General features: G+C 39.9%; 5 protein-coding genes and 1 pseudogene across 11 annotated transcripts in view; 5 read left to right on the forward strand and 1 right to left on the reverse strand.

Annotated features, from left to right (window-relative positions):
- The first annotated feature begins 9,511 nt into the window (after positions 1-9,511).
- Positions 9,512-29,974, forward strand: LOC104445348 (DNA-directed RNA polymerase III subunit RPC10). 3 transcript variants are annotated; one of them, XM_039314120.1, is made up of 4 exons: positions 9,512-9,604; positions 10,430-10,555; positions 10,652-10,745; positions 29,475-29,974. In XM_039314120.1, the coding sequence occupies exons 2-4, from the start codon at positions 10,442-10,444 to the stop codon at positions 29,603-29,605; spliced, it is 339 nt and encodes a 112-aa protein (XP_039170054.1). In that variant the 5' UTR covers positions 9,512-9,604; positions 10,430-10,441; the 3' UTR covers positions 29,606-29,974. The 3 variants fall into 3 exon arrangements, with proteins under 3 accessions (XP_039170054.1, XP_039170053.1, XP_010057536.1); XM_039314119.1 differs by lacking the exon at positions 9,512-9,604 and adding an exon at positions 9,692-9,768; XM_010059234.3 differs by lacking the exons at positions 9,512-9,604; positions 29,475-29,974 and adding exons at positions 9,692-9,768; positions 11,495-12,135.
- Positions 29,975-32,853: 2,879 nt separating this feature from the next.
- LOC120286350 (bifunctional fucokinase/fucose pyrophosphorylase-like) lies at positions 32,854-39,736 on the forward strand. Its single transcript, XM_039313059.1, is given in 8 exon segments — positions 32,854-33,284; positions 34,140-34,422; positions 34,742-35,100; positions 36,585-36,711; positions 36,806-37,816; positions 38,103-38,827; positions 39,126-39,410; positions 39,412-39,736. Coding segments are annotated over 8 exon segments (3,276 nt in total). The 5' UTR covers positions 32,854-32,918; the 3' UTR covers positions 39,532-39,736.
- Positions 39,737-44,248: 4,512 nt separating this feature from the next.
- LOC120286087 lies at positions 44,249-45,544 on the forward strand (annotated as a pseudogene).
- A 2,374-nt stretch (positions 45,545-47,918) lies between these two features.
- LOC120293988 (bifunctional protein FolD 4, chloroplastic-like) lies at positions 47,919-50,965 on the forward strand (the record flags this gene model as incomplete). Its single annotated transcript, XM_039313828.1, has 5 exons — positions 47,919-48,189; positions 48,653-48,978; positions 49,547-49,783; positions 49,869-50,036; positions 50,354-50,965. Coding segments are annotated over 5 exons (1,173 nt in total), but the record flags the coding sequence as incomplete, so codon positions are not given.
- Positions 50,966-51,814: 849 nt separating this feature from the next.
- LOC104445353 (pre-mRNA-splicing factor SYF1) lies at positions 51,815-57,512 on the reverse strand. The gene is given in 6 exon segments (XM_010059239.3): positions 51,815-52,533; positions 53,110-53,346; positions 53,349-53,564; positions 54,379-54,549; positions 54,635-54,819; positions 55,576-57,512. Coding segments are annotated over 6 exon segments (2,796 nt in total). The 5' UTR covers positions 57,092-57,512; the 3' UTR covers positions 51,815-52,062.
- A 7,062-nt stretch (positions 57,513-64,574) lies between these two features.
- Positions 64,575-71,892, forward strand: part of LOC104445354 (G-type lectin S-receptor-like serine/threonine-protein kinase At1g61480) — a 21,984-nt gene continuing 14,666 nt past the window's right edge. The window contains exons 1-7 of one of the 5 annotated variants that reach the window (XR_005550894.1): positions 64,575-65,631; positions 65,706-65,813; positions 65,901-66,112; positions 66,185-66,349; positions 66,494-66,614; positions 66,896-67,043; positions 67,117-67,357. Coding sequence is in view for 3 of the 5 variants with exons in the window: in XM_039312138.1 (XP_039168072.1) it covers positions 65,304-65,631; positions 65,706-65,813; positions 65,901-66,112; positions 66,185-66,395; positions 66,494-66,612 (978 nt within the window). In the remaining 2 variants the exon portion in view is untranslated. Of the gene's footprint in view, positions 65,632-65,705; positions 65,814-65,900; positions 66,113-66,184; positions 66,396-66,493; positions 66,615-66,895; positions 67,044-67,116; positions 67,358-71,892 lie in introns of those variants that run through there. The other 4 variants (XR_005550893.1, XM_039312138.1, XM_039312137.1 and 1 more) reach the window with 4 other exon arrangements.

Here is a 71,892-nt window from a genome sequence, read left to right on the forward strand (position 1 = left end):
ATCGCGCATCCATTCTCCCTGCCCTTAAAAGGTCCATTACAATAACGACGACGACAAAAAGCAAAAGTAAGGGCGACTTTTTTCTTCTTCTTCTTATTCAAACGTCTCAACCCTCCATTATCTCTCTCTTGCTCGTATGATCAAAGAGCATGCGCCATTCGTCTGGTCCACAACACGCCAATACACCATTTCACTTGGAATCTCTTACATGAGATTAGCTAATGACTTTATTCATTTGATATCGCCAAAGAATAAAAGTATAGTTAGCGTGTGGCGAGAAAGGAGAAAAAGGCCAGACCCAAAAGAAGAAACCGCCATTTGAGCACCACACAAATTAGAGCTTTTCGATTCCCCATTATCAAACACAACCATCCAATAAAATCTCCCCTAGAAGCTTACATAGAATCGTGCGTCAACAAGAATAGATTTAGCACGATTTAAATAGTAAAGGCCCGAAAGTAGATGATATGAGGCCGACTGCAAAAGCATACATATAACTGTGTACAGAACCAAAGATAGATTAATACCGTGACTTTATTAGAATTTGGATTGCATATGACTAGCCTTTCCAGGAGTGGAGAACTCTGCAGCAAGTATGCCATCCTGGAAAGGTCGCTTTTACAAAAGGTAGTGTTCACTATGATATTACGCCATCTCGATGATAGGTAAGACATTCCCATTACCTCGAGAGCTGATAAAACCTGAAAACAACTTGAATTGTGAACCAACTAGCAAAAGAAGATATGACCATTGCTTCATTTTCTATTTCTACCAGTAATAAAAGCGTTAATACGAAAAATCCTCTCAATTATTATGACTCATGACTCAGCGAGGTCTATATGAGTCTGATATAACAGGAGAATCTTTTTCCACGACTGAGGAATCACCTCGCTCACTGCAACAAATACTAAGAATTTGATTGATTTGGTGTTACTTAGCTGAGCAAACTGAAAATACATAAAACCCTATGGTTCTGTCTTGTGAATTTATTTTTTGCCTTCTGATACAATGCTTTAAGAGCGAAACGGATGGGCACCAGCTTACAGGGACAATGACATAACATACAGCAGCAGCCTTTGCTTTCAAGAGAGAGGGAGATAGAAAATACTCGAGGCTACATCTTTATTCAACAACTGATTTTCTTTTGTCGCAATTATGGGTATTTGTAGCCGAACATTATGTAAAGAAAAGGAAGTAATCTAGCTAATAAGGAAAATAATTATCTTGATCTAACAAGGATACTAGTCATTCCAGAAAAAAACGAAATAGCAAAAAATATGTCTAATGACATCTTTTAATAGGGAATTATCTTGTATCCATACTTATCAAAAAGGAAAAAAGATTCAGCACCTCAAGGAAGCAGCTTCCAACTGTGATTTTCGCGAAATGTTGCAGCTGCTCAAGAAGGAAATTCAACTGGTCAGAAAAGTGGACAGGTTGCCGCTGCTCAAGAGGGAACTTCAATTGGTCAGAAAAGTAGCCAAGAAAAGCAGCTGGCATGTTAAAGTTCAACTCTGCCACTGCTAATGAAGATACTCCATTTAGTCTAAAGCCTTCGAGGACAAGTCCGCCCCACAAACGCAGTGAAAGCAGATTCGGAGCCGAAATATCGAAGGACAAAATTTTAAAGGCTTCAATCACCAACTCTCTTGGAGATCTTGATTCAATCCGGTGGTTTCAAGTGATGATAAACGAGGAACGCAACGTAAGAGGTTCAAGAACAGGGCACTCGCTCAAGATTTTCATAATCTCATCGATATCCAAGAAATCATCACGAAGGCACAATTTCTTAAGTGAAGGCCAGTGGATGGTAATTTCCCTTGAAAAACGACATCTAGATACTTGCAAGCTCACTAGTGATGCGGAATCGTACGAGATTCAAGGCACGTCACGACAGCAGTGTCTAAAGACCAACGAAACGTCTTCCACTTTACGCACCATGGCAAAGCAAAACCACTGATCCAGTTCAGTGGTGATGTATAGTTCAGACCCAATAGCATCAAGATGGAACTTCTCTATCTTAGTAGATGCGCTCAGTACTCTACTGATCGAAGGAACGACTCCCTCTAACGGGAGGGAGATATCACTGTATGGAGTGGAGGTCCAGGCGAAACGCCATTGCTTGACAGCACGCTAGTCTTCACCACGTCTTTGAAGGGCGAGAAGGAGAAGATGTGGTGGATTATGGCATCAGGCAATTGGCTGATGTGATCAACCTCCTACGCCACAGGCACCATGTCCCTGTTGATGTTTAGAGTAAAAGAGAAAATAAGACAAAAGTGTTTATAATAGCCCAACCCTAATCAGGTCTGTACGATTTATATTTATAAAAGTGATTAGTTATGGTAAAGATACCGATTTTGAACATTATTGTCATGAGATTCTCAACATTATTGCTCGGTCATAGTAACATAATTGGGAGAATTTAATTTTCATAAAATACTTTTGTTAGCATTATTGCACACAATCAAAATAAACTTACATAGATTATATGCCTCCTCCAAAATAAAGCAAAAACCAATACAGAAAAAAAAAAACAATACATGTTTTTTCAATAATTGTAGAGATAATGTATAATCATTATTTGAATCCAATTTGATTGACATTGGTGATTTAAGGAGAGGGGGGGACGCATTATATATAGTGCAGATGCATCTATGACCTATAATATATGCATATATCTATATATGCCACTTTATTTCTTTAAATTTCTTCGTTGAAACAAAATACGAAACAAAAATTGAATGTATGATTGCTTTCTAGGAGCCTTTAAAAATCTACTTTTATTATTTTTTTCATGCATTTTCTATTTCCTTCACTATAACATAACTAATTTGGAATCCTAATGGATTTCCATTTAGGGCAAGTAACGTTTTCTTGTTGCATATATGCGCAATTTTAGATGAAATCGAGCATCAAAGAATTTCTTCCATTAATCTATTGCTACTAGCTAAGGCGCTCGCAGGTTGCATTTTGCAAAAGATTGAAATTTAAAAGAATTTGCAAAATGATCTTATTAGGAAATGTATGAATTATTAATCAATGGAAATAAGTTATTCACACGAAGAAACTTGTAAACATATATGAGGGAAGAAAGCAGTGTTGCAATATAAGATAGACAAAATTCGAATTTTGAAATTGAAATACGTGAGAGATAAGAAAAGGGAAAATCTCAAATGCATATGAGGGAAGAAAGCAGTGTTGCACTACAAACATCTGAAGAGGATGTTAGAAAGGTGTCGTCTTGAAGAGGAACGATACAAAAGAATTGCTACCATAGATGCAACGGAACCGATAAGATTTAAAAGAGGCCTTTTAGCAAAATTAAATTCAGTTTACTTAGACAATATTGTATTAAACTATGTGAAAAGGCAATGGTTGCCTATAAGATTGACAAATATCGAAACCTGGAAGGAAGGAATCGTACCTTCAACGAGTTATTATTGAAGTTGCGCTCTATAAAGAGTTTATGGCTTAAACAATGGTATCTGGTACAAGTTCAAGTTCGCTATCCTTATATGTGAGAATAAATATTTGAAGTTTGGGGATAAATGAATTCCAATTTGTTTAAATAACAATAATTTCACTTTTTTTTAGCAAAAAACGACAATTTGATTAATCAACACAAAGGAAAAAAACAGTCAAACTCATGATTATCATGATTTATAAAATAAAATAAAAATCCAAAACCCACTTTATCTTGACTTCAATATCTAACATAATTTAGGAAGTATATTGAAACTCCTAAAACTTATCATAAAAGTACAATTAAATCCTAAAACTTTTAAAAAGCCAAACCAAATTCTAAAACTCATTACAAAAGTCTAATTGAATCTTCAAACTTTCAAAAAGTGCAATTGAATCTTAAAACTTATCAAATTCATACAATCAAGTCATAAAACTTATTTGTGTTTGTCAAGTTGGACAAAATCATTAATGAAATGACTTGACAGCACCAATTGGACAAGTCTTAGGACTTGATTACAGTTTTTGAAAGTTTTATGACTTAATTATACTTTTGTGACAAGTTTTAGGACTTGATTATACTTTTGAAAATTTTAAGACTTATTGTACTTTCATGACAAGTTTTAGGACTCAATCGAATCCTAAAACTTGTGTCTGTTTGTCAAGTTAGACAAAATCATTAATGAAAGAACTTTATTACACCAATTGGATAAGTAATGTTTTGCTAGTTGGAAAAAATATTTCTAAGAAAAAACCTTGGCAGGACCACTCTATGTTTGATTTTATGGAGGTCATGCAACATGCAATGACAGAATATATATGATTTTTTTTTTTTTTTGGTCATAGACATATTATATAGTTGAGATATTGCTGTTATATCGTGCCCAAGAAACGACAGTTGAGAAGCGATCCTGTGGATAGAAGATATGCTGGGTTATGGAAAATAATTGGTATTGGGAGTTGATTTACTTAGACACGACGAGGTAGGTGGGTAGTGGGATAATGCATCATATTCAGTTAAAGTATGACTCAGCGTTGTCTTATCATTTGAATCTTTGAGAATCAATATTAAAGTCTACGATGACGGTAATAAATCAATTGGGCATTAAATGTGCTTAGAAAGTAATAATTTAAAGTGATGTCGGCTCTTCGATCGATATATTTACTAGTTTCTATTCATAAATTTATTCAAAGACTTTTCTTCCAGTTCTTAGAGCAGGATCTCCAGGAACTCCATTCAATTTTCAGTACTCCATCTCTCTTAGAAATACGTGGTGAAACGAGTCTTGTAATATGAATTTTAACAATTACCACCATCTTTGGGATTAGTAAGAGAAGTTTTGTCTATTAAAGCGTACTATTCTGTCGCTTATTTCCCCTACTTTTCAAATCTAAGCGATGAGACAATGTCTTGCGCTCGTAATCAGATCAGCTCCCTTTAAAGTTATTGCAGTATTGATGCGGTGCATGTCAAGCTTGATTGGGCGGAACTTCTTCATGCTTTTGAGGCGAGTAGTCCTGGAGGATAAGAAAACAGGACTTGATTCATGTCCACATTTCAATACACTTTTGCTTTATCCAATTTCTGAAATTTAGATAAAGATAAGTGGGAGGAGACGATAAATGAATACGCTAAAAGCTTCTTGATTGAATTCACACCACATGGCAAAACTATGTCATATGTCTTGCTATGTGGTGATCATAGAGGAAAAGTGAAGTGTCACGTGACAAATGCAAGAGCAAGTATTTTCTTAGCTCCAGCCTCAAATATATATAATAGGCTAAGATTTTACCTCTCAATTAGTATTATGAGATTATAATGTGCCAAAGAATACTTCATGGAATTTAATTGAATTCCTCCTTTGCATTTTAGTCGAATTCCTTCTTTGCATTCATTTTATTGCATGGAGAGATTTGCATATGCCTTTCATGGCAAGGTCAATTGTCATATAATATAAATAGAAACACTCGGGCTGATTACATATTGCGTATGTTAAGAAATAAGTAAATAGACTCAATCCATAATCTTATGAACCCACACCATCATAGCTATTGATTATATAGGCCTCCCCATGACATTCACATGCGAACTCCGGATTTACCCAAGAAGGAAAAGTTGAGGTTTATTGAGTATCTGTGATTTGTTTATGCTTTCATAACTCATGAGGGAGTCCATTGAAACAATAATTGATCGTAACTTCAGCATTTCTGGAAACTCTCCGACAACCTTCTTGTATCTGAGTTACTTCATGGAAATCCCAGAGATCATGAGGGTCAATGGGTAATTCTCGGCGCGGCATCCTTAATCCAGCATCGAGTATCATCTTCTCCAATCCAACTACCTCCTCGAGAAGAAACTTAGCCAAGGCAAGGAAAAGTATTGATTTTTCATTGTCCAATCGAACCCAACAATTTCAACCCTTTTGAGATGATTTGCCACACTAAAGAACTCCTTCTATGACCGCCAAAATTGCTTTTCATCCTCCAATCGAACCCAACAATTTCAACCCTTTTCAAATGTTATTGCCTGGAGATTTTGAAAAATTATAACTTGATCACAATAACGTAATGGGGAAATTGTAAATTACATGCTTTTGTTGACCTCACTTGACATAACAACCAATAAAATATACGCGAGCTGTTAAATTAATGTATTGAGTTTGAATTCGGATAACGTTTTATTAAACCGAATTTTGTTGAGGAAGATTTTGTCAGGTGGATTACAAATTAGATGAGGAAGTCTTTCTTCTTATTGGACTTTCTTTCGGACGTGCAAAATAAGCAAAGAAATGAAAGAAGAAAATTAACCTATCACTACAAGACAAAAGAGGAAATAAAAGAAAATAAAGATAAAGTAAAGGTTTTCTTTTCTTCTTTATGCAAAGCCTTGCTATGTTGAAGAATCAATAGTGGTGGGCCAGCGCAAATTGTTGACATGCACGTAAAAAAGATCGTTACTTTTTGGCTGGAAAAAATGACTTGAAGCCCTAAAAATAGACGGGCAGCACGTCCAGAAAGCGCCGCTCGAAAGAGGAGCCACCCACGCGTTCAAGAAAACGAGAATGCGAAGCAGTTCTTACGCGGACCAAGAAAAAATAGATGCTGGAATTCTTGTTTTCAATGTACGTAGAGCATTTTTATTTTAAGCTTGAACACATGATGATTTTGTGATGGTGACTTTATGTCCAAATAAATTATTTATTTATAAATATTTTAGGTTTGAGGTTAAATCTTGGTGTGAGAAAAATATAGTAAATACTCAAACCGAATCATGTAAATTTTTTGTGTCCTTATTATTTATCATTTATCTCTCTAGAATTTGACATCGACATAAATTGCGAGATCCCATCATTTTCGCATATGATATTCCAACACGAGCATGTACATGCATTAAATAAATGAAAATAAGATTTTATACATGAAATTTCAAATAAATGAAAAGAATATTTGATACATGAAATTGGGTTATTTTAGTGAATGAATCCAATTTGTGGTAGTATGAGAAAATTATAAGTAACTTGAAATCTTTAAGAAATTTTTGACAAGGGTATGATAGTTAAAATGATGGGGGTGACATGTGTTATAAGCTTAATAAAGGACTGTCTTCAAATTATCTTTTTGTCCATTATTAAGTACATACTTTTGCCTTTTGTCTTATAGTATGCAGGTAATTGATCGAAATTCTTGGGCCGAAATATGAAACTTTTAATTTCCTTTGCAGTATAGAGAGATAGAAGAATTATATATTCAATCTAAACTTTTAACTCAAAAGTAGTTAGTATGAGAGCACACAATTAAAACAAACAATCTTAAATAGATTATATGCCTCCCCCAAAATCAAGCATAAACCTATGAAATTAAAAAAAAAAAAAAGAAGAAGCAATAATAGATTATATCGCTCAACTGGCGACCAGCAGGGGCTCTTGAAGAAATCGTAGCTGCGAATGGAGCTCCATGAATATCGATGTCGTTATTCTTGCCATAACTTTGAAAAACTTTACAAAGGGCCATGAGCAAACGAACTCCTTCATAGTACCCTTTACTTTGCAGTCAATTCACTTGTGTTCCACACCCATTTCGAATAAGACAGCGAGAACATACAAAACCAAGATCATGAAAATGCAAAATCAGCTCGAATCATGATACAAACACAGTAAAATAAGAGCACACAACTTTTCAGCATCAATGGACACTAATCTAGAAGAATCAAACTGAAACCTAAATCAAATACACATCGAGACGAACCTTACTACATGATCAAGAGAATTAAAGTGGACGAGATCATGGATGGGGCTAGGCATGATGACGAGCTCGTCAAAGGGACCCAATCAAATGGAGGCCTAAAAGTTGCTGAGGCTAAGAGAGATGGTGCGGCCATAATAGACGTCATTAGGGTTCGCCAAGAGACCAACGTGAAACCTTGTGCTCAATCACCATGTCGGAAACAACTGGAGGTGGAGGCGGAGGGGGCTTGAGAACCAGCAACTATGATTGGCAAGGCTATTAGGGAAGCGACGTGCCAAGGCGAGATTTCCCCGACGTGCCAAAGCGGATTTGAGCAACAGTTGCGACTGGCGTAACTTTTTAAAGAGGCAGAGGCAATGGGATGTCGGAGAAAGAAAGAGAAGATGTGTCGGGGTTGTTCTTCTCTAAAGAGAACTTAAAAAGCCCTTAAAAATTAAAAAGAGGAAAGAGTTTTTTTAAGCTGGAGTTCGAACGTTTATTGTTCTCAGTCCTCTTCTTTGTCTACAAGCCAGAAGAGAGAAAAAGAAAACCTTTGATTTTAGTCTTTTTAAATTTCCAGGTAGTCTAAGTCAAAGGACACATGTCATCCTTTAGATGGAGCCACTTAAGGTCACGTGCATCACCTATTCTGATGACATAGTAATTGGTAAGCACTGAATATTTTCTCCACTTATATATTCGCACTTTTATTTTTAGCATTTGCGTTTATTTAATTCAGTCTCAAGCCAAGTTCTTTCTTTTGCAAGATGAACCCAAAATCGTTTTTTCCTTTTAAAAAAAAATCCAATTTTTGGTAAAGAATATTTCACTTCCCGGGTGAAATCCCATTTTTGGCGAAACAATATTATATTCATTTTTTTATATTTTTTCAATTATAAAGATAATGCCCTTGTTTTTTTTTAATATGCAAAAACCACTTTTTCATAGCAGTCCTTTTTCCTATTAAATGAGTTCATTTTGTCAAAGTAAAAAAGAAAATTAGACTGTTAAAGAGTAGTCTACAAAACAAAGAATTAAATGATTGAAAATAGTGTCAAACCTCAAAAAAAAAATTATTGAATATAGTGACTTTTTTTACCCAAATTAGTTCATCAACTTTGTCTTGATTCATTTTTTTTTGTTATCGATGCAACAATCTCTTTTTATTTGAGTATATCGGTTGAATACAATTACAATTTCATTCATTTTAATTGTTATTAACTCCAACTATACATTAATCATTCTAGTTTTTGTATCAAATAGATTATGAAAAATTAGCATAAATGGGAGGATTTTAATACTAAAAATAAATGCACTTTTTTTTTAAATTTAGAAAAGGTTAATATTTTAGTAAGGCATCAAACTTTGTTGATTTACAATCTAACAAAAACACTTTAGAGGAATTTTATTCTGTTCACTTTGACATAATAGAATTTAATTAATGCTATTTTATGTAAAAGAATAATGAGGATATTGAACATAAAAGAATTAATTTTCTTCTTTATTGATTGGTGCCTGTTCTAATAATATTTAAAAGGTTCAATTATGAAAAGCTTAATCTTTCGTAATTAAGCTTCAGCTTAATTTTTCAGAATAATCAGTTGATCCATAATAATCTAACTTAACTTTCTTATTACAAATAATCATCATTTTAAAAATAATAAAAAAACCAAAATTAATAAGAACTTGGAATATCATCTAGTATATAATTTTCATAAATTAGTTTTCATTAATCTTTTAGTAAAAATAAATTAGTCTTGCCGAAAAAAAAGTGCGAGAAAATCATATGATATAAAACTAATTTACAGGAAAACCCACCAGCCATTGAAGTACTGAATGTTGCCCCCAAGCCGCTCCTTCACTCACCACCGTCTCCGGCGGCGCCGCCGCGATCTCCGGCATCGCTCCGTCGCAGGTAACGGCGACTGCTCTGCCGCCGCCATACGTGCATGAAGTCGCGTATCTTTGTATTCCTCCTTCGCACGGATTGATTCTGTTCCACCGTACAGAGGCCGCGGCACCGTCGTCTCCGGCTCGACAGCGCGAGGAGCTCCGGAACACCGCCGCCGCCATCCACAGGTAAAGCCGAATCCAGGGGCTTCGGCGGCTTCTCTATTTCGATTTGGGTTCATGTCGCCGGGATTGCTCCGTTGATGTCTCTGTTCTCCGGCGACCATCTGGTTTTTTTCTGCTCGTTAGACGTGGGTGTCGATTGAAGCAGAAGAATTTTCGATCTTGATTTATGTTGGAGGGCATGAACTTGCGATGGAATGGATGTGTGTGATGTGTAGGATTGATGTTGTATGTATACCGAGGAATTTGCGCATTTGTTAGAAGCCGAGCTCGTTTGTACATCGCCTTGTAGATGTCTTGTTTCAATCTTCAAAGTGCAGGTTGAGTAGCTGCAGAAACTTGATTGCATTCCCATTTACTCATATTTTGATGGTTTTTTTTTCCTGCTTACGATCGAGTTAGTATTACATACAATTCTCTTCGTATTTCAGTGAATACTAGACCGACAATCAGTCCCGGATTTGCTGTTCTAACCGGGCTTCACCATCCCTTTTTCTAGTTTTATTTGCTGGGTTGAATTAGAAGTTCTTCCCTGAACTTTGAAGAGGAATGTGTTAATTTCATTGCCGTGCTATGTTTTAGTATTGACCTTAGTGCGCATTGATGCGGGACTTGGTTTTTCTTTCTTGTTTCCTCCACTGTCCTTACGACTAAGTGCATTATGCAGAGGGGATAGCAAATGGAGTTTTGCCCGACTTGTGGAAACTTGTTGCAGTACGAGTTGCCTCATAGGGAGCGGCCAGCCAGATTTTTCTGCCCAACTTGTCCCTATGTCTGTAATATCGAGACCAAGGTAGGAATTTGCTTTGTTCCTGTTGTTGCTCGGCCCTTGGACATATCTTTGGCATGAATTTTTTTTATGACCATGGCTTTGGTCGTCTGTTTGCAGGTTAAGATAAAGAGGAAGCAACATCTGGTTAGGAAGAAGATGGACCCCGTGTTCTCGGAAGAAGATAGGAGAAATGGACCCCAAACTGATGGCGGTCTGTCTTTCTTTCCCTTTTATTTCCTGAGTTCTTTCTGCACCTTCCTTGGCTTGAATAAGCTAATGGATAGGAAATAAATTAGGCCTATAAATCACTAAAGATTCATAGCTGATGAAGAGTGTTTTCTTGTAATCTTATGAAAAGTTATTTTTCTTAAAGCAGCTCAAAAGTTAAGTAAATAAGAAAGCAAGGGCGGCAGTCTCTCTCTTTTGATAGTGGTGATGAAGCAATAAAACTACAAAGACAAATCTATAGTATGTGTTATCCTTGTAGGATCTCCCTGTGTTCTAACTGCCAATGGTTGTACGTGCCACAACCAAAGAATAAAAATAGCAATAAGAAAACAACATTGAGAAACTGGGTTCAACTGTGCAAATCCATGTTTTCATCTTTGTTGAGATGAAGAAAAGCACATACTGCTGTTGTCTAGTTTGCCGATTGTTTTGGAGTTGGTGTCCTGATATATTCAGGTACTTTATTTCTATACCTTGAGAGATGTTGTTAAAGTTATCAGATGTTATGCTTCATATTTGGTTGACCTGAGAGTTGAGATTTTTGGCATTGTATAATTCTAAAAGCTATAGGTATCATAGTATAGCTGTCGTGTTGCTGTTTAAGTTGGCCTTAAGCGCAATCATAACTACGTCGTCACTTGTTCTTATTTGTCTGATATACATTGATATTTGTTTGATCATGGTGCATTATGTTTGGAGTGGTGGGGTTGTTGATTCGTTTTCCATTTGCAGTGACATGCCCACACTGTGGCCATGGAAAGGCTATCTACCATCAAGCCCAGATCCGTTCTGCTGATGAGCCGATGACAACATTCTATTGGTGCCTGAACGAGAAATGTAAAAAGAACTGGCGGGAGGATTGAGCTCTCGGTGCCACAGTCGCAAAGCCAATTCAGTACCCCGCGTGGCCTAAAGGCAGAACTGGAAATCATGTTCAACTGGTATTTGGGCCTTGTAGAAACCGTGATCTCAATGTTTTATCCTTTCCCAGATGTTGCATGGCGAACATAATTTGTCTTCTTCGGTGTCTGTCTTCACTTGAAAGAAACAGATTGAATTAGGAGGGAAAAGAAAGCATTCTCTCCGGTGGATTCCTCCTCCTGGAACATGAAAAGTGAACCAGACAGGCATGAGAAACAGCACATGCGACGGGGATAGTGGATTGTCATTTGTTGAGTGCACTTGGGTTGATGTTGCTGAATAGGATTTCCACATTGAATAAGCTTTATCTGATTTTTTTCTGGTAACCCAACATTCTAGGGTTTTATAGAGATTGGATAGATTACCATGTTAATAGGTTCAGATTGGAGTACCCTCGTAATAATCTCTTCGATACAAGTACAGGGCTTCCAATCATAGCAGAGCGATCGATATATGATGCGACCTCATTGAGTACCGGTTTTTCTTTTTTCTTTTTGGTCTGTTGAGTGCCCAGGTTAAATAACTGCCTGTACACATTCTCTCGAGTCGTCATCATTTAGAAAGGCTATCTACCATCAAGCCCAGATCCGTTCTGCTGATGAGCCGATGACAAAACATTCTATTGGTGCCTGAACGAGAAATGTGGCAAGAACTGGCGGGAAGATTGATCTCTCTGCGCCAGTCACAAAGCGGATTCAGTACCCCGTGTGGCCTAAAAGGCAGGACTGGAAATCATGTTCGACTGGTACTTGGGCCTTGTAGAAACCATGATTTCGATGTTTTTTCCTTTCCCGGATGTTGCATGCGCTCCTTCGGCATCTGTCATTCTCTGTGGTGGATTCCTCATCCTGGAACATGAAAAGTGAACTAGACAGACACGAGAAACATCACATATGACGGGGATAGTGGCTTGTTATTTGTTGACTGCACTAGTGGGGTTGATGTTGCTAAATAGGAGTTCACCATTGAATAGCTTGATGTTGGCAAGAGAAGTTAACCATATCTGATTTTCTATCCTTACCCAACACTCTAGGGCTTTATAGAGATCGAATAGATTATCTATGTTAATAGGTTTGGATTTGAGTACCCTCATAATAATCTCTTCGATACAAGTATAGAGCTTCCAACCAAAGCAGAGTGATCGACGTATGATGCAACCTCATGGAGTACCCTTTTCTCTTTTTGGGTATGTTGAGTAGCCAGCTTAAATAACTGCCTGTACACATTCTCTCGAATTATCATCATTTGGAGAGGAGAAATCCGTTGCGATTAGTGGAGTACTCAATGACTCGAACCTCACAATGAAAGGAGTCAGCTAGCAGGAAGTTATGTACATTACAGATATGTACCGTCCCAATCGTTAATGACATAAATTTCGTTAAGAGACGGGATTTGATCGACAGGTAACCTTCCTTGTGTGTGTATTGATCCTGACAATAAGCTTTCCATACGGGATTTATAATTACTTAGAGGTTATTGTTGGAGTGTGAGATCAAAAGATTCGATTGTACTTACTCGAGGCAAGAGTACTCAATTGTTGTAAACCCTGATAGAAAACCCTGATAGATTTACTAGTGAAATCCAACTAATGGGCTATTAACTTGGAAGGGTGGACATAGGCCTATCTAAGCTAAGTTGAACCACTATAGTTGTTATGTGCAATTTTCTCTATCAATCAAGCTCTTATTTACTTTGCTGCACCATACACAATTTAGGGTCTTGCTAAGAGAACGGCACTGTTATTCTCTTAGAATAATGGTGCCTTGTGGACTACAGATTCCCATTCAATGGGTATGGCAACCAACAAAACAAATTTGGAAAATAAATTATGATAGAAAATTCTCATATATTGAATAATTATTATTTTTTCCATAAAGAAGATGAAAATTCCTACTTAACCCATTAATACATTGCATAACTACTTAAATATAAAATTCCATTCTTTTGCGAAGTACTTGCGAAAATACTTTCACCAATTATAAATACAATAGAAGTCAATTAGCAACCCACACATGCATTTTAACTTAATTTAATGAGATTTAAAAAGATTACCAAATAAGTGGAAAATTTGAAAGTTGGCTAGCACGGTAAAAAAAAAAAAAAAAAAACATTGATCATTACACTTAAATTTTTAATATAAAATTCATTTTTAGTTAGTCACAAGATGATCCTCATTTTGATTATTGAGTTAACTTTGCATAACTTGGTCCACAATGGCTTTAAGTTATGTAAATTAGGCATTCAACTCTTTATTTTAATAATTGTATTCATTTTGCTCATTGATAAATATTTTCATATAAAATTGCGAGTGTGAAAAATGTTTAATCATAGAGGTGTTGTTAATAGAAATCCAACATTTATTTTGTCTTATAAAAAAAAATATTAAAACCATTCTCTCTAAATTCTGTGAAAAGATATTTCATGTTGATCATATTTCTAATAACTACCTTTTTTCTATTTATTTTTTATTTGATTTATCGTTTATTTACTGAATTCCACGTGGTGGGACCCACCAAATGTGAATCCAATGGACCACACTTCTCTGAAGGAATTCGGTTTCCTCGAGAAAACTTGTGGCGGAGGCAGCACGGTTTAGGAGCGACGGCGCCGTCCCGTTCTCATTTCCTCAGTCTTTTACATTATTAAAATCGATTATTTTTAAATTTTCGCATATTCGCATATTCGCCTTTTCAGGTGATAATTCTAACCCTGTCGGGACGCGGCTGGCAAGATCAGCGTGCGATGTTTTAGCCGGCACTTGCCACCAGCACAACCGTTGGATCTGGCGGTAACTTGGGCCCCACCCAATCCTCGCCGCACACGTTTCGTCCCGACCGTTGCTGACGTGTCCTGACGTCTCCATTATTGACCACCTCCTCCTCCATGCTTTACTCTCGAGTGATCAGCAACTCGGCGGAATTCTCGGCGATTTTCCCACGCGCTTTCTCGAGAAAATTCCCCTGCCGGCGCACGGAAATGGAGCCGGCGAAGCAAGGGAAGGCGGCGCGCAACGGCCGGCGCCGGCGGAAGGCCGATCTGGCCGCCGTGCTCCGGAAGTCGTGGTACCACCCGCGGCTCTCCGTCAGGCACCCGGCCAGGGTCCCGACCTGGGACGCCGTCGTGATGACCGCCGCCAGCCCCGAGCAGGCCCGGCTCTACGAGTGGCAGCTCGGCCGGGCCAAGCGCATGGGCCGGATCGCTGCCGCCACTGCCGTGCCCGATCCCGATGGCCAGCACATCGGCTCGGGCGCCGCGACGCTCAATGCCGTCCGCGCGCTCGCGGAGCTTTACCGGAAGCTCGGCGTCGGCATTGCTCCGGGGGTAGCTCCTATACTGACAAGTTTTGCATTTGATCAAAATCTGGAACAGGTGCATGACAAATTCAACATCAGGCACGACAATTTGTTCCTCACAGTCAATTTCATAGACAGATTCTTAGCTCAACAGTCTCTAGTGAGAATGAAACTCCAGTTGGTGAGGTCAGTGGGCCATGCTATTGGCATGCACGTATGAGGAAGTCTCGATTTCCTTTTGTCGGAGACTTGATTCTAGTATCAACTGTAACTGAAATTCTTCCTTTTCAAATTAAGGAAATTTAACAATCCTAGAAAATTGACAAGATGGGGGCCAGATTTTTTCCACGAAAGTTTGATGCTTAACTCGTTGCAGTTCGACACGTCACTGCCTGCTCCATATGTTTTCATGCGATGGTTTCTCAAGGCTGCTGGGTCTGATAAACAGTTTAGGCAAGTCATCATCTCTCACGATATCGGAAATGAGGAAACCGCGTTACATTCACACGTCTGGAGAAAATTGAACACGTGGTCCTTCTCAAGGGAGTGTCCTAAATACTATTGTTAAAGCCTTCTTTTAGTCAAGTCTTGTGGAATCGGTCAATAATGGTTTGTGTATTTATATTTTAATGGACATGAAGAATGACAGATGTCGTATCCAAAGAGCACGAAGTAGAAAATATCGAAGAGAAGGAAAAAAAATGAGATTTAGGTTAGAGGGAATACAGCACTTGTTCCAATTTCGTGATGCATTCACTTCTAATGTTCGGTTCATACATTTTCATATTACTTAATCATATGAGTAGTCAAACAAAGCAAGCGGATTAATATGAAATTAACGAGAGATGTGTCGAAGGTTTTGATCGTACAAATTTGAGAGAGAGAGAGAGGGAATGATTTTCATCACGTAACTATCGAAGGAAAATCCATGCTCCCACAAAAACATAAGATCCCAACTCTCACATCCAAGATATCAAGGCCAACACTTTTAATCAGAACAATCATCTCCATTTTTCTTGACCAACACAATATTCCATTCTTTTTTTTTTTGGGTCGAAAATACGAGTGATATTCATTGCTTCACAAAATTCGCTGAAAGTATATCTAGAACATCGACACATAACATATCGAAAAGAGCGTACAAAGACTCTCAATATAGAGTGCATCCTATGGCGCTAGCAACACCATAAATGATTATTGACCGACTCCACACAAAGACTCATTATTGACCGATTCCACAAATCATTATATTGGGAATACAAAGACTCTCATTTATATAATTTAGAAAGCCATGAAAAGCAAGTTCACACACAAAGACTCAACAAGAACAACATAAGACACGACATTTATTATTCACCATATGGAAATGTAGAAGTCGCTTCCTTCATGGCTGGAGGGGTTCCCGCCCTCCACTTAAGCACCCTCTTCATTCCCATTCCCATCATCCACTGGAGCTTTGTTCAGGTCCAAATTCTTGTGAATCTCCTTCCTCTGTCTAATATGGACGTGCTGGTGCGCATTGACAGCATGCGGACTGTCAAAAGGTTTCTTGCACTCGCGGCACTCCCAGCAGTTGTTCTGAGGATTGTACTTCGCGTACTTCCACACCATATCGTGCTGCTTTGGGCCGGGGGGGATTTCTCGCCGGAGACTGGTTTGGACGATTCTGAGCGGGGAATGATTCGCTTTGGAAATTGACGAGCATAACTGCACGAGGGAGGTGCCTATAAATACCGAAGCATTGCGTGCAAAGCTTGTCCTGCTTATTGAAAATTACGCCAAAACAGTGCATGGATTCTATCTTGTCCACGACGACCGTCACATCAGGAGGGCCCCCACTCAACCAAAAATAGAAACGAGCACTGTGTATTGTATTGGGATCTTTTCATAAGGACACCGCATCTTGACATTTGGAGTGGCTTCTGACCAAAAATAATAAAGAAAGACATTTGGAGTGGCTGTTGACTTGGATCCCGCCAGTCCGCGTGTTTTTCTAGCCAACGAAGTTTCCGCTCGACAAAATCTTGGAAAATGAGTATTAAAAAGTCATCGGATACCATACCCCCGCTACGTATAAGCGCATGTCTACATCAAGTATTGAATAAACTGATCAGATGCTAATTTGATTCTTTTCGGCATTCAATGTGTGCACAGCACACGACATACATACGTCAGAATCTTTCTAGGAATCACTCACATAAATACACACATGAACATGAACATGGATGGCTATACGCACACATGCCATTGAATATTTCATCGTTCCATTTGACCTATCTTTTCCTATAACCACTTTAGACTTTGTGTTTCAAATTTGATGCAATAATTTTACCAAAAACTATCATCGTGAATTCGTGATTACCTCATGCTCCCATTACTGCTTGCAATGATAATATTTAGATAGGAAATTATCAAAAAAATCATAAATTTATTACATTCATATCAAGTTAGTCCTAAATTTTTAAATTGCGTCAATTAAATTGTAAATATTATCACGCTTTATCACTAATTTTTGCTGTAAATCACTAGGGATGAGTTATATCGAACCTGTCCAATCTGAACGGAAAGGGAGCTACCAACTCCGGCTGGAAAATTCGGAGAATACGCCCCCACATAATTCTCGGAGATTGATTTCTGGATCGTAGGAGCACTTTCTCATACGACGTGCAGATCGCACATCCATACTCCCTGTACTTAAGAAGCTCATTACTATAATTAACGCACAAGCGACAAGGAAGACGACGATAGGTTGACCCGAACGCACGAGCGACAAGAACGACAACGAAGAAATCAAAACGATGCCGTCGCGGATCAGGATGATCCGACGGCCTCGCTTCCCTAGCCGTCGCGTTTGGCAAAACCAGAAAAGGGCGACTTTTTTCTTCGTCTTATTCAAACGTCTCAACCCTCCATTATCTCTCTCTTGCTCGTATGATTAAAGAGTCTATGCGCCCTTCTAGATCTGTGGGTGTTTGAGTGAGAGAGAGAGAGCCTGTGGAAGTGTTTTAATGAAATGGTTTTGCTTGCAGGTGAAACGATAGTAATCTGAAATATGACAAATAGTTAGCAGTAAACACCGGCTATGAACATAAGTTATATGCCCTGAGACGTGTCAAGGTCAGTCACGATATCTTCTAAAGAGTATATGTATTATGGAGCAGACTTGAGAGTTCTCTTGAAGTAATTAATTTGAACGAATTCTTTGGTGAGACTATCGCCGAACTCACATGAAATAGAAGAGCGATTAAGATGCATTTTGCGGTGGTGTGTCATTATAATGGGGAATAGAGCGGGAGAAGCAATGAATAAGTTACATACATATTAATGCACCTGTCTTCTAGGTTAACTACGAGCGATCATTACTCCCTATAAATTTGTATTATAAGCAAATTGATAGCGGATCATATGGTCGAAAATGAAACCCATGGGCTTGGTTCAAGTGTTCAAGGAAGACATGGCTAATTTATGTGCAAATTTGGTGTACAACACAAGTTTACCGTACTGTTAAGTATAAATGATTTCACGTGAGACAACCGACACTTGAGTTTTGACTGATCTAGACTTCGAACGCCTTTTGCTATTACTTTGCGTCTATCACGATGATTCGACCTTTCCCCAACAACTAAGCCATTGGCTTTATCACAATTACTACTCGCATTCAATTTTGTGAACCGACTAGCAAAAGAAGATATGACCATTGCTTCATTTTCGGGAGAATTACCAAAGAAGTCCTAAACCTATTGCAATTGTTCCAATTGCTCATAAACTTTTTTTTTTCAATTTAGTCCTAAACCTTTTATAAATGTGCCAATTCAGTCCTTGGCCAAAATTGGCCTGGCCGAGACAGCCGGTGGCGAACCAATTTTTTAATAATTTTTAATTTTTTTTTTTTTAATTTTTTTTCGAATTTTTTTTTTCGAATTTTTATTTTATTTTTACCTCCTTCTTCTTCCTCTGGCCGGGCGATGCCGGCCAGAGGCGAGGGTCGGCGAGGCTGACCTCGCCACCACGGCGAGGCTCGCCCCCGCCACCGGCAAAGGCAAGCCTCGCCCAACGACGGCGAGGCCGCCGTCGCCCGGCCAAGGCAAGGCTCGACCTCGCCATGGCCGGGCGAGGCTCGCTCGCCCGGTGGCGGCGAGGTCAACCTCGCGGCCCTCGCCTCTACGCCGGCGCCGACCGACCGCAGGAGGAAGGAAGGAGGTAAAAATCAAAAAAAAAAAAAATTCGAAAAAAAAAAAATCGGAAATAAATTATTTAAAATTGGTTCGCCATTTGTCTCCTGCCACGGCGTCCACGTCACTTCCGTCGGCCAATTTTGGCGAAAGCCTGAATTGACACATTTATAAAAAGGTTTAGGACTAAATTGGCCAAAAAAAAAGTTTAGAACCGTTGGCACAATTGCAATAGGTTTTATGACTTTTTGGTAATTCTCCCATTCATTTTCTATTTCTACAAGTAATAAAGGCGCTAATACGAAAAATCCTCTCAATTATTATGACTCATGACTCGGCGAGGTCTATATGAGTGATATAACAGGAGAACTTTTTCCACAACTGAGGAATCACCTCGCTCACTGCAACAAATACTAAGAATTTGATTGATCTGGTGTTACTTAGCCGAACAAACTGAAAATATATAAAACCCTATGGCTCTGTCTTGTGAATTTATTTTTGCCTTCTGATACAAAGCTTTAAGAGCGAAACGGATGGGCACCAGCTTACATGGACAAGGACAGAACATCCAGCAGCAACCTTTGCTTTAAGATTTTGTTTTGTTTTTTTTTTTTTTTTTTCGGTCGTAGACATATTATATAGTTTAGATATTGCTGTTAAATTAACTCAACTACATGATCCTATATGCCCATGTGTGTTTATTAAGAAATTAGAAATCGAATTTGCTATTATAGTAATTTATGTTGATGATATAAATTAAGTTAATACCTTGAAAAACCTCAAACTAATACATTTGTAACAAATTTACCTCAAATTATTTTTTTATCACGAAAAACTCCAAACTGGTATATATTTGACAAATTTACCTAAAACTGATACACTTGTGACAAATTTACCTTCTGTTAATTTTCGTTAAATTTTATTCTCAAATTATTAAGTTAAATGACACGTGACAGTTGACCGGTATACCAATTTAGGATTTTACGCTCTGTTTGTTACAGTTTATAATTTTTGTGATTTTTTTTTTGTAATATTAATCCAATTTAGCATAAGGTATATTTATCACAAATTTACCATTTTAGAGTTTTTTGCAATCGAATAAATTAGTTTTGGGTAAATTTATTATAAATGTATCAGGTTTATGTTTTTTTTTTTAAATCGGTCGGAGTAAATTTGTCACCTATAACAGTTTAGGGTTTTTATGGTCAAAAAAATAATTTTGGGTAAATTTATTATAAGTATACCAGTTTGGAGTTTTCAAAGTATTATTCTGAAATTTAATTGAAACTCTAAAAGAGTTAATTAAAACTACTGATTATTTGAAAATGAAGTTTAAACTCTGTTTTCTTACCTTTTTATTGACTGATTCCGAGTCGTCGCGCTGGAGTGTCGACAGTGCTTGACAGACCTTTTTTAAACAAACACGTCTTTTTATAAAGTGCTTTTCACTTTCGGGGCCCGAAGTCAAATTGAAGCGACATAAGGGGAAATTGCTTAACATGACAAAGTAAGCTCCTTGATTCCCGCACGATGTTATCCCAAAATAGTGAATTTCGAAAATGCCCACATCCTGTTAATAAATTTTACGCCCGTTAGATCAGGCGGACGGTCCCCGCTTCATCAAACAGTGCAAGTAAGTAGAGGTTCACGGGCACGACTTACATTCTGTCGGATTTTCTATCCACTCATTGTTTCCACTAGAATCACTTACCTCTATTCTCACTATATGTGGCAGGCTTCTTGAATCTTCATTTTACTTTTTTTGCCTTTGCCCAAGGTGGGCTGCTTTAAGAGAGATAACATGGATGATGAACTAGTTCGAGCGCTTTAAATGCGCAGCGAATATCATGTTTTAAAATACCTGACAGACATGTTAACGGGCAAAGAATCAGAAGAACATCATCATCCAAAGTGAGAACTACAGTGGATCAATCGATGGCTTTTGAGGAAAGTGTGAAAGTATGAGATAGCGTCGCCTTCTAGGATTCGCGCCCGTGGATCCAGTGGAGGAGAAAATTCAAAAGGGTGTCAGTGGGGCCTGTAGGCATCTTGGCTGACAGCAGATTACTGTCGGGAAATCATCATACCTATCTGATTTGACTTTTTGTTGTCGGAATCAATTTTGAACGAGAATTTAAAATAATAAAAAAATATGAACCTTCATCCGAGAATAAAAAACAAAATCAAAAGTGCAGAGCCGTATCTCCTCTCTACTCTCTCTCTCTCTCGTCCTCCTCATCTCCTCTGCTCATCAGTCTCATTCTCTCCCTCCTCAAGAACGGCGACGGCGACTGCTGCTTCTTCTTCTTGGGAGGTGGCTCGTCCCATTCGACTCACCAACTTCAACCTCTCTTTTTTTCGCAGGTCTCGTCCAGCAGCGTCAACCTTTCACGCCTTCCCTCCAGCTTCAACGGCACTCCTGTCCCCACTGGATCCATTTCCTTTCAGTTGAGTCTAATCTTTCTCTTGCTCCTGTTAAATTTGCCGCTCCCGGTTTTTGTGGCCTCTAGTAACTGTCGTTGACACTATCTTTTGCCATATAATATAAAACACATTTACAGGAAAACCACCAGCCATTGAGAGGAGCCCCCAAGCCTCTCCTTCACTCACCACCATCTGCGGCGGCGGCGCCGTGATCTCCGGCATCGCTCCGTCGCAGCTAACGGCAACTGCTTTGCCGTCGTCATACATGCATGAAGCTGCGTATCTTTGTATTCCTCCTTCACACGGATTGAATCCGTTGCGCCGTACAGAGACGCCACGGCATCGTCATCTCTGGCTCGACAGTGCAAGGAGCTCCGGAACACTGCTGCCGCCGCCGTCCACATGTAAAGCCGAATCGAGCGGCTTCGACGGCTTCTCTATTTCAATTTCGATTCATATCACCGGGGTTGCTCCGTTGATGTCTCCGTTCTCCGGCGACCATCTATATTTTCCCTGCTCGTTAGACGTGGGATGTCGATTGAAGCAAAAGAATTTTGAAGCTTGATTGATGTTAGATGGCATGAGCTTGCAGTGGTGGTGATGTGTGTGATGTGTAGGATTGATGTTGTATGTATACTGAAGAATTTGCGCATTTGATAGAAGCCAAGCTCGTTTGTACATCGCCCGTAGATGTCTTGTTTTAATCTTCAAAGTGCAGGTTGAGTGGCTGCAGAAACTTGATTGCATTCCCATTTACTCATATTTTGATGATTTTTTTTTCTGCTTATGATCGAGTTAGTATTACATACAATGCTCTTCGTATTTCGGTGAATACTAGACCGGCAATCAGTTGCAGATTTGCCGTTCCAACAGGGCTTCGCTGTCTTGAATTAGAAGTTCTTCCCTGAACTTTGAAGGGGGATGTGTTAATTTCATTGTTGTGTGACCTTGGCGCACGTCGATGCAGGACTCAGTTTTTTTTTTTTTTTTTAATCCTCCACTGTTCTTAAGGTGAAGTGCATTACGCAGAGGGGATAGCAAATGGGTTTTGCCCGACTTGTGGAAACTTGTTGCAGTACGAATTGCCTCATAAGGACCGGCCAGCCAGATTTTTCTGCCCAACCTGTCCCTATGTTTGTAATATCGAGAGCAAGGTAGGAATTTGCTTTGTTCCTGTTGTTGCTTGGCCCTTGAACGCATCTTTGGCATGACTTTTCTACGACCACGGCTTTGGTCGTCTCTGTTAAAGAACAGAAGTCAAAACCACAGTTTACAAATACTGATGGAAGTAAAGAAACAGAGCAAAACAAGCTGAAGCAAGAACAGAGCAAAGTAAGCTGAAGCTGAGCTGGTGATCCGTGAAGAAGCTGAGTTGGCAATCCAGAAACAGAAGATTGACTACAGCTACGCCAAGAGCCGTACAAGTGTCAATATAACCGTATAGTTAGTTTGATGATTCAATCTTGTAACAATATACTGTTAAGTCTGTTGTGAAAAGAGTTTTCTGGAAAAAGATATAAAAGCTCCGCTACTGTAGCAGAAGGAATACGAAGAACAGATGATTCTCTCAATTCTCTCAATTGCTTTCATTTTCTTTGAAGTAGAACTACAGTTGATTGTATAGATTGAGAGAAGTAGAAAGAGATCTTACTTGATGTAATTGATCGATTCAGTTCTATCAGTATATAGAGTTCTTTACCTCATATGCAATTCATCTTTGATATCTGCATCTTCACATGGTATCAGAGCATTCTTCCTGGTAGTTCGTGATCTTCTTTCTCCATTGCTGAAAGCTTGTACAGGAAGCTTGTACAGAGGCTGCATGATCAAGCTTGTTCAGAAGAATCGATATTCAAAGGTTTGATTTTAGATACTCAAAGCTCACCTACTTGTTCTGTCATATCTTCAAAGTATCTCGGTATACGAAATGACAACCGAGTGCGAAGTATTCATTTCCGATTCATGTGAATATAGCAAATTTTGTTACAATCAAGGCGACGAGAGGAGAATTTTCTACTATGGCAAGCTCAATTTCATAGGTTTCTAAAGAGTCAAGATTTAATCGGGTTCATTAATGGTGAAACATCTTCTCCGGCAAACGATACAAGCGAGATTGAGGGAAGGCAAACACAAAAATAAATCCACGATTATCTAGATTGGATAAAGACGATCGGTTAATCTCATCTGGATAAGTGGAGCGGTATCGAAAATATTCTAAGTCGATAATTGGCTTAGAGACTTCATTCGAGATATGGCAAACTCTTATAAATCGTTTCACACGAGATCATGTAGCAAAGGAGTTCGAATTAAGAGGAAATTACAAGCTTGCAAGAAAAGAGATAGATCATTGAGCGAATATCTTCGAGAGTTCAAGTCCATTTGTGATCGGTTAAATGCTATTGAAAAACCGGTTGATGACATAACCGGGATGTTTGGAGTTCTTGAAGGTTTAGGATCGAATATGAAAGCTTTAGAACAACCATGTACTTTGTATCAAACCTCAACCAGAATATGATGAGGTTATTTCTCAACTTGAAAGGTTTGAGACTAGGCTACAAACATATTACGTAAATCAGCTCAATACTAACCTGGCATACTATGGACAAAGAAAGACGGAATAAGTCCGCAAAGGCCAAATTTCAGAAACCAAAGAGAAAATATTCGAGGTGGGCATAACTATGGCAGAGGACAAATTACTAACAGAAGGAATAATGGGAGTAACTTCTCGGATCGGGAAGGAATCATCAATATCAAGAGAATAATCTGAATACAACACAAAGAAGATCGGGTTATTAAGGACAACTGGTCTAACCTCGGACAGGGTTTTAGACCATATATAAATTCTTCTCAAAGGTATCAAGGTGTTAGATCCTATCCACCACAAAGCTCAATTAGCAACAAGTATGTGCAGAGCTCGAAACCGATAAGTAATGGTCCTTTGGAATGTCAAATTTGCAAAAGGCCGGGGCACACTGCTCTTCGATGTTGGTATCGTTTTGACAACTCATATCAAGTAGAGGAAATACCAACCGCATTAGCAGCCATGCATATTGAAGAACCTTACGGTGAGAATGGTACCCGAGACACGAGCTACATCTCACATTGCTTTGCGGAACACAGTATGCTTCATGACTACTCTGCATATAGTGGTACGACACTTTTATGATTGGAGATGGATCCTTTTGTCGATTTCAAATATTGGTAATGGATTACGCATACAAAAACAAGCATATTACCATTAAAAGATGTTCTAGTAGTTCTGAAATAAAAAAGAATCTGATTTATGTATCAAAGTTAACAGATGACTATCCCTGTTCTCTTATTTTTTATAAATATGGGGTTTATATGAAGGACAATTACAATCATACAACAGTGAAGCTAGGAAGGAAAATCAAGGGGCTATATCAAGTGGACCCTAAAATCACAGAAGTTCACTTCACTCAGGTTCAACAAGAAGTGGGAGAAGATGTCTGGCATCAAAGGCTTGCCCACACCAGTTTAAAAACAGTGAAGCTTCTACGAAGTCAACAACTCATTCAGTACAATTCAAAAGCTCAAAACATGTGTAGCAGTTGTCAAATTGCTAAAAGTTCAGCTTTACCTTTTTCATCTTCAGACTATACATCTAGTGCTCCCTAGAAAAGATACATTGTGATGTTTGGAGACTGCACCGGTGCGATCTGTTCAACAATTTCGTTACTATGTCATTTTGTGGATGACTTTTCTCGATATATAGCTGGATATATCCAATGAGGCGAAATCGAAGTTTATGATGTTTTTGTCATATTTCAAAAGCTGGTGGAAAATCAACTTGATCACAAGATCAAAATATTTGAGTGATGGAGGAGGCGAGTTTACTAATATCAAACTTCGAATCATTTACGAAGGTGTGGCATAAAACAGTATTTCTGTCCTTACACACCGAACAAAATGGAATCTCGAAAGGAAGCATCGACATGTGATTGAATTAGGCATGGCAATGTTATATCATGGTAGAGTACCTTTGAAATATTGGGTAGATGCCTTTATGACAGCAGTCTATATCATCAATATCCTTCCTATAACAAAGCTACACATGACTTCACCTCATTATAAACTGTATAAACAACAAACAGTTATGCTCATCTACGAGTCTTTGGATCGCACTTTATCCTTGCCTCGGGCCTATAGACAACATAAATTCGATCCAAGATCTCTCATATGCATTTTTAAGGATATAGTGAGAGACACAAAGGCTACAGATGTCTCTTACCTACTAATGGACATGTCTATATCAGTAGACATGTAGTATTCGATGAGACAGTCTTTCCTTTTACTCAGTTAGTCACAGCTGAGCATCAACAAGGATCTGCTCTATACAACCAATGGACAAGAGGAGTCTCTGGATTCAATAATACAAAACAGCACCAGTCAAAAGCCAACAAGCCTATTGAGCACTTACAAAATACTAGATCAACTCATATAGTTCCTGATGTACAAGACAGTGGACTCAGTACAATTGATTCAATAGATATACCACAAGGGAATATAGTACCTGGTAATGTGATGCAGACTGTTTCTAATAATGCATCAGCTAATCTTGAACTGCTTCCTGTAGCTGCAAATACTGAGGAACAAGAATATTCGACTCAAGAATCTGTTCTAATACCACAAAGTGATACAGAGCAAACTCAAATCACTTCCACATCAGGAAACACACAAGGTACTTGTTCTATCCATCCTATGCAAACTAGACTAAGATATGGAATTGTTAAATCAAATCCAAAATATGCTTGTCTAGCTGAATACAAAGTTCCTAGTGAACCAAAATCAATAAAATCAGCTTTGGCAGACAAGGGATGGTATCAAGCAATGCAAGATGAAATGAATGCTCTATATCATAATAACACTTGGGAGTTAGTTCCTAGAACTAATCAAATAAATATCATCGGGCTTGTAAATGGGTGTTTAAGACAAAACTTGCTCGATGGCAGTCTTGATAGGCTCAAAAGCTCGACTTGTAGCCAAGGGTTTTCATCAAGAAGCGGTATCGATTTTACAGAAACCTTCAGTCCTGTAATTAAGCATGCTACAATTCGACTAGTTTTGTCTGTAGCAATGATGAAACAATGGGAAATTCATCAACTTGATGTTAAAAATGCTTTCTTACATGGTACCCTAAGTGAAACAGTCTATATGGAATGACCTCCCGGGTTTAAAGACTCACAGACCTTATCATGTATGTCTTCTCAAGAAATCCCTCTATGGACTTCGACAAGCCCCTCGAGCTTGGTTTGAAAAGTTCAGCAATTTCTTACTAGAGTATGGCTTCTTCGTAGCTCCACCGATCCATCATTGTTTATCCTACATCTTTGAACAAACAATTCTTCTCTTCTTGTTGTATGTTGATGACATCATTTTAACTGGAAGTTCATCTTCAATGCTCTCTAACCTCATCAACTCTCTTGGTCTTCAGTTTCACATGAAAGATCTAGGTGCACTTCATTATTTCCTTGGCATTGAAGTTAAGCGTGCTCCTGACAATCTGTTTCTTTGCCAAACGAAGTATGCAATTGATCTTCTGAATCGAGCTCATATGCTAGATTGTAAACCAATCTCTACTCCACTTTCATTGAGACCAAATGGTTTGCTTACTGATCCCATTCTCCTGTCTAATCCAATTGAGTATCGAAGTTTGGTCGGTGGTCTCCAATACCTCACACTAACTCGTCCAGATATTACCTATGCCACAAATATACTATGTCGGAAGATGCGGCAGCCTACTCTTGGAGACCTTCGAAATTAAAGAGAGTACTAAGATATATAAAAGGTACTGTTGATCTTGGAATATTCATCCATTCCAGAAGCACTATGCATCTCTATGGTTACTCAGATGCAGACTGGGCTGGCTGTGCTGACACTAGAAGATCAACCACTGGTTTCTGCACATATCTCGGATCCAATTTAATCTCTTGGGCAGCAAAAGAAGCAACCAACGATAAGTCGATCCTCTACGGAAGCTGAGTATCGTGCTCTTGCTTCCACTCTGACTTACCTCACTTGGATCGTTTTTGTTCTACGTGACATTGGTTGCTCTCTTAAACCTCCTATTCATCTATACTTTGTGACAATAAGTCAGCTATCTCGCTCACTGTTAATCCCATCTTACATGCTAGAACTAAACATGTTGAAGTTGACTTCCACTTTGTTCGGGAAAAAGTTTCCTCAGGTTCATTACAGGTACGATATGTTCCAAGTCATTGCCAACTTGCTGATATCTTTACTAAACCGTTGTCACGACAAGTACATCATCATATGCGAGTCAAATTGGGAATTAGTCGTCTTCTCATTCCCAATTTGAGGGGGAATGTTAAAGAACAGAAGTCAAAACCACGGTTTACAAATGCGATGGAAGTAAAGAAACGAGCAAAACAAGTCAAGCAAGAACGAGCAAAGTAAGCCGAAGCCGAGCCGGTGATCTCGTGAAGAAGCCGAGTTGGCAATCCGAAACAGAAGATTGACTACGGCTACGCCAAGAGCCGTACAAGTGTCAATATAACGGTATAGTTAGTTTGATGATTCAATCTTGTAACAATATACTTGTTAAGTCTGTTGTGAAAAGAGTTTTCGGAAAAAGATATAAAAGCTCCGCTCGTAGCGAGAAGGAATACGAAGAACAGATGATTCTCTCAATTCTCTCAATTGCTTTAATTTTCTTTGAAGTAGAACTACAGTTGATTGTATAGATTGAGAGAAGTAGAAAGAGATCTTACTTGATGTAATTGATCGATTCAGTTCTATCAGTATATAGAGTTCTTTACCTCATATGCAGTTCATCTTTGATATCTGCATCTTCACAGTCTCTGCAGGTTAAGATAAAGAGGAAGCAACATCTGGTGAGGAAGAAGATGGAACCCGCGTTCTCGGAAGAAGATAGGAGAAATGGACCCCAAACCGATGGCAGTCTGTCTTTCTTTCCCTTTCATTTCCCGAGTTCTTTCTGCACCTGTCTTGGCTTGAATAAGCTAATGGATAGGAGATAAATTAAGCCTATAAGGTCACTAAAGATTCACGGCTGATGAAGAGAGTATTTTCTTGAATCTTATGAAGAGTTCTTTTTCTTAAAGCAGCTCAGAAGTTAGGTAAATAAGAAAGAAAGGGCAGCAGCCTTTCTCTCCTTTGATAGTGGTGATGAAGCAATAAGGCTACCAAGACAAATCTGTAGTCTGTTATCCTTGTACGATCTCCCTGTGTTCCAACTGCCAATGATTGTACGTGGACAACCAAAGAGTAAAAATAGCAATAAGAAAAGACATTGAGAAACTGGGTTCCACTGTGCAAATCCATGTTTTTTTTTTTTTTTTGATTCAGGAGGAACCAACTGCCCTAGCGGCGGTCGCCGTAAACCCCGGCGACGCCCCCAGCGGGGAAACCACCACCCCGACGTCACGCTTAAGTCACCATGTAGTAGCTAAGACTGCCTCCCTGCTTCGTAGGGGATTCGAACCTTGGCCTCCACCGGGGAGGTTCAAGGCCCTACCATCCACGCCACCTCATGTTTTAATCTTTGTTGAGATGAAGAAAAGCACGTACTGCTGTTGTCTAGTTTGCTGATTGTCTTTGGAGTTGGTGTCCTGATATATTTAGGTACCTTATTTTTAAACCTTGAGAGATGTTGTTAGAGAAATCAGATGTTATGCTTCATATTTGGTTGACCTGAGAGTCGAGATTCTTGGCATTGTATAATTCTAAAAGCTATAGGTGTCATAGTATAGCTGTCGTGTTGCTGTTTAAGTTGGCCTTAAGCGCAATCATAACTATGTCGTCACTTGTTCTTATTTGTCTGATATAAATTGATATTTGTTTGATCATGGTGCATTATGTTTGGAGTGGTGGGGTTGTTTATTCGTTTTCCATTTGCAGTGACATGCCCACACTGCGGCCATGGAAAGGCTATCTACCATCAAGCCCTGATCCGTTCTGCTGATGAGCCAATGACAACATTCTATTGGTGCCTGAACGAGAAATGTAAAAAGAACTGGCGGGAGGATTGAGCTCTCGGTGCCACAGTTGCAAAGCTAATTCAGTACCCCGCATGGCCTAAAGGCAGGACTGGAAATCATGTTCAACTGGTATTTGGGCCTTGTAGAAACCGTGATCTCGATATTTTATCCTTTCCCGGTTGTTGCATGCGAACATAATTTGTCTTCTTCGGCTTCTGTCTTCACTTGAAAGAAACAGATTGAATTAGGAGGGAAAAGAAAGCATTCTCTCCTTTGGATTCCTCATCCTGGAACATGAAAAGTGAACCAGACAGGCATGAGAAACAGCACATGTGACGGGGATAGTGGCTTGTCATTTGTTGAGTGCACTTGTGGGGTTGATGTTGCTGAATAGGATTTGCACATTGAATAGCTTTATCTGATTTTTATCTCCTAACCCAACATTCTAGGGTTCTATAGAGATCGGATAGATTACCATGTTAATAGGTTCAGATTTGAGCACCCTCGTAAGAATCTCTTCGATACAAGTACAGGGCTTCCAATCATAGCAGAGCGATCGACATATGATGCGACCTACTGGTTTTTTTTTTTTTTTTGGTCTGTTGAGTGCCCAGGTTAAATTAACTGCCTGTACTCATTCGCTCGAATCATCATCATTTAGAATGCGATTGGTGGAGTACTTAATGACTCGAACCTCACAATGAAAGGAGTTAGTTGGAAAGAAGTTATGTACAGTACAGATCTGTACCGTTCCAATCGCTAATGACATAGATTTCATTAAGAGACGGGATTTGATCAACAGGTAACCTTCCTTGTGTATTGATTCTGATGATAAGCTTTCTAGGTGTTATTCTTGGAGCAAATATGTTTGGACCATATTCATCAGATTCAGAAACTTATAAGAGATTCTAGTTCTCCATGTTCATGATTGGATTACGTCTTGATAATCAAGGACAATGGTATAAATTATATGGTGATTATCAAGATAATGCACTCCATCATCAATCAATATGAGAAGATCTCAAATTTTTGCAATATGCTCGGATTACATGAAGCACAACGGCTAGGAATTTGGCTTAGATTTCTTTCTACCTACTAATTGTCCAAGAAGAACGATTATCACGCAATCTTTTCCTGTTGAATGATCATAATTCTTGCAACAATCAATTTGAGACAGGATGCACTTTCCAAGCAAATACCTTGACTTATGGAAACCTACTCTCTATTAGATGGGTCGCAGAATTAAGGGAGATTCTATTCTTAGCATCTTAGGAGTGATTAGATCTTCCAGATTCATTCAAGTCCAACGGGTTGATTGGATTAATGATCCTCAGAATTTATGTCCAATGATCGGCTTTGAAAATGAGAAGTACTAAAGGAGATCGTGATGTTGAAGAAAAAACAAGAGAATTGAAGTCCGAAACTTCCGAAGTTCAAGAGAGCTTCGTCCTTACATACTCATCTTTGTGAGATTAATTTATAATTACTTAGAGGTTGTTGTTGGAGTGTGAGATCAGAAAATTAGATTGTACTTAGACTTCATTCGTTTCGAAAAATAATTTTGAGAAAACATTTTTCAGATTTTCTAAAGATTCATTTCACGGAAAATGAATTCCTTAGGAAAAATGTTTTCCATCAAAGGAAAAAAGTTTTCTAAAGTAGAGAAAAATGTTTTCCACTTTTAAAAAATGAAAAACATTTTCATCACTTGATCTCTCCTATTCCACACCTATACAAATCCTTACTTCCTCCTCCCCTTTCTTCTTCTTCTTTTCTTTTTTTATTCTAATTATTTTTAAATTTTCTTTTTCTTTTTTAATTCATATTATTTTTAATTTCCTTTCCTTTCCTTTTCTTTTTCTTTTCTTTGTTTCTAATATTCTTCTTTATTGGCTAGTACCTCATGCTCGCTAATCTAGTGAGTGAAAAATATTTTCCTTACCGAACATCGAAAAATATTTTCTGAAATATTTTCAAATTTTAGCCGAACACCAGAAAATATTGTTTTTCGCGAAATGAACGGACCCTTACTCGAGTCAAGAGTACTCGGTTATTGTAACCCTGATGGATTCACTAGTAACATCCACCTAATATGTTGTTAACTTGAAAGAGTGGACGTAAGCTTATCCTAAGCTAAGTTGAACCACTATAATTGTTATGTGCAATTTTTTATATCTATTAATCTCTTATTTACTTTGTTGCACCATACACAATTTAGGGTCTTGCTAAGAGAACGGCATTGTTATTCTCTGAGAATAATGGTGCCTTGTGGACCATAGATTCCCATTCAATGGGTATGGCAACCAACAAAACGAATTTGGAAAATGAATCATGATAAAAAATTCTCATATATTGAATAATAATTGTTTTTACCATAAAGAAGATGAAAATTCCTATTTAACCCATTAATACATTGCATAACTACTTAAATATAAATCTCCATTCTTTTGGGAAGTACTTGCGAAAATATTTTCACTAATTCTAAATATAATAAAAGTCAATTAGCAACCCACACATGCATTTTAACTTAACTTAATGAGATTTAAAAAAATGACCAAATAAGTGGAAAATTTGAAAGTTGGCTAGCATAGTAAAAAAAGTGAGGTTGTACAAAAGAAAAAAGCATCGAGGTAAAATTTTTATTCAAACCAATTTAATATACTTAAATTTTTAATATAAAATTTATTTTTAATTAGTCACAAGATAATCCTCATTATGATTACTGAGTTAACTTTGCATAACTTGGTCGGCGATGGCTTTAAGTTATGTAAATTATGCATTCAACTTTTTATTTTGACAATTGTATTCATTTTGTTCATTGATGAATATTTTCATAAAGATTGCAAGCGAGAAAAATGTATAATCATATAAGTATTGTTAATAGAAATCCAACATTTATTTTGTCTTATAATAAAAATATTTAAATCCTTTTCTCTAAATTCTGTGTAAAAGATATTTCATGTTGATGATGTTTTTGGTAACTACCTTTTTTTCTTTTTTATTTGATTTGATTATTTTTAATTTTCGCATATTCGCCTGAATTTCCGGTGATAATTCTACCCCTGTCAGACACGGCCGGCAAGATCAGCGTGCGATGTTTTTAGCCGGCACATGCCCGGGGGCCAGTTCCCAGCACAACCGTTGGATCTGGCGGTGGCTTGGGCCCACCCAATCCTCTCCGCACACGTGTCGTCGCCACCGACGGACGATCGCGACGACTTTGCTGACGTGTCCTGACGTCTCCATTATTGACCGCCGCCTCCTCCTCCTCCCTGCTTTACTCTCAGTGATCAGCAACTCGGCGGAATTCTCGGCGATTTTCCCACGCGCTTTCTCGAGAAAATCCTCCTGCCGGCGCACGGAAATGGAACCGGCGAAGCGAGGGAAGGCGGCGGCGCGCGGCGGTGGCGGCGGCCGGTCCCGGCGGAAGGCCGATCTGGCCGCCGTGCTCCGGAAGTCGTGGTACCACCTGCGGCTCTCCGTCAGGCACCCGGCCAGGGTCCCGACCTGGGACGCCGTCGTGCTGACCGCGGCCAGCCCCGAGCAGGCCCGGCTCTACGAGTGGCAGCTCGGCCGGGCCAAGCGCATGGGCCGGATCGCCGCCGCCACCGTCGCCATCGCCGTGCCCGATCCCGACGGCCAGCGCATCGGCTCGGGCGCCGCGACGCTCAACGCCGTCCGCGCGCTCGCGGAGCATTACCGGGAGCTCGGCGTCGGCATTGCTCCGGAGGTAGTTTCTCGCCAGGGCAGTACTGCGACAGTTCCCTTTTTTTTTTGTATGATTATAATTGCAAGCGGAGGTGATGTAAGATAACTATCATAGCATTCTGTACTGAAGCTACATGAATGTGTCTAATCTGCTCTGTCTGAAGTGGCATGTCTGTTTTTTGTTGGAGCTCTGGACATGATTGTGGTCTTGGAGTTGTTCTTATCTCATTGAGCAATTAGCCTAAGGAATGGCCAGCCTGAGAAGAATTTAGGAGGCTTTTATTCTTTGTGTCGGTATTCAGATGATGCGCCCTACAACTGAAAAGAACTGTTATTTCTGTTCGGATGCTATCGATATGTCAACCCAAGCAACGGCCGCCGAGGCCGCGTGACCTCAGGACTCATCACCTGGGGTCATGCGGCCTTGGCTGATGGCCGGCGGCGCCTGATTTGGCTTGTCTAATAAAAAAAAGAAGAATTGCAGCCAAAGCCCTTAGCAATTGTTTTTTTTTTTTTTTTTTTACCAAACGCAATTTGCATTTCCACAAAGAAATTTGGCTTTCAGCATTTGCATTACATCCAAAGCCCATTTCCAAAGTTGAACCAAACCCACCCTAAATCTAAGAGATGCTTAGGTGGTAAGAAGGCTTAGGTTGTACTGAGTTGCTGATGTTTCAGTTAACCAGCCACGGTGCTAGTGTTCTTTACTTCATGATCAAAAGTGTGCTGTGCAAGGAAGTGTGACTTCTCATTACCAATTTGTCTTTTGTTAAACATGAGCATGGCCTTCATGGTTGTTTATTGTGCTGAGCACTCCTCCTAACTTGTGTAGTCTATACTCTTTAGCGTGCGGGCTTTAATGAGGGAAAATGAATAGGTGGAAGCTACAAATGGAAATAGTAATGGATCTACTGTGCCAATGGGAAGGTCCCAGGAAGAATTTCCTCACTTGCAAATGGTAGATTTCATATCCAAGAAGCATATACTACTTCTTCATGCTGGAGGTGACTCTAAAAGGGTCCCATGGGCCAACCCTATGGGAAAGGTATTTCTGCCGCTTCCATATTTGGCAGATGATGACCCTGACGGTCCTGTTCCACTACTTTTCGACCATATACTTGCAATTGCTTCTTGTGCAAGACAAGCCTTTAAAGATCAAGGTTATTTTTCCTTCTTCTGGCTTGTAATATTTTTAAATACTTAGTGAAGCAGGGCAGAGTGGTTTTAGTTCATTCAGCCTGTCTGGTTAAGTAATAGTGTAGGCAGACTAAAGTATAGTTTCTGCTTTAATTTCCTGATAGTATGTCAACTTGTGCAGTTATTTTGAAAGTGAATGGTGGCCGTTGGAGTAAGTTTGTTTTTAGAGTTAATGGGCACGTCACTGTATTAATGACATCCGGACTATACTTCTTATTGTTAGTATCAAACACAACCCTTACTGCACTCTTGATGCTTTTACTTTACTCCGATTTTACGCAGGTGGCTTATTCACTATGACTGGGGATGTTCTTCCTTGCTTTGATGCGTCCACCGTGGTTCTTCCAGAAGACTCATCCTCGATTGTGACTGTTCCCATCACCCTTGACATTGCCTCTAATCATGGTGTAATTGTGGCTTCCAAAAGTCATGCTAAAGATGAGGCTGTTCATTTGGTTGACAATCTCCTGCAGAAACCTAGTGTCAAGGAGCTAGTTAATCATGAAGCAATTCTAGATGATGGAAGGACTTTGCTTGACACAGGACTTATAGCAGTCAGAGGTAAAGCTTGGCGGGAGCTTGTCATGCTTGCTTGCTCTTGCCAACCAATGATATTGGAACTTCTGAAGTCTAAAAAAGAGGTTAGCTTTTATTTTGGTTATATGTCATTTCTTCCAGGGAATCTAGTATTCCCGTCCATGAGATCTTAGCTACTGGTTTTGCCGAGGCACCATATGTATAACGTGAACAAACCATTACATCTAACCACTCTCTTTCCTTTCTGAACAATTGAAATTTGTCAAGATGTGGTTTTCTTTTTATCTGTTTTTATTTATTGTGAGAGCTTGGAGAGTTATGCATAGACTTTTTAATATTTATAATAATTTCCGTAAATGGAGAAATTTAAGCACTTCTCTGATGTGTGCTTATCAGTTACTCACACCCTTTATCCATGATAACTTGTTTTCGAGACTCTTCCTTAACTATTGGTATTATGTTATATTTCACTCTTCCCTTAACGTGATATATGTGTTGGAGATCTTTGTTCTGAGACATTTTATATGTAAACCTATAAATTAAGCTGCTTCAAAGTTCTCCAAAAACTTTTGGAGATGTTGCAAAATTTGGGCTATATTTATGGGTGCCTAAGGCTCTAGGACACCCAACTAATCCCTATTGATTGTAACAATGCCCCTCCCTACATCCACCAGGTGATCAACAAAGTACAAATATATGTGCTATTGTGAATGGCTCAAGAGAATACTGTCTTCTGGTGATTAAAAGCCAGTTTTAAAGCAAGATAGGCAAGCATGCTTGCTACCCTTTGCATTCAGATCCAACTGTATCTTATCATTCCTCTTTATATGAAAAGTTGCAATTGGTGTTGCCTTCAGATCGCTATATAGATTAAGATGTTAATCAGTTTACTAAGATTTTTGTCAACTTTCATGTTTGTTAACTTGGTTGTTTGTCCATACTTCTTTGTTGGCTTCCCTATGTTACAGTTACAGCCATGTCCAATTACTTATTCTTGTTCACTGCATCTCTTATCACCTGTCACTGTTCATTATATCAGGGCTTTATCTTTGCTGAAAGCCTGGAATTCCACAATTTCGGCCTATCTCCTTTTATTTTTCACTGATGCATTATCTTCTCCTATATTGTTCTCCTACATTGAAATTGTCTAATTTTGTTTTAATTGCATGTTTCTGGACTCATCTCAATAACGTGCTTTATTTAATTTGTCTATAATTGATTTCCAGTGATGTCCGGCAATGTATATGCTTTCCTAATTGGTATATGGGGTATTATCTTTGTGAATATTTGACCATCATGATTGGTTATTATGTCTACTTTCCTTGCAATGCCCTATTCTTGCTCTCTTCTTTCTACTCTCATTAGTGTTGTCTGAACTCTGTCTGAACATTTGGTACTGAGCATCTTCTTTGAAATGTAAAATCAACTAAACAATTGATGATCAACCACCATTGTGCAAGTTAAGCGTGATATTGCTTTTTGCTTTATGGAAAAAAAAAAAAAACCATGCATGAAAGCTTGCTTCTTGAATTTCATTTCTGTCAAAATGATGGCAAATGTGAAACTAGTGTGTTATAATCTCATGCAGTTGAGCTTATATGAGGACTTGGTGGCAGCTTGGGTACCGGCAAAACATGATTGGCTGCAACAACGACCCTTGGGTAAAGAATTAGTTAGCAGATTGGGAAAAAGCAGAATGTTCAGCTATTGTGCTTGTACGTCACATCTCATTTCCAGTTTCAGCGACTACTTCATTTTGAATGATTTCTATAGGCATTGTTTACAGCATCATGAACTATTATTCTGCAGATGAATTGTCATTCTTGCATTTCGGAACATCTGGTGAAGTCCTAGATCACCTAAGTGGGGTTGGTTCGGGACTGGTCGGTCGAAGACACTTATGTTCAATTCCAGCAACAACTGTGTCTGACATTGCAGCATCTGCTGTTGTACTTTCAAGTAAAATTGAACCAGGTGTATCAATTGGAGAAGACTCTCTTTTATATGGTTCCTCAATTTCAAGCGGAATACAGATCGGCTCACAATGCATAGTTGTTGGTATGAATATGCCCAGAGAAAACAATGAGCCATCAGAACCATTTAGGTTCATGCTACCAGATCGCCATTGTCTTTGGGAAGTTCCTTTAGTTGGATGTACTGACAGCGTCATAGTTTACTGTGGCCTCCTTGATAATCCAAAGAGTTCCCTTTCCAGGTCTGGGACATTCTGTGGGAAACCTTGGAAAAGTGTCTTGTATGATTTGGGCATTGGTGAAGGGGACCTGTGGAGCAATACAGGCAAGCAGGATAAATGCTTATGGAATGCGAGACTTTTTCCTGTCCTATCTTATTTTGAGATGCTTAACTTAGCCTCATGGCTGATGGGTTTAAGTGATCAGAAAACTGAATTATTGCTTCCCTTATGGAGAGGTTCACAACGTCTTAGCTTGGAGGAGCTACATAGATCAATAGACTTCTCTAAAATGTGTATGGGTTCAAGTGATCACCAAGCTCATCTTGCAGCTGGAATTGCTAAAGCGTGCATTGAATATGGCTTGGTTGGGCGTGACTTGTCTCAACTATGTGGAGAAGTTTTGCAATTGGAAGTTTCGGGAGCAGAAATATGTAAAAATTTCTTAGGGATGTGTTCTCATCTTCAGGAACAAAACTCAAGGATACTTCCAAAAAGCCGGGCATACCAGGTACAAGTGGATCTTCTAAGAGCATGTGGAGATGAAACAACAGCCCAAGAATTAGAACATAAGGTTTGGGATGCTGTTGCTAAGGAGACTGCTTCAGCAGTGAGATACGGTTTTCAAGGTACAGTTGTGTATCAGCTTTTCAACAATTTTGCTGGGATATAGAATAATAAATGTACAGAAGAACAATGCCCTATAACAAGATGAGCTTATCTTGTTTAATTGGATTATAAATTTAGTCTCTGTAAATGGCAATTTTTCAATTTTTATGCTTACATTAGGCTGTCCATCATATTAATGATTCATCTGTTATTATCAGCATATCATTTCCTTGGGGTTTATATAAACTTCTCTCTTTTCATCATTCATGTCTTGCCAAATTTGACCATAGATCTCCTTGCCTTCAGAAAATCTGATGGAGTACCCTCAGAAGTCGGGAATCCTGAACAATCATCTCAGTGGATCTCTGGATGAGACGTTCCATCCTAAAACCATAAAAGTAGAGTTACCGGTTCGTGTTGATTTTGTTGGAGGTTGGAGTGACACTCCCCCATGGAGCTTAGAGCGTGCTGGTTGTGTTCTGAACATGGCAATTAGTTTGGAAGGTTCCCTTCCGATTGGCACTATCATAGAAACAACAAAAGAAGCTGGTGTATCCATTAACGATGATTCTGGAAACCATTTATATGTGCAAGATCTTGCCTCCATTGCTACACCATTTGATAGTGGTGATCCTTTTCGGCTAGTTAAATCTGCATTGCTTGTGACTGGAGTGCTTAATCAAAAGGTGCTCTTGTCTATGGGCTTGCAGATCAAAACTTGGGCCAATGTTCCTCGCGGTAGTGGCTTGGGTACTTCCAGCATACTTGCAGCTGCCGTTGTTAAAGGACTTCTACAGATAACTGATGGAGATGAAAGCAATGAAAATGTTGCCAGACTTGTTCTGGTATTAGAACAAATCATGGGAACAGGAGGTGGCTGGCAGGATCAAATTGGAGGTTTGTATCCTGGGATTAAATTTACAACTAGTTTTCCTGGAGTTCCATTACAGCTTCAAGTTGTTCCCCTCTTGGCTTCGTCTCAATTGATATCAGAGTTGCAGCAGAGGTTACTGGTCGTTTTCACTGGTCAAGTATGTATTCCTGCCTCTTTCTCCATTTTATGTACGATATTGTTCGTAACTGGAACAAAACAATTATGTTGTCTCATGATTATAATCATTTGCTTCCAAGTGTATTTTCTTGTCTTGATATATGGATGCAAATCTTTTTTTCCTTTTGTTGCCTTAGTATTGGAGACGAGTAGTTGTCAACTTTGGCTTCTTATTTGTTCTGAGCTCATTTGCCCAACCTTTTGGGGAATTGGTGCATGATTGAGTTCAATATGTGGAGGATTGTGATTAGAACTGCAATTATGGAATGTCTGTGCAGGTTCGTCTAGCACACCAAGTATTGCAAAAGGTGGTGGCCCGATATCTTAGACGTGATAACCTCCTTGTTACCAGCATCAAGCGCCTTACTGAATTAGCGAAAACAGGGAGGGAAGCTTTAATGAACTGTGACGTTGATAAGCTTGGGGAAATAATGTCAGAGACATGGAGGCTGCACCAGGAGTTGGATCCCTATTGTAGCAATGAATTTGTTGATGGTCTATTTACGCTTGCTGATCCATACTGCTGTGGTTACAAGCTTGTAGGAGCAGGTGGTGGGGGCTTCTGGATTGCTACTTGCCAGAGATGAAGCTTGTGCCAGGGAATTAAGAGAAATTCTTCAAAGTGACTCCAAGTTCGATGTGAAAGTATACAACTGGGAGATTTTTTTGGATAGCAAGCTGTAAAGATGTAGTCAGGATGTATCTTCTTATTCTCAATTATATTCTTAACATTCATGTAATCATTCATGTAAATTTGAGCAATTTATGGAATCATGATATCAAAAAGACAATGGTATAAGGGAAGAAGAGTCCACAGGAGGCATATGAGATGCTGTTTTTGTATCTTCTCAAAGCAGTTGCAATAATCTTGATTATATCCCTACTATTATTCATACTTTTGAATGATTTTGCATACACCAACATTTCATCCTGGCTTTGCTATCGCAACTGGGTGATGGTGGATGCTTTCTCTAACTAACTGTTGTGCTTCCTGTTTAAAACCATAGTGTATTTTTAAGTTCAGTTCCGTTGCTGAATTGAATTTGAAGTTCTTACCTGAACTTTGGTATCCTCTGATTAGAAGGCAAATAGATGTCTTTGCAGTCATGTTATAGGATGCAATTTCAATAACTGATGACATTGAACTTCATGCGTGCCAACATGGGAGTTCAGTTTTTCCACTGTCCTTGGGATGATGAGTATCGTGCACAGGAACGGCAGATGGTAGTTTTCCCAACTCGTGGAAAGTTGTTGCAGGTTGCCTCCTAGGAATTGTCCATCTATATATTTCTGCCCTTCTTGTCCACGGTGGCGGTGGCGACATCGAGAGCAAAGGTATGAATTTGCTCTGTTTCTTTTGTTGCTTGCCCTCACATATGTCTCTGCATGACTTTCTATTGCAGGTTGAATGAAGAGGAAGCAAAATCTGGTCAGGAAAAAGTTAAAACCTGTCATTTCCAAAGAAAACGCAAGATATGTGAAATGGCCCGCCTATACTGGTTTTTCTTTCCCTTTTGATTTTTGAGTTCTTCATAAATAAGATTTATGATTTATGATGCCACTGCAAAGGAGGGCAGCACTCTATGTTCCTTCTTGTTACAATGACAAAATGATAAAGACTTAGGTGTAGTTGGGACATTCGCGTGCTTTTCATGCTTACATCACTATGTCGAATATAAAAAAACAGATGTTTCGATCTGGGACAGAGATTGAAGAACTGGTTGTGCCGTCTCTCTCTAGCTTGCCAATTGTCTCTTGGATCTGGTGTTCTGATGGATTGAGGTCTTTTTACTTGCTAAACCTTAGTGATCTTGGTAAAGAAATCAGTGGAATGGTATTGCTCGTATTCTGTGGCCTTGAGATTCTTCTTGTGTTTGGTCGGAAAGCTATTGTTGTCGCCGGAGTAGAGGGTTGGCCAATCCATTTCCTGTTCGCGCACACGGAAAGGCCGTCCGTCTACCATCAATCTCTACTACCGTCTGCTAATAAACCGATGACAAACCGATGACGACATTTCCTGGCCCCTTGAACGAGACATTCTAGCAGTTTGAGAATTTCCATCGCTTAGCCAAAAAGCCAGGACCAAAGTTCAGGTGTGCATCATTGTAGCAGTGAAGGACTTCGTAGTTGATCTTTTTCGGGATATCAGTCCATTGCTTTAATCCTAGAACTTTCTTTTCGTTCATTTAAGCTCTATTCTGTGAACAGAGAGAATCACACGGGCCATTTTTTTTTTTTTTTTTTTATTATCAATTTTCCAATCCTCGATGACTGATGGCGTGATAATGAGAACTTCTTCAAGCACAAAATGATGTCATTTTATTATTGCCGCAGCCGCAGCAGAAATTATTGAAATTTAAGCTAAGAAAAAGCAAATCTAAAATTGATAATTTCAGAAAGGAAAAAAAATTAATATCGAGCGATAGACTTGGGCTGCATGGAGCCGGTGCCGTCGTCCTAAACGCCGGCGGGGGCTAGGACATGGCGACCAGGCAATGGGCTGCTTGCCCTTGTCCTAACTAGAGCTGGTCATCTTGTCGAGGGCTGGCTCTCAAACCATGGACAACGCCACCCTCTGCGCAGCCTTTATGCCCCCAGCATCTCAATCTACCTCTGTCGTCGTCTTCTTCTTCTTTTGTTAATTTTATAAATTTTTCCTGATGCTGAAGAAGAAAACCTGATTTTAAAAAGAAAAAAAGAAAAATTCCTTGTAGACTTCGGGCGCGTTGGTAACGATTCTCGTTCCTGGAGCTGATTTTGACTAGAAATAATTATTTTTGATTACTCGTTAGAACCCAGTGTAAAAACGCGTTTAGTAACTCGTCCAATTTTTTTTTTTAGAATAGAATTGCGTTTGATACCGTGTTAATTGATTATGTTCCAAATTAATTTATTTTAATTTTTAAATAATTTTTTTTTTACTTTTTACTTTTTTTTTTTCCATTTTTCCTATTCTTCTTCTTCTTCATTTGGCCGGTCACCGGAATGTCGCCGGCCCTCGGCGAGGTCGGCCTTCGTCGGCCGAGCCTTGTCAGAAGCTAGGCGAGGCTCACCCGACCGCGAGGCTCGGCCTCGCCGGATCTAGCGAGGCCGAGCCTTGTCGATGGCCAGTGAGCTTCACCGCAGCTAGGCAAGGCTCGCCCGCCCACCCAAGCAAGGCTCAACCTCACTCGATGCCGGCAAGGCCGAGCCTTGCCTAGCTGTCTCGAGGCTCGCCCGGCCACCGATGAGGATGGACCTCGCCGGATCTAGCAAGGTCGAGCCTCGCCGGGTGGGCCAGGCTTGCCTCCGCGACCGGCGGCGACGGCGGCGGGCGGCGGGCGGTGGCGGGCGATGGCGGACGGCAACCTGGATGACGAAAGGGAAGAGTGAGGGTTTCACTGTTTGATTATTTTTCGATTCTTGAACGTAGAATTTATTTATTTTTATTCTCAAATCTTGTCCAAAATTGTTTCAGGAACAAAAATTTTACCAAACGCGATTCTCGTCCCAAATTGATTCTGGGAACAAAAAATCAAAATCTGACACTGTTTGACACGTTGCCAAACAGGCCCTTCTTCTCCACTCGAGGACTTCCTCACCACTTGAAACACACCTAGTAGCGAAAGAACTCAAAGTGACAATGAAAGCAAGTTTTAAGATTTAAGTGATAAAAAAAAAAAAATACAACTAAGTGACTAATCGACGGAAGTGTTACGGCTTATATCGTCATGTCATTATCCCATCTCTTCATCAATTTGAGAAGTTGGGTATCAAATCCCGCCTTTCTTTTTTTCTGTATTTGGCCTTCGAAATTGATCAATTTTGGCCAATTCCGCAATGTTCAACTAATGCATTACGGAAGGCATTCTTAGTTCTAGTGGCATGCTACATGTGTGAATAATCCCCTTGCAGTTTGAATTTGTTTTCGAGATATTCGTCGACTATCACAGGAACCTTTCACCTTCTCCAATTTTCTCGACAAAAATCAATATCGAAGACCTAATCCAAAAAAATAAAATAATAATAAATAAATTCCCCACCAGCCCCCTTCCCCTGAGGGCCCGGCCTCGGAGCACCGTAGGGAACAAGCAGCAGCAAGCAATGCGCGGACGAGGGGGATTCCGTGTCACGTGAGGAAGCACGTGACCTGAATATTCGAAATATTTAAGAAAGAGAGACCATCGCGGCTTTAGGGTGGGGCAGCAACGGTCATAAAATGACCGTTGCGGTTCCTCGCAGGGACCAACAAGGACAGGTGTACCGACATTCCCCACCGTCCTTGCTAGCCGCTCCAACAAAAGCGGCTTCCTAATTTTATTTTATTTTTGGTAAAATAAAACAAAAATTGTTTTATTTTTTTGGAAAGCGGCTTCCTAATTACCTGGCATAAATTCTACTTAGGCTAACTAAGTTAATTAACAATAGAAAAAATGCTCGCTTCCTTGTCCTAAAGTCACTAGAGAAAAAAAAAATTACAGCTATCAAAGGTGGTAAAATTTGTGATCTTTTTCCTTCAATTTTATTGATCAAGGTCTTTGTGGGGGGTTATTAATGAATCCATATTGATTATCGGTTGGGGTTGATCGTTTGTTGAGCATAGGCTTACACACATGCTGTCGAAAATGATAAGGCATGCATGTACCCTAAGAAATGAAAATCACCGGGACAAGATGTCCCGATTCCAAACCCTCCTTCTACATCCTCCTCTTTCATCTCTAATCTTCGATTGAAAATTGATTTCTTTTGAATTTAGATGTATCTATTTTTTCTATAACAAAAAGAGCTAGTCACCTTACCATCACTGTGCCTTGCGTGATCATTACTTGTTCCTTCAATAAAGTTATGCATTTCTCTTGGCCACCTAGAAAATGGGGTCCTTTATGCCCTTAGGAATATAACTATGAATTTTGTTGAGATTAATCATTGAGCACAAATTTCATACTATTTTTCTTTTTATTTGGTCGAAAGTTTCGTGCTATATGAAAAAAAGGAAAAGCATAGCAAATTCGTGTGGCAAAAAAGAAAAAAAAAATAGAAACGTACAAGTTCAATCTTGTAAAATGTTGAATTACAATAAAATGTGACGTGTAATGTACTTTCCGAGACGTTAACAGTTTGACAAAATAAATAGTCCGACGAAACTGACGTATCGTCAAAAAGAATAAAATTGCAAAAAATGAAAAAAAAAAAAAAAGAAAAAAAAAAAACCAAATTTCGGTTTTTTTAATTTTGGAGGCACACTTATTAATGCAACTCAACATTTCATAAAAAGAAAATCCGAAATTTATTTCCGTAACCTTCCCGAGATTTCATCATCCACCGTCCAACCACTGCATCCGACGGCCGGAAACCACTCGAAGCCTCGCGCATTAAAACCAAACGACTTTATGATGCGACTCCGAGCACCGCTAAACGCATTTCCAGCTCCACTCTCTCTCTCTCTTTTCTCTCTCTCTATCTTCTCTCTCTCTCTCTCTAGAGCTTCGACTCAGCAGCAATGGCGGCGTCTTGCAGCGCCTGGGCGCTCTCGGCTAGGGTCGCCGCCGCGTCGGCCGCCGTGCTGGCGGCGGCGCTGGCCCTGAGGCTCGCCGGCCCCTCCGTCGCCGAGCTCGCCAGCGTCCAGATCCCTCTCCTGTGGCTCTCGCTCCTCTCGTGGCTCGAGCCTCCCTACATCTACCTCGTCATCAACGGCATCATCGTCACCATCGCCGCATCCTCCAGGCTCCACGGCAACCTCCATGAGGCGGAGGAGGCGCGGGTGGGTGGTCTCCGCGGCGGCGGAGTCGTCCGGCGACGGCGTTCTCTTTTGCCTCCCGGTGGAATGGCCTGCCTCTCGCCGGTGGAGGACGTCGCTCACGGGGAGAGCGGGCCGGGGTTCCTGAGGCGGAGATTGCGGGAGCGCTCGGTGGATGAAGGCGGAGATGGACGTGAGACCGCGCGGAGGCGGAGGAAGAGGAGGAGTTTATGATTTCGAGGTCCGCCTGGACGCCGGCGGCGAAGGGGAGTAACGCGGCGGAGCGCCTCCCCACGCCGGAGAAACCGCTGGTTTCTTCGAGGTTCGTTCACCGGAGACCGTCCAAAGCCAGCCCCGAAGGTACGCTTATTTGCTCAGTTCAGATTAAATCCGAAATCGAAAACATTGATTTCTGAATACCGATTGATCGCCGATGGGTTTTCGTTCGATCGAGAAGCTCTGGGAGTGATCAGGCCGAAACGGCAAGAGACGCTGGAGAACACGTGGAAGGCGATCACCGACGGCCGGCCGGTGCCGCTGGCGGCGAGGCGCCGCCTGAGGAAGTCCGACACGTGGGGAGAACAAGCAGCGGAGCCGCTGGATCAGGCCCCGGCGCCGGCGATGAGGGTCGGAGACGTTCAGGGACCGGACGAATGAGCTGGCCTCGCCGTCGCCGGGGAAGGCGTCGCCGGCGAAGGGGTCGCCGAGCCAGGACGCGAAGGGGTCGCCGAGCCAGGACGAGCTGAACCGGCGGGTGGAGGCGTTCATACAGAAGTTCAATCAGGAGATGAGGCTGCAGAGGCAGGAGTCTTTCGAGCAGTACAACGCCATGATGGATCGCGGCTTGTAGACTGTGCAGAGCTCGATTTCAAAAAGGGCATTAATTTTTTTTAATATATTTTTTTTGCTCTTTTATTTTATTTATTTTGTTTAATTGTTTTGTGACGGTTTGAGATTGAGAAAGAGTTTTGTGAATTATAATTCCACGTCCAACTTTTCGATTCGCTTCTTTTGCGGCGGCGGTGGCGGCGACGGTGGTGTTGGGTGAAGGCTGTAGAAGCCACCACCACCTCTCGAGGGCGGCCATCTCATTTATCTCGAGAAAGCAAAAAAATCATTTGCCATACAAGTTTTGGAGTAAGCATTAGAGTATAGATGGGACAAAAAATGTACAACAAGAGTGGCCTGAACAGGGCACTCGGACCGGACTAAATTGGTTGATTATAGGCAATTCCCAAGGGTGACGGTCCGGTTCCTAGTTCCTATTCTTGGAACCAGTGGCTGATCGCCATCGGCCATTTTCTTGATTCCGAGGTTAGAACTAAAATGATCATATCTATATATTTTAATTTCTTAATAAATGCTTTCCCAATTTCCCATCCCCTTCCATTTCTACATGCACAAATATTTGGTTTGTCTTCAGAGGAGCGAAAAGAGGGGCAAGGAGGCTTTTCGTAAAGCATTTTCTTTTTTTTCTTGGTTGCATATTTGTGATTTGCTACAGAAGTCAAATAGAGACTAGTTCCATTAAATCGGATCAAAGTAGATCCAACCATTAGTCGGTCTAGTTTTTAATTCTAAGATTGATAGCTCTGGTTCAAATTGGGAACTAGTCTACTTCCGGATTCCACTTTGGAACCAAATCATATTGAGAACCGATCACTTGTACTATTCATAAAATGCTTTAACGATTTCATGGACTTAAAACAAGATGCAAGCTAGAACCCAAATCAGTTGCCAACAACTCGTCCATAATTTTTTTCTTATCAAATTAAAATTCGATCCATGCCTAGAATAATCAAATATATTTGTTTCGCACATAAAAGTTATGCTCTTCAAGTAATTATGACAGTAATATCTCTAAGATTATTAATTAAATGTCATCGATATTATGTTTGTGCAATTTGAAGATCGATTGGTGTAATATTACTTAAAAAGACCTTCTAAAAACACTGCAATTACAGCTACATGTGAGTTAGGGTTGAAAACAAAAAAATACGTCCCTCTCGGTGGCCTAAACATCGAACTATAGTATGAAATATCGAAACCCGTATCGCTTGTCTTTGCCACGCCATGGTTTATACAGACACATAGATTTCATGTATCTCTCTTCAGTTGACAACTAAAATAGAATTATCATGGGGTCGTTACATTTCCTTCTTCGAGGTCCCGGCCATGGCAGCTCCAGCTTCCAGACTCGTTTAAGCTCATAGTCGTGGCCAATCGAGCTTCATCGAGATCGCTTATGGCCGCTCCAGCTTCCAAGCTTCTTCGAGCTCGCCGCGGTCGTGGCCAGTCAAGTTTTGTCAAGCTTGGTCATAGCCGTTCGAGCTCCTATTGATGGATGTGAACTGGTCCGAGAAACACAGAGCATTGAATTTTTACGCGTTCAAAATCTTTTGCTCATAACCAAAAGAAATGATGTCGACACTTTCTTTTTTAATCATTTTGCATTTATAACTTTTTTTTTTCTTGATATAATATCGTGCGTTTCAAGAAAGTAATAAAAAGTCATATCAATATTTTCTTTTTTTTTTTTCTTGATATAATATCGTGCGTTTAAAACCCTTTGGTAATCACTTTGTTTATGAGAAAAAAATTTAATCAAAAATGATTTTTCTAATTATGTTTTCGAGAATAATTTATGGGCAAAAAAACGTATTTGATAACTGCATAAAACTTCTAGGATAGAAATGCTTTTATAGAATTCTTAATTTTTTTAATTTCTTTTAATTTTTAATACTTTTATCATTTTTCTCTTTTTCTTATTCTTCCTCTTTTGTAATCGATCGCCATCCGTCGTGATTGACAACTAGCTAAGGGAGACCTTGCCACCCAGCAAGGTCGAGCCTTGCTCGTTTGCCTAGCCATCGGTGATGTTGAGGCTCACCGTGGCCGGCAAGCTCGTTGACTACCGCCCCGATTGATTGTCGTCGCCGACAACTATGGCCGGTAGTAGCCGGTGACCAATTGGGATTGGGAGGAAGAAGAAAAAGAAGAGAATGAGAAAAGAAATAAAAGAAAAGAAAAAAAAATTAGGTTTGATTCTTGAAATTATTCTCGGAATAAAAATAACTTTTTTTTTACTTCTTAATTCTATTCTAAATATATTCCCACAAACAAATTTTACCAAAGGTATTTCTTTTTTATTTCGGAAAAAAAAAATAGAATCAGTTATTACCAAAAAGGCTTTACACTTTATTGTAATTTTAAAAATTTTCAAGAAGTAATTATAATCTTGGAATGAGTATTGGGTGCATTTTTACCGACCGCTCAGACGCATACTGCACCGTTCGGAACCCTCGCACGTTGTAAACCCCCTCCCCCCTCTCTCTCTCTCTCTCTCTCTCACTAAAAACCTCGTACAACGAAAGCAGTTCTTGCGGACTGTACGGCATCCCCACGACCCGATTCCCATCCGGAGAGACCCGCCCCCGAGAATGGTGGCGATCGGCGAGTGCTCGACTTCCACCGCGTCCCGTCTCTTCCCCGCGAGCCTCCGCAAGACGCCGCCGCCTCCGCCGCCGTCTTGGTCCGCCGCCTGTCGCTGCCCCGCCGTCCTTGCGCCTCGTCAAAGGTTCCGTCTTTCCGGACCCTCGCCGTCCGCGCTTCCGCCCCACTTCCGGGTCGGTCGCTGTTTCCATCCTCTTCGTGTCTTTTTTCTCTTTTCTTCGCCTTGTCGGCTTGGTCTTGCGGTGGAGCTTTAGTTCGAGCTCAGCAAGGCTTTTCTTGGATGCCCGTGAAGTTCGTTGCGGTTGTGGATTTCAAGAAAATTTACAATGTTTTATGGATGTAGAAATCACGAAAAGTAGAATTGCGTGAAATGTAGCAAGATGATGGGATTTCCTGACGTAGAATTTGCTGACATATTCGGAAAAAATTTCATCGCCCATCAAGATTAACGAACATGGCTCACGAATCTGTGAGATTTGCGTGAATTTTCAGCATAATGGAAGCTGGAGAACTTTTCTTGGACTGAATGAATAAAAGAATTTTGCTTTCCATGCATATAGATTGAAATTTGAGCCAATCTTTTGTGCGTGGAAGATGCAACTTTGGAGCCTGTATTAATTAATCGCGTGTGTGAAGCTGCAGTAGCGAATGAGGCCAGTGCCAAAGTGATTGATGGGAAATATGTTTCGAAGCTTATCAGAGACGAGGTATCAGCTGAAGTATCAAGAATGAAGGAGGCGATTGGGGTTGTACCAGGGTTGGCGGTGGTTCTTGTTGGCGACAGGAAGGATTCGGCTACTTATGTACGCAACAAGAAGAAGGCTTGTGAGTCTGTGGGAATTAACTCCTTCGAAGTGCATTTGCCTGCAGACTCAAAAGAAGAAGAAGTGTTCAAGTTTATCTCAGGATTCAATGATGATCCTTCGGTTCATGGCATTCTTGTTCAGTTACCATTGCCTTCTGTATGTCCCAATGCTAACTACTTTTGCTTTCTTCCCAATTAATCCATGTAGAGTGAACAAACCTGAGTTTTTTCTTAAATCGTTGGTTGGCCAGTGGATGGTCCATTAGAAAAGGTGAATTTTGATGTTATTGTTGGAGGAGTTACAATGACCTCTACACGTGAATGTGACTTTCTATAGTTATTCTTATTACAACCAACTGCATTTACAATGGACATTTTATGCTCTGCTTCATGGAGAATGTGACATTCTAAGCTTCAACTTTGATGTTCTTAGTCTGAGATTTGTTTAGCACTGTTTCTAGATATTTTCCTATCTTTCTACATGACATTTTCATTTTGGTGGCCATAGACAGTGGGGTGATCAGAACTTTTAGATTTTCCTCATAACCTAATGTGGCTTTATTGAGTGGTGTACTGGCAGTTGTTTTTTATTCAACACATACCCCTATACCAGGAGTTTGTTGGACTGTGGAATAAGGCTCCTGGGCCCTGTCTGCCCGTATTTAAATTAAATGGCATCTTCTTGTTCTGCGTAGAGTTTTATCAGCTAAGTCATTGTTTTTCAGCATATGAATGAGGAGAGTATCCTAAATGCAGTAAGTATTGAGAAAGATGTGGACGGTTTTCACCCACTCAACATTGGTCGACTTGCTATGAGAGGAAGAGAGCCCCTGTTTGTGCCTTGCACTCCTAAAGGTTGCATAGAGCTATTGCATAGATATGGTATTGGTATTAAGGGAAAGAGAGCTGTCGTGATTGGCCGAAGCAATATTGTTGGGATGCCTGCTGCTTTGCTGCTTCAGGTATACTTCTTTCTTGTCGAACAATGTGATCTTAAGAAATTTATCTTTCTTCAGCTGCTATTTATTTTTTTCCCTCTTTTTCTAGAGGGAAGATGCAACCATCAGCATTGTCCATTCCAGGACACAAAATCCTGAGGAGATCATAAGAGAGGCAGATATCATAATTGCAGCTGTTGGGCAAGCCAACATGGTGAGAGGGAGCTGGATCAAACCTGGTGCAGTGATTATTGATGTCGGGATCAACCCAGTTGAGGTAATTGTATTTTCATCATGAAATTATGCCACGTTTACTATTTACATGATCACTATTGAAGCTTATTGCTGTCAATTATATGAAAGAGGTTTTGCATGGAAGCTGTTGTTGGCTTGATCAGTCTGTATGGATACACGTGGTGGTAAATGTCAAATTGCATAGACAATAGATATTATGAGTATTATGTCTGGGTTATCATTTTGAAAGCCAACTTGCCACGGGACTTCGTACTGTAACGGGTGCATATTTCCAGCTAATATTGGACACACTATCGAGTTTTGATGTTTGCTGACCTATGTTTTTGGTGCTTGTAACAGGATTCAAAAAGCTCTCGGGGTTACAAGCTAGTTGGAGATGTTTGCTATGAGGAGGCCTGTAAAGTAGCATCAGCTATCACTCCTGTTCCAGGGGGAGTTGGTCCAATGACAATAGCAATGCTTCTCTCTAATACTCTCACATCAGCAAAGAGGGCGCACAACTTCCAATGAGCGTACGATGTTTCAGAAGCTACCCTACAATTCGCAAGACAATTTTTGATATCTTGCAAGAGAATTTGCTATTGATGGAGGGCGGCATTTACCAGCAGATGTACTGACTCCTTCATCTGTCTTATCAGTTAATCACATAGATAATGAACTCATTTTTTTACAAGCTGGATTGAAAGCTTTACAAAGACACAGATCCATAACGGGCAAGTTATAGAAATCGTAGAATTAGCGATTTTGTGGCGATCTTGCATTCGCATTTGGTGAATATATCCTCAGAAAAATGTGAATGTGTGATGTGGTGTCTGTGTACCTTTTGCGCTTTGTATCACTTACGAGGGTGATTTGTTGAGGTCTCTGTATTTGGTTCTGTTATGTTGTAAGCTCCTTTGACAAATATGATTTATGCAGCCTTACAATGTCAAATGGCAGATTAGACCTTGAGGTCTTGTGCATGAGGACTGTTTGCAATTACTCCCTGTCCTCTCTGCGTAAGACTTAGTGCTTAAAGTAGGCCATTTTCGTGGTTTGTGTTGACGCCAATGTACTCGTAGGATGTGTTGGAATTCTTTGACATCGTTGCGTAGCATGCAAATTGGGTCAAAAGAATTGTCATTATCAGCCGCGGGTTGGACCAACACACTTGTTGCACAAACGGTGTCGTTGCCATCAAAATTGGGGGGGTGTCCATAGACTCAAGCTGCCAAATCAAGTATAGTCATGGAATATCAAATTTCAATCTTTCATATTAAGAAGAAAATATATCTCATGCCTTTGATATTTGAAAATCTTATTATAGAAATTAGAATCCTCCATGAAATTTTACAAATTTTTCTAAACTTTTTTTTTGAGAAATTCTATTAATACTTATGCATTTAAGAATTTGTTAAATTAAATAAAAGGATAAAATGACAGAAACTGGGCCGGGCATACTGCACTTGACACGGCGGTTGGCGATCGCTACACGTAAGCACCGACTAGTCTAGTCAGCACGAACACTATGCCAGCGTGTCAGTCCACATCAGCATTTTCGTTTCTGTCTTAGGAATGGAAAAAAAAAATATGAACCGTTAGTACCCAAAGTGGATTCTTCAAGCCCCTGTTGGAGTCAAAAACTTCTCATGGAAAAGAGATGAAGATGGAAAAGAACCAACATTTTAACCCAATTTCGTCTGAAAAACTGAACCTGTCAAAGTCAGACCTGTAAAATGATTGATTAAAGAAGCGCATTCAAAGCACAACACATTAGACTTGTTCACACATCCTGTAGGTGTAAAAAAGCTGATTTAACACTAGATGAAATTTCAAGAAGATTCCAATTCAAAATTTGTGATGCAAATAATGGAGGCATTTTGTCCTCACAAGCTATATCCTAGAAACGTTTCAATACTGGGGTATACAACTGTGAAACCAGAAAAATAAATATGCAAGGATTTGACACAGCAAAGCTCTAGAATTGCATCATCTGAAAATTTCAGTACAAGGAGCAGACTCTGGTACACATTCCAGCTTTTGACTACAGAAGTTGATCAAAATTTTATCTAAGATACCGACATGCTCGAGTCAATCGCTACATCAGCCAGAAGCTTTTTAAGTCTTTTAATTCTCTCTAGGGCGCCGAGACGGCTCTCGCCATCCTTGCCTTCCTCTTCCTTTTCAGTGTCTTCCCTCTTCCGAACCAACCCTCCGAAAACTGCCGACGGAACTTCCTTTTGCGCGATTTCAACTTTATCCTCTTCTTCCGAGTCACTTTCGTCTGGCAGTTCAATGTCCTCGTTGTTCACATTACTTCTTAGACCTCCATCTGCCTGAGATTCCACTCCAGCACTCACAAAACCAACTTTTCGGCTCGCTTCTTTCGTCGCGATGTCATTGGCTGAAGGCGCAAGCTGCCTCTCGAGAGCAGCCATCTCATCCTCCGATACACCGGCCTGCTTCAATTTGTCTCTTGCATCATCAAGATCCATCTTCTGGTCTTTTTGCATTACATACTCAGGCAGAATGAAGTGTGTCTGAAGGGTACAGTGAAAAGGCAGAAATTAATGTTAGAAAAGCACAACTTCCATTAACAAAATGATGTTGTACACAGAGCAAGCAGGAGTATCGAGAGGGGCTAACCCTAAAAAATGTAAAAGAAAGAAAGATTTGCTCATTTAGTTATATTGTAAATCATTTCCGAGTTCCATTTTAATCTAGTTGGACTTAAATCAAGCCTTGGAGTCTTTTTTCCCCACCTTATCATTTATTTTCAGACAAAGTTTTTTTTTTTTTTTTGGTGTTGGGGGGGTGCAACTTTGATAAGTTTCGATGCTAGCCGCTTGGGATGACAAGTACTTTATTTATTTCCCCAGGAACAACTGCACTACTCAGTTTATCAGACTGAAGTCACCTTCTTGGAAAAAATCATCTTTCTTCTGAAAATCATAATTTAAAGAAAAACAGAAGCATACCTTTACCAAAAAAAAAAAAAAACAGAAGTAAGCATCATAATGGCCAATAGAGCAAAAGAACAGTGCATTATGCTCTCAGAAGAAAATGTTCATCTATAAAGAATAGAAAACACAAGAAAGAGATTTATGAGTGCATACCTGGCTATAGCTTGCAGAAACACTGCGCTTAATTCGAAGCATTTCTCGGAAGGTGTCTTCATTCCCATGCTGCACCTCGAATTCATGCCACTTGTTCCAAAAATCAGCATCAGATCTTGGGTCAGCGAATTGGGATGCATACACGTAAATTCCACGAGCACGATCTATTTCACCCAGGCTTTTCTCGAGCTCGGCATATTTCAAGCACATAGCCTTCCCATCTTTGTCAGGAAGACCCCATTTTCTATCGCTTGCTCGTAGATCTCTCTTGTTTTTGGGACACCAAATATCTCAGCTGCTCGTGCTATGTAAATTTCGTACATTGCCAACTTCTCATTGCCTGGCACAGCCTTAGTAGCTTGATCATACACCTTCATCGCCCTCTTTGCAAGACCATACTCCTCTTCCAATTTCGCATATTGAAGGTACAAAGGCTTTACTTGATCAGAAGGGGTCTAATGGGCAGAAGTAAAATGATTATAATCAGATATCAGGATTAGTTCAATGACTATTTGCCAAATTCACTTCTAGATTGACAAACGGTTAAAACTATCAAAAGAAATGAGTAAGATTCACATGCTACATATTCATTTGCTATTGAAAACAAACACATCAAGAAACAATAACTCAGGCAATCATAGTGTAAGGTGTAACGTTAACAGGATTCTTCCAACGAGTGAACCTAAAACCAAATTGTATGGAATTACATTACTTGAGAGTTTAAGACAATTAATCAACTCAGTTTGTGGAGATCTTTCATCTTTGTCTTAACATTCCAATTACTTGCAGATTGATGAGAATATGCTGGGGCAGTGATTCAAATTAGTCAAAACCAACACAATCAGGACAAAATAGTCTCTTTTATCAAGAAGTTCTATGAACTAACTGTCCTACTGAATCATCACAATATCATCAGACTTGTAGCCCCACCAAGTTAAGACTAAATTTCTTCATCTATTTAAAATTAGTCAATAGCAAAAAGACTAAAGTATCTACACCCAAGATATGAGCTTGCTACGTAAACTCCCTGAGAATATCATCTACCATACGACAATATTTTCAGCAGTATTTCCTTAAACCCAAAAAAAAAAAAAAAAATCCCTCACACGTGAATCAAGGAAGACGAAAGAAAGAAAATGCTGGCAAAAAGAAAACCCATTCTGCACCACCATATTTCTCAATAATATAAACAGCAGCGCAGTGCAGCTACATCTCAATAACAAAAAAATATGGACCAACTGCACTAATCTGAAAAATTAATTCACATACCGTTTCAATAGCATGCTCAAACAACTCTCTTGCCCGCTCCAGTTTCGTCTTTCCATATCTTCTTACAAACTTAGAGAGATAGGTGACCCATATATCTTTCACATGAGGATACTTAAATATCTTGACACCTCTTTCATATACCTTAAATGCATCTTCAAAATATCTATTGTCCTGCACATAAAAAAAAACATTAGCACGATGTCTCCGAAGATAAGAGCAAGGAGAGACAAAGCATGTTGTCAAAATGAATTCATACTTCCAGCAGAACTGCATAATTGATAATTATCTGGGGAGTGGCTATTCTCAAGTCTAAAATTCGCTCATAGACTGCACGCGTGGACTCCAAGGTACCCAGGCTCTCCTCCAAATCTACATAAAATGTCCACAGCCTCAATGATTTGTGCAGCTTCATCTGAACTGGTTCATTCCCATCAGCAGCCACTGCAAGAAAAACAAATCAAACCAATTAGATTCAGTTTGCCGATCTTGAGCCCCTACATGGCATTGACAGAATTCATTTTCCTTTCTAACACCAACACCAATAATTGTCCTGACAATGGTTTCTCAGAAATGAAAAGCTTAATGTCCTTAAAGAGCAAACAGGCCCACGATTTCTTTTTACAGTTGAAATAATGTGAGAGAATGACATTGTGCTTCAGAATGTTTTAGTTTGCCATCTGGAGAGGTTAGCCAAAAATAAAGAGAAATTAAAATTTTGCTTAAAAAAAGGAAGGAAAAAAACAAATTTATGCTTGTCATTGTAAGCCATATTAGCTATCAATCGGCAGAACTTTGTCTCGCTGACACATCACAGGATCCAAAAAGACTTGTTTAAAGTAAGCTAGTTTTTAAAAGCAGGACGTAGATGGCCCAGTAGTGTGCCTATGACATTATCCCTTGGATGACAGGTGCTAATAATTTTCTCAGAGTGGTTTCAATATTTAACCATATGCATGGGACAGTCTCTTCTCAACTTTCATATGATTGCACAATTAAAAGCATTTCATCCCACTGGAGCAAATGATAAACTAGATTGCGGATAGGAAGCAACATGTACATGAGCCATTTTCATAAGAGTTATAATGACCATCGAAACATCCTAAAATAACAAAAGGAGAATTGAAAAAAACAAAACATACAGCACCACTGCAATGCATTTGGAAAGGATACAAGTACACAAGAAAATAAAGAGAGTACCTCTTCTTTTGACCTCAACTGACGGCTCCGCAGTAGCCCTTCTCATCAACTCAAGTGCCTTTTTGAAGTTGTTATGACTCAACTCCATCTCAGCCCACTCACACCAAATACTGGCCAAATGATCAACGGCCTTGTAGTTGACCTGCACTGCTTTGTCAAATATCACTCTCGCATTAGCAATATCGTTGTGGCTCTCGTATAATTTAGCAAAGGCTACCCAAAGTGTATGAGGTTTTCCAACAGCTTTCATTGGATCTACAGTCCTCACTGCTTCCGTGTATGTAAGAATCTGCTTCGTGGGATTACCCTCAAACAGCTTTACCCTCCTGTGCCATTGCTCCACGTTATGGGGATTTTGTCGCAAGAGAACACTATTTGCTAATTCTGGCCTGCGCTCCATCAAATTCTCCAGTCGAGCTAACCTCAAATCCACATCCTTATCATCGTGTAACCAGAACCCATCAAGGATCTTCTTCTCAAACTTAGACTGTGACAAATTCACATCCAACCTGATATCTTCATCCTCTTCAAACCCATTTTCCTGTACCCCATTCTCTCCCTCCTCTCCCTCTTCCTCATCCTCATCACTCAGATCCATGTTTTCCATCTTGATACCAAGCATGCTCTCCTCGAACTGTGCGTAAGCATCGAATATCACGCTGAAATCTCTCACGGTAATCACCGTCTTCATGCCCTCCTCAAATACGTCCCTTGCCTTCTCATGTAAATTCCTCCTGATATAGTATTCAGCAAGGGACGTCCACAACCTCCCGACCTCATCAGTGAACTTCCTAATCCCACCCCTTATAATCGCATCGACATTAAGACCAGAAACCTCTGTGGCATGTTTTGTGAGCAAATCGCACAACTCGAGCCACAACCTATGCTTGGTCTTACCCTTAATCGAGAAGAACTGATCGTCGTTCAGCACCGACGCCAGCCTCTCCGCCGCCTCTTGCCACAGACTCGAATTAATCAAGAACTCAATGAAATCCTCAATGTGGGTCGGGTCATACTTCAAGTACCTCCTGTAAACTCTGAGCGGAGTCTCGATGGGCATGCCCCTCTGGCTGACGAACACGAGGTAGGGCTCCCAGATACGGTCGTGCTGCGTGACGGGGAGCGCGCAGAGCGCCCGGTCGAAGGTCCGCCGGGTGCGGGTGACCAGCTTCTGCACCGTGAGGGTCTGGAGGTACATGATCCAAATCCGGGGCATCTTGTGCATCGTCACCAGGGCACGCTCGAACGTGTTATCCAGGGTCTCGTACTGGGAGTGGGTGATGGGGAGGCTCCGGACGATCTCGAGGCGCTCGCGGAGGTAGGCGTGCCAGAGCTTGTAGCTGCCGGGGAGGGCCTTGAGGGCGCGCTCGTAGATGACGAAGCGCTTCTTGAAAGGGGAATCGGCCCGGGCGATGAGGTAGCGCCACCACAGCTTGAGGCTGAAGGGGTTGCGCAGGAGCTCCTCCTCATAGAGCAGGTCGTCCTGCGACGGGTAGAGCTCCTTGGGTATCGACATCGCCGGAACCCGGAAAAACCCAGAAAAACCCTCGAGCGCCCGGAGAGGGAGGAGGCGGAAAGCGACAATCTTGCGCGCGGCCGCGGCGGCGAATGCCCGGAGAGAGAATTCGATCGGAACTTGCGGAGTCCGGCGAGCGGAGTGGAGAGGGAGGTCGGTCGTCGCTCTTTCTCTCGCCGGGAAATCAACGGCGGCGGCGGCGCGCCATGAGCGGGAGGAGGCCGCGGCGGGGGAAAAGCCCTAGTCTTTCCAGCGAGGAGGATGGTGAATTTGGGGATCTTCGCACCAATGGCGTCTCTCTCTCTCTCTCTCTCTCTCTCTCTCTCTCTATCTCTGTGATCTCGCAGAGGTCGAATTGCGGGAGGAAGAAGAGGGATTTGGTGTTTTGCTCTCAGTATTCTTCAGCACAATTACTTCTGAGTTCATTATCTTCTTATAAATCCATATACATGTGACGAAATATGGGTGAGCATGGCCCTAAAGGGCGAGAATTACCCATTAAAGGATCAGTTCCAAAAAATTGAGACCGACGCCTTACTATTGGTTGGACCACCGGTCCGCCCCGTTTTCGAGTAAGTCCATGAAAGCTTATTCGGCCTTATATTCGGGTTAAATTGCAAGCCATTAAATTTGATTAAGAATTAAGAATTATAAGGCAAAATGAACAAATACTATTCGCTAACTAAAAACTTAATCTCTTCGAAAGTTGTGGTATGATCATGTTAAGGTTTCTGATACCAGATATATGTGAAGAATTAGACTCAACGTCAAATATCCAAATTTCCATGAAATTTAAAGGACCAGTTCCAAAAAATTGAGACCGACGCCTTCCTATTGGTTGGACCACCGGTCCGCCCCGTTTTCGAGTAAGTCCATGAAAGCTTATTCGGCCTTATATTCGGGTTAAATTGCAAGCCATTAAATTTGATTAAGAATTAAAATTATAAGGCAAAACGAACAAATACTATTCGCTAACTAAAAACTTAATCTCTTCGAAAGTTGTGGTATGATCATGTTAAGGTTTCGATACCGATATATGTGAAGAATTAGACTCAACGTCAAATATCCAAATTTCCATGAAATTTAAAACATTGATCATTTGATTCATCTTTTTTAACATTAATTTAATTTGGGCATGGAATGGTTAAGGAGAGATCTAATTATACTCTTAAAATAAGCTGTTGGCTTTTATAGACACGTTCTCTCCTTCCTCTGCCTTTGTTCATTTTATTTTGATTGAGGAAGCAAATAAATGGATTATTAGAATGAAAAAAAAAATAGAAGTAGGGGGTTAATTCTATTACATACCCAAAAGACAAAATTAGTCAATAATTTTTAATAATTACAAATGTATATGTACATATATATTTGGTAGAAAATTATAAAATAATGAAGTGATTGAGCTAGAATTTCTTTTTAAACATATATATACTAGTCCAGTTTGACTAGGTAAATGGGCGATTTCATGCCAAGAACCGAATCGACTCCCATGGGAATTGTTGGTTCCGGTCCTATCCAAACTAGCTTTGGCTAGTTCGATTCTTCTACACACTCCTAGTTTTTAAGGACGTGTTTGATAACCGGTTAATTTTTAACTATTTCTAAAAACAAAATCAGAATATAAATCAATTTGGTAAAGTCAACTAATTTTTCTATTCCCAAGAACAAATCAGTGGTAAGGGAATAAATTTAGAACATAATTCGAAAGTAGAAAAATGTTACTTTTTTATTCTCGAGAACGGTTCTACAATCAATCCATTTTCTTTTATTCTTTTCTTCTTCCTCCTCTTTTAATCGGTTGCCGAGCTCGGCAATGGTTTAGTGACCTCATTAAAACCTTATTGACCCTCGGCCGCCACCATTGTTGAAAGGCAACTGGCTATAGGAAGAAGAAGAAAAATAGGAAAAAAGAAAAGAAAAAAAGAAAAATCTCAAAAAAATTAAAAGAAATATTACGTCATACAAAAAATTGAGGGTTGGACTAAACGCATTTTTATTCTTTTTCTATTTCGGGAATAAAAATTTTGTACATTTATCAAACACGTTTAAATACTCAAAAAATTGTTCAATAATAGCATTTGAAAAAACTATTTGTGACCGTAAATTGTTTTAAAAAACAACATGGTTATCAAATGTATCATAAGACATGTTTGGTCAAAGAAAAACTATTTTCAAAAATTATATTTCAACATTTCAATATTTGGGTGATCGAAAATAAATAAATAAAAATTCCATTAATTGAAAACAACAACCTTAGATTGGGAGAAATTGAAGGAAAATCACTTTTCCAAGGCTTCTAGGCTACCAAACAAATAAAAACCAATGGGGAAAATGTCACAAATAGTCCCTATATTTTCACTCAATGTCCAATTTCGTCCATGAACTTTCGATTGGCTCAATTTGATCCCTGAACTATTGATAAAATGTCCGATCTAGTCCCTGAACTTTCGAATGGCTCAATTTAATCCCTAAACTATTAATAAAATGTCCGATCTAGTCCTTGAACTTTCGATCAGCTCAAGTTGGTCCTTGAACTATGATGAAATGTTTGATCTAGTCCTTCGTTACTATTTGTCTTTTTTTCTCCTTTTTTTCCCTTTTTCATTTTTTTTTCCTTTTTTTTTTTCCGCTTTCCCTCTCTGGAGGCGGCGGAGGGCAAGGCGTCCGGCGAGGGAGCCCCTCGCCCGGATCGGCGAGGACCCCTCGCCGGCGTCCCTCGCCGATCTTGCGAGGGAGCCCCTCGCCCGACGCCGGCGAGGGCTCTCCCCTCGCGACGGCGAGGGCCGTCCTCGCCGGTGTGCGAGGGAGAGCCCTAGCCGTGTCGGGCGCGAGGGCGAGGGCCCCCTTGCCGATCTTGCGAGGCCCTCGCCCGACGCCGGCAGGGGGCTCTCCTCGCGATTTGGCGAGGGGGTCGTCCTCGCCGCCTGCGAGGGAGAGCCCCTTGCCGCGTCGAGCGAGGGCGGGCGAGGGCCCCTCGCCGGTGTCCCGCAAGCGGGCGAGGGCTCTCCTCGCAGATCGGTGAGGGGCCCTCCTCGCCGGATCTGCGAGGGAGAGCCCTCGCTGCGCTTGCGAGGACGCCAGCCCTCCGCCCCTCTCCGGCGAGGAAAGCGAAAAAAAAAGGAAAAAAGGAAAAAAGAGGAAAAAAGTGAAAAAAAGGAAAAAAAAAGGAAAAAGGGAAAAAGAAAAGAAAATAGTAATGAAGGACTAGATCGGACATTTCATCATAGTTCGGGGACCAACTTGAGCCGATCGAAAGTTCGGGGACTAGATCGGACATTTTATTAATAGTTTAGGGACCAGACAGCCATTCAAAGTTCAAGGACTAGATCGGACATTTTATCAATAATTCGGGGACCAAATTGAGCCAATCGAAAGTTCATGGACGAAATTGGACATTGAGTGAAAATATAGGGACTATTTGCGACATTTTCCCAAAACCAATCCATGGAATGTTTTTCCTTTTATGATCAAGTTTTCAATGAAACAAATGCACTCTTATCATAATATTGTAAAATTTAATGTATTGAACTCACAATACCTTCTTAGTTAATTTTTGGGAAAAGTGTCAATTTAATCTTTAACGTTTTAATTATATCAATTTAGTCATAAAACCTTTTAATCTAATATCAATTCAATTGTTCTAGCTAATTTTGGCTAAATATTGTAAATGTGGATAATTTTTAAAAATATCTTTTTTTTTTTAATTTTTGACTATTTTTATGATTTTTGTCTTTTCTTTCCTTCTTTTTTCTTCCTTTCTTTTCCTTCTTCACCTAGGCGAGAGTCATCATTGCTTACTAGAGGCAAGGCCCGATCAAGCAAGGGCATAGTGAGGATCCCCTCACCCAAGCCATGACAACCTTTTCGGGTGTCACCTTTGCTTAGGTGACGCTTGGCAAGGATTGACCTTACCCAGATCTAGCAAAAGAAGCCCTTGGCTGGGTGAGCGTCACCTTTGGTGAGCGATGGTGACCACTTGCCCAAGTGAGGCCAACTCACCCGGCTATGGCCAGTGGCCAATCAACAACAAAAGGAAGAAGAAAGGAAGAAAAAAGAAAAATATCATTAAAAATTATTCATGTCAATAATATCTGGTTAAAATTAGTTAAATTGACACTAAATCAAAAATTTTATAAATAAATTGACACAATTGAAAAGTTTAAAATTAAATTGACATAAATGTAATAAATTTATGACTATTCGACACTTTTCCCTTGATTTTTTTGTATTATTGCTAAACTTTTATGTCTAATGTGCATACCAAATCACAATTTTTTGGGGTGTTTTAAATTTACAATGAAGATTTTTTATGAAATGGTTTTTCAAACTTTCCTATATTTAGTTTGTTGAGAGTACGGTAAAAAGAAACGCTTTTATGTTTTCGGATTGCCAAAAACTCTCTCTTAGTATTCCCTCCTGTATGTTTATTTACCGTGGTATCACTCTTCAATTTCTTTTTTGGAATGGAGAACCATCCTCATGTGAAGTTTTATGAGAATTGAAAGATTAAGTTTGTAAATTATTACATTTATCTTGTTTTGGCATCTTTTTTAGGTTGTTTTATTTCAATAAAAAAAAAGTAATATTTGTAACTAAAATATTGGTAATATAATATTGGTATCTTATATTAAGAACAAAATATAATTATCATAAAAATGATAATTTTTTAAAATAAGATCTAAACACCAAAAGCCGATTCAAGCGAGAGTTTCTCTAGTCGGTGTTGTGGTCCAGTCAACATCCCTCTGTTAAGAAGGCTATTTCTATGGTTGCTCAATAATACACATCAATTGACTCGAGAACAACATCAAGAAGAAACACACCCTAATATATTAGCTAGTGAACATAGATCTATGTTCATCAGCTAATATATAAGTGCAACTACTCATGTATTGAATCAACTATGAGGGTAGCAACGCACTATGTCAAGGCTCGGGTAGGAAGCAAAGGGTAAAAAGGGCTTTGCAGTTAAGCTTAGAGCGATTTTTCGGCGAGCCCAAATAGATTGAGACTAAATTTTATGGGCTCAATCAATGGCCTAGACCTAAATCACAAATTATTTGGGTGAATCAATTCGGTGGGGGCTATTTCAGGTCGAAGCCCAACTTTTCCAAGAATGAAGTTTGTTTATTTAGACTGCGCATGACAAAATTTCTGAAACAGAAATTGATTTTTGGCCAGAAATCAATTTCTTAATTTCTATTTCCTGGACAAGTTTCTGAGCAAAGAAACCCGTTTGATAACGACTCAAAATTTCTATTTCTAAAACAAAAATCCATTTGATAACAGAACAAAATTTATATTTCTAGGAATAGAAATTAATTAGATAACAACATATGAAATCCTCAAATATAAAATAATAGTCGAAATAATACTAAAATAACATAGGAAATCCTCAAATATAAAATAATAGTCGAAATAATACTAATACATTACAAAAGTTGAAAATACAATTTCATGGAATTTCCGGCATATTATTATCCCTTGCCATTTTATTAGAAATTATTTTCCTAAGCATATTTATTTGGTTTCCCTCCTCGGTCAATGTATTGTTTGCAAGCTCATCTTGCGTAGGTTCGAGACAAGACTGGCGGAAGATGAATATGAGTGCCATCAATGGCGCCTATATAGCCTTGTCATTTTATCAAAAACTAGTATTATACAAGATTATCAACAAAATAAAATTAATGGTGTAAAGGAATATATAAGAATTCTACCTTAAAGTAATGTTTATGATTAGGAACTAATTGGCGGAAGGTCGGTTTATTTTGATTCTCGAATTGAATCAGTCCAGTTGCTCATCCCTAATTTTTTTATTGTTGCTCAATGAACCTTTAATGGCCCTTGCATAGCAAAGAGATAAATTCTTTTGAATCTATTGCCTTTAAATTAAAATTCAAGATTGTGTAACAATATAATTATTTTGATTTTGCAAGAATTTTTAATCTGTAAAATATAAGATTAAATTTCTAGGCACATTTTTTATTCATCTATTACGTAAGAACTTTTTCTTCAACTAGCCATGCGTGTGCCTTTTCTAGGAGGAAATAACCCCATTGTTTTTAAGTAAGCATTTAAGTACTTTGGTCGTTTTTGAAAATTGGGGACCCATTCGATTGCCTTTCATCCTAAAAGGAAGTTATAAAAAAAATGCAAAAAAAAAAAAAAAAAAAAAAACACAAGCAAAATAAGAAAAAGAAAATTAGCAATAATTTGTGAAGTTGTGGTTATGAGTGAGTTAAGTTAGCTAGAAAACGCAGGGTTCTTTTATATAGTTTGATTTCGGTTTCGATTTCTATTTCGAAACCGATAAGTTAAAATTTCAGTTTCTAATTTCTTCAATTTCTCTATTTGCGGAATAAAATTTGTTTCAAAAATAGAGAAATCAAATTACGTTACCAAACGGATTGTTCCAAACCTGTTCCTAGAGAAATAGAAAGAAATCGAGAAACAAAAAAATTTTGTCATGCGCGCCTTATTGTCAAATTCGAAAACTTTGACAAGCAACGAACTAATTAATGTGAAGTTATTTATAACTATATAAATGTCACCTAAAGAAATGAAATTTACGCACCTTGATTTCAATGGGACATAAGCTTACATTAGGGTAGAGTTAATTGTCTTGCAGGCATAATCAAAATAAGACACTATCGAACTTGTTTAAGGTTCAATAATCAAATATAACTCATCTACTTAAATGGCTTAGTGAACTCATCTCAGAGTTTGGTTTGATATAAATTCAAAGTAATTAAAAGTATAGGGCAATATTACACCTTGAACATACAATTAATAATGATAGTACTAATAAAAGGCCATTGCTTTTGGTGGGAAGAAGTATTCAGAGTTCACGTATAACCACTTGAAAGTGGTGCTTAGACCAGAAAAGATACTAAAGATTTGGCCTTTCCTCAGCACGGCTGAGTTTACGTATGGAACCTTCACCCGTGTTCTCTCGCCAACCCAAATCACACGGCCTTAAATCATTTGATTGCACCACACTTGGACTTCGTTTGATGTTTTGGATAACACGCGAGGAATCGAATTTGTGGACAGAACTGTGCAACTATGAGCGGCGAGGAATAAGAGTCAATGAAGATGCGGTCTTCTGAAAACCCTCGTGTTTCAGCCCCCTTTGAGGACCAAGGCTTCTTGGTTCATCGGAAATCTAGTTCATCTATCCTTAAATCTGCAGAAAGTGCAGAATCAACCGACCCACCAAACTCACTAGGTTCATTCAGTCATTCTTATCACGCGGCTCATGATTTCTTGGTGCTCTTGCTTGGTCATCTTCTGCCTTCTGCAGGCAAGTCATAGGGCCAGCGGTGTAGCTTACAATATTACTCCATCGGAGCCGCTCTTCCCGAACCAAACTCTCGTCTCCTCTGGCAATATATTCGAGCTTGGGTTCTTCACGCTGAGTGGGTCAGAAAATCAGTATATTGCCATAAGGTACAAGAACTTGACGCCTTCTAAGATCGTGGGTGGCCAATAGGGAACGGCCGCTTGCGTACACGGATCAGTCTGCAAAATTAACGATAGGCAGTGATGGGAATTTGAAGCTCATGGATGGACAAGAAAATATAGTTTGGTCTACCAATGTCTATAGTCGGTCCAATTACACGTCGGCGGTGCTATTAGATAGTGGGAATTTTGTTCTGCAAGATGGCAATTATGGCGAAATATGGGGAAGCTTCGAGGATCCGACAGACACTCTTCTTCCAACAATGGAGGTAGGATTAAATGTCAGGACTGGAGTGAAAAAGTCTTTAATTTCCTGGAGAAGCGACAGTGATCCATTCCCTGGAAGTTTCTCGACTGGAATGACATCCGGGACGCCGCCTCAACCTTTCACTTGGAATGGTTCGACTCCTTACTGGAGAGGTGGGCAATGGGACAAATCGAAATTTATTGGCATACCAAACATGGACCAATCATACAAGACTGGCTTCACTGTCCAGCAGGATCCTCAGCAGGGAACCACTTACTATTCGATAAATAGATACGATATCTTTCTATACATGTTCATTTCTCCCAGAGGATCTCTCACGATAATGCGCTGGGATGATGGAGCTAAGGTATGGTTGATGGAGTGGGCAGCACCGAACAATACTTGTGAGATTTATGGAACTTGTGGTCCATTTGGAGTTTGTAACTCATTGAATTCGCCTATTTGCAGATGCATAGATGGGTTTGTGCCAAAGTCAAATGAAGAATGGAACGGTGGAAACTGGATCAGAGGATGTGTAAGAGAGATGGAATTGAATTGCCAGAAAACACAAGCACATCGATTTCTACAAATGTAAAGAAAGATGCATTTTGGCAAATGAGCCAGATGAAACTACCCGACTCTGGGGACTATGTATCAGACGTTGAAGATGAAGAAGGATGTGAAAGCTGGTGCCGGAGCAATTGTTCTTGCTTGGCTTATTCTTACGTCAGCACCATTGGGTGTATGGTTTGGAGTAAAGACCTCATTGATCTTGAGGAATTTCCCACAGCTGGGGAAGATCTATTTGTTCGAGTCGCACATATAAAAGCAGGTTAGAAATTGTTTCATTAAGATGAGTTGAGTCAACACCAATCATCTTTTACATAACTCTCTTTCCCATTTCAGGAGGATCGCGACACAGAGCAGTTATCATCAGCCTGAGTACTATTGCAGGGATTATGTTCTTTGCAGTATTTGTTTTTGTTCTTTGCAAATGGAGAGCTAACAAAACAGGTACTATTGAAAAGCTATATCAGTGTTATCAGAGGATTGTGCACGCTATGAAAAAGTAAGCTAATTCTTCCTCAATGATAAACACAGGAAACTTGAGCAAAATTCGAAGGCTCCTTGATTCAGTAGATACACTGGAAAAATCGACTGAGCCGACACAAGGAAATGCATGGCAAGAGCAGTTGAAGCAAGATGATTTGCCAGAATTGACCCTTTATAGTTTTGATAGCATACTGCTTGCTACAAACAAGTTCAGCACGACAAGTAAACTTGGGCAAGGAGGGTTTGGCTCTGTTTATAAGGTATGGCCATTCTGCAGGACATTGTCAATGAAAATATTTCAAGGTCTTAAAGCTATGTGAATTGCGAAACAGGGGAAGCTGAAAGATGGGAAAGAGGTAGGTGTGAAAAGACTTTCCAGTGCCTCAGCCCAAGGCGTTGAAGAGTTCAAGAATGAGATCATCCTTATATCGAAACTCCAACATCGAAATCTTGTTAAACTCATGGGTTACTGCATTGAAGGAGAAGAAAAGATTTTGGTATATGAGTACTTGTCGAATAAAAGCTTGGACACCTTTCTTTTTGGTTGGTCTTTTTTATCTCGGTATAACTATTTTTCTATAATTTATTTTCTGCCATAGCATTAAAACTTGAAAACTATTCCTGTCTGTCATGGTTGTTAGATTCAAGAAAGAAGGCAGAACTTGACTGGGGCAAACGATTTCAAATAATTCAGGGGATTGCAAGGGGCTGCTCTACCTCCATCGAGATTCTTGCCTTAGGGTCATACATCGAGACTTGAAAGTAAGCAACATTCTCTTGGATGAAAAGATGAACCCGAAAATTTCAGATTTTGGGCTAGCACGAATGTTTGAGGGCACTCAAGTTTTGGTGAACAGTCAAAAATTGTTGGAACACTTGTAAGCTCTCTAGGCCTATTTGAATTATCAATTCATTGAGTCAATCTCTTCAAGCAGACAAAAATGATTGATTTACCACAATGAACATCTCTGTTCATGCATGTTTTATCCCCATTGTCTATTGATACAATCAAAGAGTAGATAACATGTTTAACTTAACTGCAGTGGTTATATGTCTCTTGAGTATGCCATGGGTAGAATATTTTCCGAGAGGTCTGATGTCTATAGCTTCGGAGTGTTGCTATTGGAGATAGTAAGCGGCAAAAAGAACACGTCCCTGTATGACCAGGGATATCTGAATCTTCTTTCCTACGTAAGTCCCAAATTGCAAACTTAATCAATATCGTAAGTTTGCTGCAATATTCTGACAGTGTTCTCACTTACAGGCATGGCAATTGTGGAGTGATGGCAAAGCATTGGACCTAATGGATGTAGCAATGGTTGTTAGCTCTCCTTTGGAGATAACAAGATGCATCCATGTTGGGCTTCTCTGTGTTCAGGACCATGCCACGGATAGACCAAACATGTCGAATGTGGTTTTGATGTTAAGTGGTGAGTCGAGATCTTCCTCGGCCGAGGCAGCCTATGTTCACTTTCCAATCTGAAATGCCAAATCGTTCTATTCCATTACAGCAAGAAAGCATCTGGTCCTGTTAACACTATCACTAATACAATGGTCGAAGGAAGATGACGACCATTTATATTCATTTTTATTTTCCCTTTTGGAGATGACTTTGTTGTTATTTTTTAAGATTTTAGTGTTAATTCAATTCAAGGATGGCTTTAGTCCACTCTGAACAAAGGGTCGAATGGGCTGCTCCACTTTATACATTGATTTTAGGCTGCAAATTAGGGGTTTAGAATGTACACTTTTGACAGAACATAATCGACGCAACAATTTGTTCTAATTTACATGGCTGAACTGTTATAATTAAGGAGAACTACCATGTAATTGTCATCACTCTCATCACCGTTGCATTTTGAAGATTCGATTTCTTGGGTTTTTGGATGAAAGATATCATTACCAAATATAGACTCCCCCAAGAGAAGCATGAGCATTGGCACAAGACAAAGTATTTCCAGCTTAGTATGATTCCCAGATATGATTTACCTTCTTCAGACTTGATAAGAAGCCATCTATGCCAGTGGCAATTAAATGTCAGTTAGTGATCAAGTCAATGACTGAACAATTCAATTTGGATAAGCTTCGCATTTAAATGGAAGGGTAATGTCAGCTAGTGATCAAAATCGGAGCTATGTGATCCTTAAACTGAAGAGCTGAAGAGTTCTGGTTTGCTTGGAATCCATATAATATCTAGCTTCATTGAACATTAAACTTGTGGGAAAATTACCTTATTAATCCTAAACCTACTGTAGAAATGCGAATTCATTCCTAATTTTTTTTTTTTTTAAATTTTGCTAATTTAGTCCCTGTGCAAAATTCTAATGTAGTCATTATGGACAATTTTTATTGAAAATCACCGCGACGGTAATGACTAGATTATTACGTTAGTGATTTTTAGCAAAAATTAGCCGGAAAGACAACGTATTTTCGCAAAGGTTAAATTGGCAAAATTGAAATTTTTTAGATAGAATCGACAATTGTGTAACAAATTTAGGATTAATTGGACTATTTCCGTAAAGCGCATTGACAAAACATTTGGCCAACAAGTTTCATCCCAAGCCGCTTTGACCCTTCATGGCATGCTTCGTGAGCAAATCGCACAACTCGAGCCACAGCCTATGCTTGGTCTTCCCCTTAATCGAGAAAACCGATCGTCATTCAGCACCGACGCCAACCTCTCCGCGGCCTCTTGCCACAGCTTCGAATTATGTTGGAAGATATGATTCTATAATTTTGTATGATAAGCAATCAAGTTTATTTTAGGATTAGAAAGATAGGAAAAGATAAGAGAATATTTCTTTTCCTTTATTAATTCTTTCTTTGTAATTAAATACATGATACTGTACATAAATTACAAGTCAATTGAATAAAGAAACGACTTCTTCTTCTTCATCATCGGTTCCTCACGAATCCAGTAGATACACTACTTTGCTGCATCTCCTTTTGTGACATGGTATCAGAGTCGTCTGTGGTTCTGAATTGACTTTTGCTTCCGCTTCGACTACCTCGCAAAGGAACTCCAAATTCCGAGAGAAGTGTTGTCAGTAGGAATCATTCTTTTGATTGCCTAATTGAGGAACCAAATCTGCAGAAAGAGTTACCGGAGGAATCAGTTTTTTTCAATATGACAAAGCTGCAAGACCCTACCTCAACTCCAGTCGACCAATTTGCACCAGGAGCATCGCTGCAAGCCAAAGGAGACCAAGACTCATCCACTGTAATTCCTGCATCAGAACAATAGGAACAACAGATCCAGACTCAAGTGCAACACGCGCAATGGCAACAACAGGCTCAGGCTAATCCGGGGCAACTTTTCGCGGGCTACCCTTACCAATGGATGCCGTATCCATGGTTCCATGGGCCGATCCCCAATGCATCATCGCTTGGCTACCAAAGCAGCGTGCGAGCCGATGGAGGTCTACCAACTGGTGAAGGGGCAAATCCAACCACCGCCCCGAGAAGCGGTGACGGGGCGGAGCAACTGGACTGGTATGGGGGAACGAATCCCTACCCGGGTTTTCCACAATGCGGGTCACGAGATTTGGGTTGAGCGGTCCGGGTCAGGGAACAAATCTCTACCCGAACCCTACACCCAATTTTTTTCCATATCAGATCCTTGTTGCCAGTGGTCGGCCGAAACCTGGCGATCCTCTTTACACAACAAATGGCAACAGACCAGAGTTAAAAATCATCAGTCAGCAATTAACGGGTGCTGACAACTATTCGAGTTGGTCGCGCGAATTCCGGCGGGCACTAGTAACAAAGGACAAAGAGGTTTTCATCGAAGGAATGTTCCCGACTCCATTCGACGAGCGAATAGCACGGCTTTGGAGGCGATGCAACCAGTTAGTCAGAACCTGGATTGGCAACGCACGACAGGCCAGTGGCGGCCGTGCTTCCCCGACGGAGGATTTGAAGAAAATGTGGGAAAATATACAAGAGATGTTTGGAAAACTTGATCGGGTTAAAATTTTCTCACTTACCCAATAGATTTCAGATCTCGAAAGGGAAATATGACTATCGCGACGGTATTCAACAAACTTTCTTTGTGGAACGAATTGGAAGCAGCCGAAGAAAAGTTCGACTAGCCCGATTACGTCCAGCAACAGTACAAGAAAATGCAAGAAAGAGAGAAGACGACGAGGTTTCTCCTCATCCTCAATGAAACGTACCTGGAGTTCCAATCTCAAGTACTCACCGTGGAGCCCATGCCAAGTCTCGGCCAAATCTATCAACTCGCCATACAGGAGGAAAGCCAACAAAGATCGGTGGACCATGGCAAGGGAGGAGACGGAATCGCTCTAATGGCAAGGAGCCAAATCCACCACTCGAAGAACACGGGGAGAGGGAGAGAGGTGGATCTAGGTTTGAAAACCCTAGATCGTTTATAAAGAAGTCGACGGACGGTGCAGATTGTTTCCAGCAATCGGACGGCCATCATCTCTTCCTGGGAGCGACAAGATCTGACGGTCCGCATGGCTTCAACTTTGCTGGATCGGACGGCTCATGATCAGTGCACTTCCATGGGCCAGATGGGCCTATTTCGCGTGGCAATTTCTTTGCCGGATCAGATGGTTCGTATGGGCCTATTTCGGCCCAAGCTCTTCAAATGACCCACAAAGCCTTCATTCGGTGCAAAAATTAATGGGCCAAAAGGGAAAGGTAAATGTATTGTGATTATTGTAAACGACCGCATCATACAATTGAAAACTGCTGGAAATTGCATGGAAAACCAGGAGAAAAAGAAAAAGGAAAATTTTCCTCGCCTTTCGGTGTTGGGTCAACCCATGGGAAAATCAATTACCCATGAGCAATATCACGAGCTGGTGGAAGCATTGAAGAAATTGGATGCTACAAATAAGGGTGGAAGTTTCACAAAAGTGCGTCATATTGTCTAATGAATTCAATATCGAAAAGTGCATGGATTATTGATTCGGGTGCTAGTGACCACATAGTCTGTGATAAAACTTTCATTTCCGATATTACTAAGCTGTCTTTCCCAACATCAATACAACTTCCGAATGGACATGCCACTAGGGTCACCATGACGGGCACTGTGAACCTTAGTTCCCTCATCACCTTCGAAATGTGCTTTATGTTCCTAATTTCCAATTCAATCTAATCTCAGTTGCCCGAGCTTGTGAAGAAAATTCATGTCAAATCCTTTTCCAGTTTGATAAATGCTTCTTTCAGGCCCCTTCGACTAGCAAACTGATGGGCTTGGGTAGAGTAAATCAAGGATTGTATTTTTGGATGGAATTTCCACATTCTCTTAGATTATCTCCTGTTGAATCATTGTGTAATGCTACTACCAGCGATATGAATTTTCTTAATCATGAAAGATTAGGTCACAGTGCATCCTTTCCTTGTCCTGAATGTCCCATTTGTCCCTTGGCAAAACAAACACGTAATCCTTTCCAAGATAGCACTTCTCGAGCAAATGACATTTTTTCCTTGATTCATGCTGATGTTTGGGGGCCTTATCACACCTTGAATCATGACGGGTCTCGATTTTTCCTTACTAATTACTCTATTTCATCCAAATACTATGTATAATATATGAACTCCTATGAGTGTGAAAAATAGACCCGATTAGTCGATTTAATTGGAATTAATTGTAAAGTCATCCATAATATCAAATAAATCATTTTGATCAACCTTTGTTTGTAAATACTGCATATTTGATTCCATCCATAAATCGATTTTCTTCCCTATGAGTTCGAGTCTCAATAAGAATTGGAACGATGGAATCCACTATTTCGTTATTCATTTCTATTTATTACTTTTTTCTGTTTTTTGATACCTAGTATCAATACTCGTTTCGAGGTGAAATGACTATAAAAAAAGAAAAGACAATTCATTGAAATTCCGTCCAGTAAAACAGAAGAATTATAAATTTCCAAAATATTAGATAGGAATACTGCAAATAGAGCCATTGCGACTTCTTCCGGTCAACTATCCACCCAGTCAAGTGCAAAACACAGTAGAATCACGCAACGCACGCTGCTGGTGTGCTTCCTGCCCACGAGGAAAGAAG

Source organism: Eucalyptus grandis, chromosome 5, assembly GCF_016545825.1.
Source record: "Eucalyptus grandis isolate ANBG69807.140 chromosome 5, ASM1654582v1, whole genome shotgun sequence".
NCBI classification, from domain to species: domain Eukaryota; kingdom Viridiplantae; phylum Streptophyta; class Magnoliopsida; order Myrtales; family Myrtaceae; genus Eucalyptus; species Eucalyptus grandis.

Coding starts and splice junctions, on each gene's coding strand:
- LOC104445348 (XM_039314120.1), top strand. CDS start 10,442: ATGGAGTTTTGCCCGACTTGTGGAAACTTGTTGCAGTACGAGTTGCCT. Junction 10,556..10,651: donor TCTGTAATATCGAGACCAAG/GTAGGAATTTGC, acceptor GTCTGTTTGCAG/GTTAAGATAAAGAGGAAGCA. Junction 10,746..29,474: donor TGGACCCCAAACTGATGGCG/GTCTGTCTTTCT, acceptor TTCCATTTGCAG/TGACATGCCCACACTGCGGC.